The sequence below is a fragment of the Castanea sativa genome, chromosome 11 (genome assembly GCF_040712315.1).
Source record: "Castanea sativa cultivar Marrone di Chiusa Pesio chromosome 11, ASM4071231v1".
NCBI classification, from domain to species: Eukaryota; Viridiplantae; Streptophyta; class Magnoliopsida; order Fagales; family Fagaceae; genus Castanea; species Castanea sativa.
Genome location: NC_134023.1, coordinates 1,672,166 through 1,744,254, shown reverse-complemented (window position 1 = coordinate 1,744,254; position 72,089 = coordinate 1,672,166). Strand labels below are relative to the sequence as shown.

At 36.3% G+C, this 72,089-nt stretch overlaps 4 protein-coding genes and 2 long non-coding RNA genes across 6 annotated transcripts; 5 read left to right on the top strand and 1 right to left on the bottom strand.

The window, feature by feature from the left end:
- The first annotated feature begins 21,422 nt into the window (after positions 1-21,422).
- LOC142617782 (uncharacterized) lies at positions 21,423-24,848 on the top strand. The gene is made up of 2 exons (XM_075790748.1): positions 21,423-21,740; positions 23,425-24,848. Exons 1-2 carry the CDS (start codon positions 21,431-21,433, stop codon positions 24,099-24,101), a joined length of 987 nt encoding a protein of 328 aa, XP_075646863.1. The 5' UTR covers positions 21,423-21,430; the 3' UTR covers positions 24,102-24,848.
- On the top strand, positions 24,306-24,905 carry LOC142615558 (serine/threonine-protein kinase-like protein CCR4). Its single transcript, XM_075788296.1, has one exon. It carries the CDS (start codon positions 24,306-24,308, stop codon positions 24,903-24,905), a length of 600 nt encoding a protein of 199 aa, XP_075644411.1.
- A 17,220-nt stretch (positions 24,906-42,125) lies between these two features.
- LOC142617910 (uncharacterized) lies at positions 42,126-44,035 on the top strand. Its single transcript, XR_012841104.1, has 2 exons — positions 42,126-42,534; positions 43,772-44,035. It is a non-coding gene; the product is annotated as an uncharacterized LOC142617910 (long non-coding RNA).
- Positions 44,036-44,134: 99 nt separating this feature from the next.
- Positions 44,135-47,350, bottom strand: LOC142617494 (uncharacterized). The gene is made up of 2 exons (XR_012840982.1): positions 46,525-47,350; positions 44,135-44,637 (listed from the first exon to the last, which is right to left on the bottom strand). It is a non-coding gene; the product is annotated as an uncharacterized LOC142617494 (long non-coding RNA).
- A 2,857-nt stretch (positions 47,351-50,207) lies between these two features.
- LOC142614951 (uncharacterized) lies at positions 50,208-55,126 on the top strand. The gene is made up of 2 exons (XM_075787597.1): positions 50,208-51,512; positions 53,498-55,126. The coding sequence occupies exons 1-2, from the start codon at positions 50,381-50,383 to the stop codon at positions 54,958-54,960; spliced, it is 2,595 nt and encodes an 864-aa protein (XP_075643712.1). The 5' UTR covers positions 50,208-50,380; the 3' UTR covers positions 54,961-55,126.
- Positions 55,127-64,217: 9,091 nt separating this feature from the next.
- LOC142615553 (serine/threonine-protein kinase-like protein CCR4) lies at positions 64,218-65,564 on the top strand. The gene has a single exon (XM_075788290.1). It carries the CDS (start codon positions 64,218-64,220, stop codon positions 65,562-65,564), a length of 1,347 nt encoding a protein of 448 aa, XP_075644405.1.
- The last annotated feature ends 6,525 nt before the right edge of the window (positions 65,565-72,089 follow it).

The window sequence follows — 72,089 nt, the reverse complement described above, 5'->3', positions numbered from 1 at the left end:
GGGCCAAAATCAAAGGCAAAAGGGAAGTCATTGCCTAAGAATCAAAGGGGACCTAAAGTGAAGCATTTTTGTCATCATTGTGGCTTTTGAGGGCACACAAGATCAAAAGGGCTGATTCTCTACATGCTCTAGAAAATACAAGAAAAATGCCAAGAGGAAAGCAAGCTAAGGGAGAAAAATGATAGTCAACTCGTTGGAGATTTCATGGAAATTCTTAAGAACATCTCATCTTACCTAGCTAGCTTCACCCCAAGGTTTGAGAGTTATGTTGGTCGTACCCCTCTGTCTAAGGACCTCACCCAAAGCACCCGTGTGGTGTGGGTGAAGACGCGTACTAATGCATGATTACTCACAATGTCCATGCATTAATACTTCCAATGTATTAGGGTCATAGCTTCATACACCATATCATATGTAGTCTTCTTCCTTCAATGCCTCCTTCCTAGCATGTTTCTTTTAATGCTTGTTGTTTTGTTTGTCTTGTTTTGTTGATCTTACTTTATTGTTTTGTTTTGAATAAGTAAAAAATTCAAAAACTCATAAAAAGTATAAAATTTCAAAAAGTTTGATCGCTTATGTTGTGTCATATCACATGTTGAGTTTGACCTAGTACCTTCAGACTAATGGTGTAGTGTATTTACAGGCTTAGCTAATTATGTATGCACATTTTAAGTTTGAGTGAAATCTATGTTTGATTGTTGTAAATAAATCTTCAAGCTTGTCTTAAATGTCTAGCCAATAGTCTTGATTGATTGTATCTCCTCACATTTATTTATTTATTGTCAAAAAGCTCATCAAACGTCAATCTCTAAAAGAGAAAGAGCTAAAAAAGTCTTGCTTTAAAAACTAGTTTGACTAGGAAAAGGTGGAGCAAGAATGTATTCAAAATGTATGATGCCAAAGCCAAAGGCTTTTTCTTCAAAGAAATATAAAAAATTTCATAGCATCGTTGCTAAAAAATTGAGTCATATTGATCATAAAGTATGAAAAATGGAAGCCAAATGACAAGATTTCAATCAATGTAAACACTTTGGCAAGGAGTCATATATGTTCATTTCTACTAGTGAGATAGACCACTTGACTTCGTGATATTTGTGCATGACTTGATTGAATTGATTATTGAAATTTCATACTAGACTATGGACTAATTCATACTTGATACTCACACACAAAACACAAGTCTAATGTTCAAAGAATATCTATTTCTTTTGCGTGATTGTACATGTTCAATTGTGATGTGTGTATGCTCAATAGCTTGATGATCAAACTCAAAAATATTTTTGAGTATTTTATTTTTTTTTGGAAGTGATTTTATTTGTTACTTGTGTTTTGGAAGTTTTTCCAAAATGTCAAATCAGTTTTGTTGAAAAACTTCTTTGTCAGCATTTTTGCGAGTGCTTCTCAAGTAAGGGTTTCCATACTTAAGTCGCAAAAATGTGGAAGTGAATTTTCAATTCCTTCACAAATTTACACAAAGAGTCTCGCAACTCCCTTGCGAGTCCTTCATGAGATATGCTTACCCGTTAAAGTTGCCTTGTACAAATTAGGCTTTTCACGAGTAACTCGTGAGTCACTAACTCGTGAAATGAGTGAGAATTCAGTTTTTAAGGGGCTCGTAGTAATAGTTTTTTCTATTTTTTTTTTTTTTGCCTCCCTTATGTCTCTCTCAACCTAAAACACCATTTTCTCTCAAAACTCAACCAAATCTTCTTGGATTTCATCTCTAAGACTTCTCTAAGGTGTGTTTTAACATTTTATATCTTTCAAATCCTTAGATTAAGTGTTAGATTCCTAAAATTTCTAGGGTTGGGCTTATTTTGAATAGGGTTGGGAAAACTTAATTTTTGTCAAAATGTTTTCAATTTTTCTTGATTGGGTTGTGTCCCATTTGTATTTTTGATGAAAATGTTGGCCCCTTGTGGCAAAAATAACATGTATTAAGGCAAGATTCTCACATGTTCATGCATTTTTCATCATGTATATATAGTGTGTGCACTCTAGGTGTTTGATAAAATGCCTCTATGGTATTTTTTCCTCCGTTTGGACTCCGATGAGTACCAGTCTTTGGGGTTTACCATATTTACTCATATTTAACATGTTTTGATCATTGATAGTGTGCTTTACACACTTTTCCCTATGAGTGCTTGTTCATGCATTGATCATGCATTGCACATGCACACTTGATGTACGCACCCTATCACTTGACATGTTTTGCATTCATTCATGCTAGTTAAGTCTTTTTAGACCTTTTAAGACATATAACATGCTCTTGTGTCATTGTTATGATCGTTTGTTTTTATTTTAGGGCATTTTTTTCTATTTTTGCTTGTTTTTGGACTAACTTGTATCTAATCAAGTCTGTTACCATTTTTGTGTATGGCTTGTGCTTGTGTGGCTATTTTGTAGATGCCTTATCGATCTTCTTGCGGTAAGGAACACTTGATTGATCTCACATCATCTCTAATATCAAAGAGGACCTGTCAATCGTCAGTGTACTTTGATAAAAAGAGATTCAAGACTCTTCTAGACTCTCAATCCTTTAACAACAATTTCAAGAATGCCCCTACTATGGTGGAAAAGATTGTGAGGTTTGACATATTAGGATAAACTTTTATCCTTAAAATCTTTGCTGACAAAAATTGGGCTAACTTGTTTGGTGGCTTTGAAGATCCTATAGAAGAGTTGGTTAAAGAATTCTACTCCAACGCATGATTCACTGGAGCTGAATTGAAATGTTGGGTTTGTGGAAAAGACTTTGTCATCACTCTAGACTATCTAGCAAAGATCCTTCACATAAATCATCTGGCAAATGTGGATACATCCCCTTTTGATGATAGATTGACTCCCAAGGTCGAAATTATTGAAACTTTAGGAGCACACCATGAAGTCTCCTCCACGGGTACATCAATTGGAACTTCAAGATTTGAGTTGGAAATGAAGAATCCTACCTTGATTATGCATTCCAACTTGTACCCTTTGACCAACACGGGTTTCGTTAGCCTTGGAAGAGCCAAATTCCTATGTGTTCTCATTAATGGAGCTCAAATCGACATTTGTGCTCATATCTTACAGATTATGGGAAGAATTGCAGGGCGATCAGCTGCAAGGGTATGTCTACCTTTCTGCAACCTTATCATGAAGTTAATGACTCTCAAGGGCATCTATCTTCCTAAAGATGGAATGGTCTTATCTTGTCAAGTCTCGATTTCCTTATATTCTCTCCAAAGTAGAAAGGTTCACTCCTCTGTTTAAAGGGCAAAGAAGAGCCCTTACAAGCCTTCGAAGAGTGGATCCTCCTCTCATGCCTCTCTCATTGGGAAAAGCTCAGCTACTTCTAGTGTCACTAAACTTCCCAAAACATCTTCTCCTCACACTTCGGAGCCTCAACCTTTTAGCACTCACTCTCAACCTAAATCATCTATCCCTCATGTGGATAGGACGATGACTTTGATGGAGGGTTTACATGAACGCATCTTTGGACTTGCAAATATCATGTATTCTCATAATAAACATGTTCAGCTTTGCTTGACCACCATTGTGACATAGTTGGATGAGATTCAACATAAGCTAGAGGCAGGCCTTTAGCTATTCGTGCCAAAAAGTGGGTGAAAGCTTATTGTGAATATATCATAGAGTAAGGGGGAGAGCATGAGTAAGGGGGAGAGCATCACAGAGCAAGGGGTGGTGCATATTAAAGGGGGAGCATAGTGGGCTCAAAATAAGGAAGCTAACCAATAACCACACATCTTAGAAAGTCTAACATATGTTTTGCCTAATATGTTTTATTTACATTGCTTTATTTTAAAGCTTTTAGTACTTTTGTTTAAAACTCAGTTTATCTTTATGTACTATGTGTACCTTGGTTTTTATAGCCATTTCTTGATGCTTTTAGTTGTCTATTGCTTTTTGCCTTAGTTTTTTTATTGCATCATGTGCTTGTTGGACATTCAATTAATTTTTGCATTGCTCTTAATTTCTTGCATGTTCGGATGATCATTTACTAAATAAATGTTCATTGTAGTCATTTCTTAATGACTATACATGTTTGATCAAGTTATACTACGTTCTTATATCTCTTGTTTATCTTGGTTGCATTTTACTTGCTCTTTATACATGCCTTGTGTTCTACTTGTGTCGTATTTAATGAAGCTATTTGTTATGTGAAAGTGTTTCAGGATATAGGTGTATATGGTTCAAGTACTTCACAAGTTTTAGATTTTGGTGTGAGTGAGTTTTGCCTTTGTTCCCAAACTCATGTTTAAGTCTAGAGTCTATTTAGGGGTTTTATCACGGAATAGCCAAAGAGGGGGGATTGTAAAGTTGTGATTTCCAGCCTGTTATTTCGCAAGTACTTCGGGAGAAAGGCCATCTCGCGAGATACCCGCGAAGCACTTTGTTTGGAAAAAATAAAGAGTGCTTTCCTAAATTCTTTACACAGACTATATATACCCTCATAAACCACGAAATTGTAAGGAGTCTTTTCTAGAGAGAAAACCCTAGCAAAACACTTGAGAGTTAGAGATTGTCATACCCACAATCAACTACACAAATACTCTTGGTTTTCCTTTACTCCTACCTCTCAATCTTCATATCTTTAAGAGGTTCTTAGCCCAAACACTTACCTCACTCATTCCAAGTGTTAAGAGAAGTTTTGGTGCCTATGGAAAGCATTGGAAGAAGCTATTGAGTGGCAGATGCAATCGAGCGGAATTGCGAGATTCGGATAACTAGTGAAGACAAGACTCCGAAAAGTCAGTTCGTAGCAGGAGTTTGGAGGACTCAAGTACATTGGGTAAATTAGGCTTGGAGGGTTTTTTGATATTCATGTACTCCAACATATTCACTAGTGGATCGATTTCAGCTTGGACTGTCGTGGAAAGGTTTTTCATTGAGTACTTTAGTTTCCTCTTTGATAACACGTCTCGGTGTTATCTTATGTTTGCATCTCGCTTCCCTACTCTTTAAGCTTTACAATCATTGCCATTGTACTTGCTTATAGCTTAGGGTAGTGTTATCGATTTATTGCGCATGGTTTACTCTTGTTCCACACAAAGATAAGTTTGAATAAAAGCAATTAGGCCGTAATTTGAAATTGGGGGTCTACACAAGCATTAGTGTTTTCACACTAATTGAGCTTTCAGTCCAGACAATGCCCTTTGAGTTTTTCATGATTGAATTGTTTTAAACTCATGGAATCATACACCAACATAGTTGTGTTGCTACTCCATAATAGAATTCAGTTGTGGAGAGGAAATATCAACACATTCTATGTGTAGAAAGGGCCTTTAGATTACACTCTAATGTTCCTTTGATGTATTGGGGTGATTGTATACACATTTTAGTGCACATTATTAAAAAACTTCACACCCTAATTTTAAATAATAAGTCTCCCTATAAATTCTTCTATAAGCAAATTCCTTCCTATTCACACCTTGAAGTTTTTAATTGCCTTTGTTTTGCCTTTATGCTAACGCCCCAAAATCATAAATAATAAAAGTCTATACAATCTAGATAATCCACAAAAATATTAAACAAATGTAACCAACAACCTAAAATCTCATCACAATTGTCAAAGCTCTAATCCTACCAAAGATAAAACATCCTCAAAATAATTCTCCAGTACAATATTTAATACCATAAAAATAATAATAAAATCCTCAGTTCACAAAATAATTTGTAACTGTTGTTTTCCAAGAATATCTACTCCAATGATCCCTTTAATGTATCGGTAAGGGGGAATAAAAGGGTGGGAGGGGGGGGGGGTATGAGATAACTCAATAAGTGGAATTCACTAACATTGGGGCATAGGAACGAGCCTTTTAAAAAAAAAATCCATAAAACAAAGTTATGACTTGCAAACCATCTATATTTTAACATCCAGTATTTCATGTAAAAATATCATTGTATTGTGAGCCATTATGATATACCAACACCATTCTATAAATAATTTCCTAGACTTTTCTCGTGGTTAACATTTACGCCCTATTGACAGGGTTGTGTTGTCCCCTTTTTGGGATTGGAACCCCCTTTTCTTCCCCTCTCTTAAAGGTGGCTCCTTTGGAACCTAAAGATGCACTCCCTTGCTAAGGAGCTCTCTTTTTTAGATCCTTAGTGGTATATACTCCCTTGCTAAGGCGGTACCAAATGTGCACTGTCCCCCTTTTTTGGGACCGTCCCTGGCTAAAGACTAGCAATAGTATGATTATCCCTTGCTAAGGACTAAAATACAACATTGAGTTTTTAATCATGACTTGCCATAGAGGATACCTATAACCATAGTATCTAAAGCTTAAACATCTTGTGGTGTGAGTGCAAACGCTCTCCCTTGTGCTTTCCTCCTTTGTTCATTCTTTTCAAGTTGTACCATTGAGTTTTGTTGAAGAGATGTACAAGTTTAGGCTAAGTGTCTTGTCTTTCCACAATTATAGCAAGCCTTTCCTTCAAAAAAACATGGTTTATCTCCATGAAACCTTCCACATGTAGGGCAAGCATTCGAACTTCTACCTTGAGCATTTTAGGGTGGATTTATATTTTTTGGCCTATTTGATGATGAATTACTCCCAGTCCTCCCAAAAGATCCTTTCTTATTCCAATGACCCTAAGCATTTCCTTGTCGAAAGCCTGATTTTCCAATGCTTCAAGGTGGGTTCTCATTCCTAACATTGTTCTTGAAATCTTCCTCCAATCTCATAGCTCTTTTCATTGAATCTGGATAATTATCAAACCCTAGTGCAATAAGATGTTGTCGAAGTCTCTCGTGCAACCCCTTTTGAAATCCGCTTGATTTCTTCATCCTAGTAAGGATTAAAAGGGGTCCAAAGCAAGATAACTCTATGAATTTAGCTGCATACTGCTCAACAATCATACTTCCTTGCACCAAATCAACAAATTCCCTCTCTTTTCATTCTCAAATCACCTCAGGGAAGTAGTTATGATAGAAAACCATCTATACACTAATATTGGGGTGTGGGAACGAGCCTTTTAAATAAATAATCGATACAACAAAGTTATGACTTGCAAACCATCTATATTTTAACATCCAATATTTCATGTAAAAATATCATTGTATCGTGAGCCATTATGATATACCAACACCATTCTATAAACAATTACCTAGGCTTTCTCGTGGTCAACGTTTATGCCTCGTTGACAGGGTTGTGCTATCCCTTTTTTCGGACTGGAACCCCATTTTGTTCCCGTTTCTTAAGGATGGCTCCTTTGGAACCTAAAGGTGCATTCCCTTGCTAAGGAGCGCCCTTTTTGGATCCTTAGTGGTATACTCCCTTGCTAAGGAGCTATCAAATATGCACTGTCCTCCTTTTCTGGGACTGTCCCTTACTAAGGACTAGCTACAATATGATTGTCCTTTACTAAAGACTAAAATACAACACTGAGCTTTTAATCACGACTTACCTTAGGATTCAAAACAAATTCAAGACGCTCACAAGAAATAATCCAGTTATAATACTAAAAATACAAAGATTTATCCACACATACAAGTTTAAATAAGTTTAGGTTGTCCCACAAGTTTTTCATCTAATGAATAGCCAACATTTCCGTACAATGTGCACATCAAACATTTATAGAATATCAATATATTTATAGAATATCAACATACTTCTTTGTTAGAAGAATAGTTTGATAATCAAAATTGTTTTGGGAAAACCACCAAACTAGTAAACACCACTTACCTCTTATTTGCAAAAAAATGAAATCAACCATCCTTGAGTCATAATGAATCAGTAGAATTAGAACCTAGCAACATCAAAAATGGGTCCTTCAATACACAAATTTCCCAATTAAAAATCTGCTTTCATACTTAAACAGTATAATGTTGGACAACACTAATATTTCTAAAATTTTTCATTTATTTACTTAACTGTCCAGTTCACTTTCAGCTTTGATCCAATTGTTCTATTTCACATATTTTCACTATCTATTAATTGGCATGATTGCACTGCAACTCTATAAAACTCTAGCATTTCATTAAGTGTCTAGCCATCATATAATCTACTATTCCTTAGAAGCCGCATGTGATACTCATATCTAATCAATCTAATATTCATTTTTTATCAATCTACTAGTAGAAGCCACATATTATATTCATATCTGATCAATCTTAGAGCCTACGAAGAACCCCTTTCATGACATACGGTTATATGCACTATGCCTAATCTAATACAATAACAATTAAAGGACACATTTTCCATTAATATAGTGATAGGTTGAGATTCATGAAACCAATGCCTCTTAGCTCCATTCCATGACATATGGTTATATGTACTTTGCCTAGTCTAATATAATAACAATCATAGGACACCTTTTTCCATTAATATAGTGATAGGTTGAGATTAATGAACTAACGCTTATTATTCTATTAGCTACTAAAGTAAATTCATGCACAGACCCATGTCTTTCCCATAAGTGTGGGGACAATTGCTAGCCATTGAATAATTCCAACTTTCTAAAATACAGCAAGACAAAATCATACTTGCAATACCAACGCACAACGCACAATTGCAGAGAAAGAAAAATAAATCAAGAAGATTGTGTGGTGCCACTAAAAAGAGGAATCTCTTATTTATATATATACACATATAGGTCAAATAAAAGGCGAGTTTTAAAGCTTATTAAGGCTCATATATTTACTTATGTCATTTCTCTTGGGCCTTTTATACCATAATAATTACCTTATTTAAATATCTTATGCCCAAATCAATTAAATCCATTTAATTGTGGGTCTCCTTTTATAGGGTGTTAAATCAACTGTATCCCATAATAGGTCTGTTGTGAGTTTAAACTAGGGCAAAACAGTAATGTCATTGTACTACTTTATATAAATAATATTTTATGTGTTGGGGTTGACTTATCAAACCCTAAACACTTTTATCGTAACAACATGGTATTAGAGCACCCAACTCACTACTATTAATACTTTGACCACCACCCTCGGCTATCACCACCATTTGCCACCACAATAGTCGACCCATAGCTTCGACGACCCTAAGCTACGCTCTGACAACACCATAATACAAGAATCCCTAGCTCTGATGACTTCGATTTAGTGGCTGGAGGAGTTACCCAATGCCGGTGATCTCTCTTGGGTCTCCCAACACCAGATTGGCGTCGCCTGACCACAAGAGAGGCACAGTTTTATTCGCCCTCCTCCAATGACCCACCCTAGCCCACGTGTCGACCCTCGCACCACCGTTGGATTTTTTGATGCAAGGTTTCGGCCATTAATTGATTTGGTTTGATTTTATTATTTTTTCTCCCCTACATTCTGATTCTTTGTCTAGGCAACCTTGGGTTGATTTGTTAGGCTTGAATTTTGTTGGTTGAGGTTTAGTGGTGGATTGGGCATTTTACTGTTGGTATGGATTGATTACTGCCTTGATTGGAATTATTTGTGTTGCTATTGGATTTGTTGATTGGTTGTAGCATATTGGTGTTGAATTTGTCAGTGTAGTTCTTTTTCTTTTTCTTTTTCTTGGTTCATTAGCATATTTATTCAGTGTTAGTCTGTTCTTTGGATTGCTATTAATGAGAACAAAGATAGTGTTCAGCCCTCTAATTATTTATTATCTCCTAATATGCTATCTATTACTTCCATTCATCTTAAGGGAAGTAATTATGCTCAGTGGGCCTAGGAAGTTGAAGTGTTTCTTCTTGGCAGAAAGAAGTTTGATTATGTGATAAGTGAACTTGTCATGCCCCTAACCCAAAAGGGTCCAAAGCATGAGAAATACATCCCAAAAGTACCTGTACATTTTTATTTGACAATTTAATCCAAACAATTCATATCAAGTACCAACATCAATAATTTTCATAATAATTTCATTAAAGATACTCTCAAAGTAAGTCAGAGGTCTATGCAATAATTACAAGGACTATTGGCCACAAAAGAATGGAGGTTTAAAAAATATAATTACACATCATTAACTTGTCTCATCAATGGAAATAAAAGTCATCACTATCATTAGATACAAAAGAATAAGTCAAACCTACTCTAGGATGTACATCATCTAAATATCACAACCACAAAAGTCCACCCTCCATCAATAGTTAGTCTAACTACTACTAGCCACAAAAACTTGTCTCAAAATGATCATTGCCTACTATAAAAAAGTTTGTAAAAGAATGGGATGAGACAGAGCCTAGTAAGTAGCATAATTAATAGGGGTGGGGGAAATACAAGTCTCATGATAATGGGCACTTTATAAAACATCTTATACTTTGGGAATTTCAATTTGATTTCTGAAAATTCTATTTCGGTAATGGCATGACAAGAATGCTTGAAACAACATAGCATAAAGCTTCTTCGAAATATCTCAACTTGAAACTATATAAGTATATATTTCTCAAAATATCTTAGCATGAAACTACATACTATATACTGTGAGCAATAATAACACTATTCCAAAACCAAAAATCCAATCCAAGGCCACATGACAGCTGCTGACACAAAGGCGGAACTCATCTACTGACTCAATGCCAGAACTCATTGCCAACACAAAGCTAGAACTCATCTGCCAACACAAAGCTGGAACTCATTGCTAGAACCTAAACAATGTCAAAGGAGGTTAGCTAGCATCTAAATGATATCCAAAGCTCGTCTGCCAACACAAGCCTATATCCAAAGTGCCAAAGGAGGTTAGCTAGAACCTAAACGATGTCAAGCAAACCTATCACAATAAGTATCATGCTTGATGTTGCATATAGCTACGAATTAGAGATCACTAATTAAAAAATTAATTAGGCAAGCCTAAGTATTTAATCTCACATGTGATGTATCCCACTTCCAAAGTTACCCAATAATTTAACTCAAAAGGCATAGACCCAAATTTATAAAATTAACCCATTCTAGATCATCTCCCCAATGCTAAAATCTTAACAATTTATTAGTAACTTCCATAAGATTTATACATCATCACCAAGAGACTCATGAAACCAAAATCACAATATCCTCCAACACAAACAATTTAAATCTTTAACAAGCTCCAAATAAACAAAATACTAACTATCACTTGATATAACTTAAAAACCCTAAATTTCCACCATAAATAAACCTTAGATAGCCACCATTTGTAAAACCATAAACTCACTCATCAAATAAATCCACCAAGACCAAACCCATACATATAAACACATCAATATCACTTCCAAAGTTCATAAATCACATGAATATCATTAACAAAGCTTGGATTAAAAGAACCTCAAGCAAAAGTATGAAACCCACCAAAAAGATTAGGAGTTTACCTTAAATCAAAAGAGATGAAGGTACCTTAAAGGTTCCTAGAGAGTTTTCTGGTGGTCTTGTTGGAAAAAGATGGTGGAGATGGTGGTGGAGTGAGCACTGGTGAGAGAGTGGAAAGAAGTGTGAAGAGTGTGTATGTTTATGTTTGTGTTTGTGTGAAATGATAATGAAATTGAAGGCAGCCCTTCACTAGACGGCCAAGAGGGAGAGAGAGAGAGATATTTTGTAAAATGAGTGGTGGGGAACAAGTTGGATAGGTGGGGCATGTGTGAGCCATAAAAAGTCTGACCTTTCTGTTTTGTTTGTTTGTTTTTTTTTTTTTTTTTTTTAAAGCTTGAGGCGTTACATTCTTCCTCTCTTATAATAATTTCGTCCTCAAAATTGTACCTGGTAAACTTAGGTCTCTTTCCACAATGCACCTCATTTATATCAATTGAGAGTCACTGCCTTGCAACAATTTTATTTTCTTTACTAGAGTTAGTTGAACTCTCAACTTGCCAAATAGGCCTTTGAATGGCTATACAACCTCAACTCCCAACCTTTCTAAATCAGTAATGATTTTCCTCTAAGAGGTATGCAAAGCAAGTGAAAAAACCTAGAGGCTTTCTAATAACTGCATCAAACATGACATTAGCCTTATAATGATGATAGTTAATAGAGAAATCATAGTCCTTAATCAATTCAAGTCATTCCGTGGTCTCATATTTAGCTCATTCCAATCAAAGAAATACTCTAAAACTATTATGATCCATAAAAATCTCACTTCTCCCTCATACAAATAACGTCTCCAAAATTTCAAAGCAACACAACTGTAGCCAATTCCAAGTCATTTGGAGAAATCTTTCTCATGATATGTATATCCCACTATGATCCAATGTAATTCCATCCTTAGAGATCACATAACCTAACAACTCTACTTAATTCAACCAAAATTCACACTTCTTTAGTTTAGCAAACCACTTATTTTCTCTTAGTATTTTATTTTATTTTTAAAAAAATAATCATCTAGTGTTCCTCATTCTCTTCTTGACTCTTAGAATAAATTAAAATAGGCGTAATTACACATAACCCACCTGTGATTTGGGTGAAAATCACTTTGCCTACCCATGGTTTGAAAAGTGTCACTTAACCCACCTGTGGTATGTTTCGTTTGTTTTTTGTAACCCAACTCTGTTAAAATCAAGGTAAATAGGTACTTTTGCTCAAATTTTATATCTCTCTCCTCCCAAAAAAAAAAAAAGACACTAAAACAAGAGAAAATAAGATCAAAATGGAGGGTTTTGTAAAACTTTATCTCACTCTTTCTTTCCTCTTCCCAGTCAAACTCCCTCTTAATTCTTAGAACTCTTCACCAGAGTGGGTCTACCAGCGTGGGACGTGGGCATTTGGCAGATCATGGTGTTGAGATCGGCATGCGTGGGGTGGTGGAAAAGGGAGGGTTTTGTGAAAATTTATCTCATTCTTTCTTTCCTCTTGTCAGTCAAAATCCTTCTCAATTCTTGGAACTCTTCACCAGAGTGGGTCTACTGGTGTGGGATGTGGGCATTTGACAAATCGTGGTGTTGACATTGGCGTGCATGGGGTGGTGGAGATGTGGCAGATCGGTGTCTTGTGGTGGCGTTGGTTGTTGGGTTTGGTACAGTGGTGGGTTATGGTTTGGGTATGCGATTTGTGTCGTTGTGGTTGCTAGGCTTGGTGTCTCGTGGTGGTTGCTAGGCTTGGTGTCTCGTGGTGGCGGAGATGTGGCAGATCGGTGTCTCGTGGTGGCGTTGGTTGTTGGGTTTGGTACAATGGTGGGTTATGGTTTGGGTATGCGATCTATGTCGTGGTGGTTGCTAGGCTTGGTGCCTCGTGGTGGCAGAGATGTGGTAGATCGGTGTCTCGTGGTGGCATTGGTTGCTGGGTTTGGTATAGTAGTGGGTTGTGGTTTGGGTATGCGATTTGTGTCGTGGTGGTTGCTAGGCTTGGTGTATCATGGTGGTAGAGATGTGGTAGATAGGTGTCTCGTGGTGGCGTTGGTTGCTAGGTTTGGTGTCTCGTGGTGGCGGAGATGTGGTAGATCAGTGTCTCGTGGTGGTGTTGGTTGCTGGGTTTGGTACAGTGGTGGGTTAGGGTTTGGGTATGCGATCTATGTCGTGGTGGTTCATGTGTTTGCTTTAAGTTTCGATGATTGCTGAGAGTTTTTTTTTCCGGAATTTTGTTTGAGTTTTGGTTGCTAGGATTGTTTTTGCTGGAGAAAGAATTTAAATAAAAACAAAACTAGCATCTTTTGATCTTTCCAGAATTTTGTTTGAGTTTTATTGGAGTTCTTGATACAAGTTTCTAAATTGTTACAAATAGCATCTTTTGATCTTATTTTCTCTTGTTTTAGTGTCTTTTTTCTTTTTTTTTTCTTTTTTTTTGTTTTGGGAGGAGAGAGACATAAAATTTGAGCACAAATACTTATTTACCCTTAATTTTAACAGAGGTGGGTTACTGAAAACAAACGGAACATACCACAGGTGGGTTAAGTGACACTTTTCAAACCACGGGTAGGCAAAGTGATTTTTGCCCAAACCACAGGTGGGTTATGTGTAATTACCCCATTAAAATATCATCAATGAACACAATGATAAAGTGATCCAGTTAATCATGAAATGCCATATTCATCAAATACATAAGGGTAGTAAGGGCATTAGTTAATCCAAACAGTATCATTAAGAACTCATAATGACCATACCTAGTCCAAAAGTTTGCCTTTGGTATGTCCTAAATTTTCAACTAGTGGTGACCAGAACAAGATCAATTTTGTAAAATATTCATGCTCTTTGCAACTGATCAAACAAGTCTTCAATAAGGCAAAGGATATTTATGCTTAATGGTAACTCAATTTAGATCATGGTAGTCGGTACGTAAACTCAAAGACTCATCCTTCTTCTTAAAAATGTGTACAAGCATGGTATGAAGTCAACCAATTCAGTTTGATGTCATTATTTTAGCTTGATGTTAAAAATGCCTTCCTGAATGACAATTTGAAGGAGGAGGTGTATATAGAGCAACCACCTTGGTTTTTTGCCCAGGAGGAGTCTGGAAAAGTGTGTAGGTTGCACAAGGCCATCTATGGTCTTAAATAATCTCCCAAAGCTTGGTTTGGTAAATTCAGTGAAGTAGTGTTAAAGTTTGTATTATGATGTTGCCACTTTGATCACTTTGTGTTTTCTCATACCTTTACAAGAGGAAAGATTTTGTTGATAGTATATGTTAATGATATTATAATCACTGGTGATGACAAGAAGGGTATTGATGACTTGAAGAGATACCTTCAAAATTCCTTTTAAACTAAGGATCTGGGTACACTTCATTACTTCTTGGGTATTGAGGTAGCACGATCTAAAGAAGGCATCCGTTTATCACAAAGGAAGTATGTGTTGGATATTTTGGAAGAAACTAACTTGTTAAGATCTAAACCAGTGGAGACTCCTATGGATCCTAATGTTAAATTGTATGAAGATTAGGGGGAGCTATTATCTAATCATGAGAGATATTGTCATTTGATTGGTAAACTAAATTATCTCACAATTACTCACCCAAATATATGATTTGCAGTCAGTGTTTTGAGCTAGTATAAGAAAGATCCCCGCCTTCCACATTGGGAGGCAGTTATTCGAATTATGAGGTATCTTAAAGCACATCTCGGCCCTGATCTTTTGTATAAAACTAATGGTCACCTACGGGTAGAACCCTACATTGATGTTGATTGGGCCGAATCATCGTCAGATAGAAAATCCACTATTGGGTATTTCACTTTTCTGTGAGGAAACCTTTTTATTTGGAGAAGTAAGAGACAAACTATTGTTGCCACATCAAGTGCAGAGGCTAAGTATAGAGCCATGGCACGCACATCATGTGAGCTTATGTGGATTAAACATTTACTTGAGGAATTAAGATTTGTTGTGATGCTGCCTATGACTATGCATTGTGATAATCAAGCAACAATTTACATTGCCTCCAATCCTGTATTCCATGAGTGAACCACGCATATTGAAATAAATTGTCATATTACTCGAGAGAAAGTAGGAGATGGTGTGATTGCTACCCCATATGTTTCTACAAGAGTCCAAATTGCTAATATGCAGGGACGGACCCAGGTGGGGGCCCAAGCCCCCCTAGGTCCAATTTTTTTAATTTTTTTTAAAAATATTTCATTTTTGTAGCTAGACCCCCTTCCAAAGCCTTAGCCCCTCTTCTCCCCAATCAGTCTAACTAACCTAGCCCAAATAACAATTATCCAACCCAAAAACTTAACAAAAACAATAAAAACATTTACAATGGTGACCGTACTTTAGCAACAAAAAAAAACTATTTTACTATTAAAGAACCAAAAAATCATGTATTATTGAAGAAGTTAAAGTTAAATTTTTTACAACTACAGTAAACTGGTATAAATACTAGTTAATTGTAGCAAATTGTTAAAAATAAAATACAATATTTTATTAAGATTATATCTATTTCTTCAATTAGAAAATTCATATTCTCTTTCTTCATTTATTATAAGTTTTTTATATTATTTTTAATGAAGTGATAAAAGAAATAGAACATTTGATATTGAGTGTATTGTAAAGTGGGGTAGTAAAATAGATAAAGTAGTTTTTTGATGTGCTAAAAACTAAATTTTTTAGCACGACCACTATAAATGCTCTAACAAAAAAAAAAAAATCCTAGTTAGCCTAGTATTAAAAAAAAACATTATTTTTTTTTTTACTTTATTTTTTGATAAATGATTGCATCTTAATGTATTTAGAAACAATAATTTTGTGTATTTATAATTTTTTAATACTATATAAATGTTTATTTAGAGTTTGTTTTTTTTTGGTAAGTGGTTGTGATCAGTATCCGTGCTCCCGTAGTCCATCTTGAGCGGGAGTGTCAAGGAATACAAACAATGGAATAAGCATTTTGTTTCTTGTATAGTCTGTATAAACGACAGTTGCTTCCTAAGCTACAATATATATATATATATATATATATATATATATATATATATATATTTTAAGTAGTTATTGTGCTTGTCCATGTACAACTATCATATTGTAATTAGCGAATACGATTTGTACTCTTTTGAGTATAATAACAGAGTTATAACTTCTTTTGATTATTAATAAGAATTAGATATTTTCTCATCAGATTTCGATGTTTTTGGTTGCAGAATTTGTAGCCAACAACTCAGAACTTGGTAGTCCAACAATTAGTGAAGAAAGAATTCCATCACTAGTAGAGTTTTCATTTTCCCCATCAGCCAAGTTGGAGTCTATTAGTTCTGTATTGAATGGAACAAATCCAATTCCAGCCAACAACTCTGATACCGATGCTAATGGAGCAAGTAGTCTTTCCATTTCATTACTCTTCCCATCTGCCATGTCTGAAATTGAAACAGATGATAGCTGTTCAGAATCTAATGAAGCACGTCATGCAGCAACACAATTCTCTAATTCCATAGAGAAATACTTCCCACCAGGTAGGTCTGAAACAGACAGTAGTTCTGAAATTTATGAAATAATTCCAACTGATCCTTCCAGCACAGCAAGCCCTAGGCGTACAACAACCTTCAAAGAGAGGCCAAAGAGCAGTAATAATTCAAAATCTAACCGAACACCTCCAAAATTTTCTCATTCCAAAAAAAAATCCATATTATCATTATTTTTTGAAGCCATGTCACTAACAAACAGTTCCAAAAGACCTAGACACACAATCCTAACAACAAAATTCAAAAGCTTGGAAATTATAGATAGGGAAAAATTTCCTTTGAAAATGCTACTTGAAGCCACTAACAACTTTTCAAGAGATTGCAAGATTAAAACAAATGGCTTTGGCTCACTGTACCGTGCCATTTTAGATGATGGCCGAGAAGTGGCTATTCATCGTGTTGAAATTTCAATGTCCAAGCATATTGTAAATGAATTCCTACGTGAATTGGAAGCTTTGTCCCAACTTGATCACAAGAATGTTGTTCGCTTATTGGGATTTTGTGAAGATAGCAAGGATGGCTTATTGGTCTACGAGTACATGGGATATGGTACCCTTCATCACCATCTTCACAATCCTGAAAGTACTTTTCTAATGTCATGGGCTGCCCGGATTAAAGTGGCACTAGACATAGCCAGAGGCATTGAATACCTACACATGTATGCAGTACCACCAATCATACATCGCGTTATCATGCCATCTAAGATATTACTAGATGCCACGTTGACTGCCAAGCTGTCTAACTTCAACATATCTGTGAAGTCTGATATTCACTATGAGCCAATAGTAGGCACCCTTGGTTACTTGGATCCTGAGTACCTAATTTGTGGCGGTTTGACAAGCAAAGTCGATGTATACAGCTTTGGAGTAGTATTGCTAGAAATGTTGTCCGGGATCAAGGCAATTCATACAAATGAAAATGGTGAGCTAAGGCTTATAGTTGATTTTGTAGTGCCATACATTGCCAAAAAGGAAATTCACAGGTTTTTGGACCCAAAAGTACCACCACCTACTCCATTGGAAATGGAGGCACTGGCATATGTTGCGTCCCTGGCATTGGATTGTGTAAGTAAAGAACGTGTACTTCGCCCCTCAATGACTAAGGTTGCAAACAAACTACAAAGTGCCTTGGAAGGGATTTTGGAAGGGCAAGGTAATTGCTGGGTGCAAAAGGAATTAGATGGGTAGTTTTATTGAGTCAAGAACTAAATTTGAGGAAAGTAGTAATTGAAGGAGACTCAAAAGAATTGTATTAATGCTCTTAACTAAACTTTCAATGGGAAAGGCCAATCTCTGTTCCTTGGGAAGCTATATGTATTGTAGAAGACACTTATGATATGGCTAAAGAACTGAATCCAATGGCATTCTCTTGGATAAATCGTGAAGCTAATCTAGCTGCTCATTACTTAGCCCAACGGGTTCTCAATAATAGGTGGTAGGGGTTTGTTAATGCATAGTCCTTACCTGATTAGTCTATGAATGTGATCAAGAAGCATACTTTGAAATGTATTATGTAAAATTGTATTTATCTATTGAAGCTTGCCTGGAATTTCAAAAAAAAAACCCTTGTATTCGTGTGTGGATCTGGATCATAAAGAGTGTTCATTTAAAGATTAATTAAGTTACTGTGGTTAAACCAACTGAACCTTAATGTTAGGAATAAATAAGTAGAAAGAGAGATAGAGAGAGAGAGAGAGAGAGAGAGAGTCTATGGATCTCTCTTTCCATCTGAAGGTAGTGGAGGCGATGAAGACTGGGGAGCTGTGGTCGGCGGATATGTCTGTGGCATTGCTCACAAGCTAGAATAATAACTTGATGTTAATAGTTTTCAACTGTTTTTGATAATCCTAATGCCTATATATATATATATATATATATATATATATATATATATATGGATATTTTATTATTGCTTGAGGTGCACATTAATTATTCATTTTATGAAAAACTTGTGGAACAACCTAAATTTATTTAAATTTGTATGTGTGAATATATCCTTATATTTTTGAGAATTATGAACGGATTATTTTTGTGAGCATCTTGAATGGACTATTTATGTGAGCATCTTGAATATGTTTTGAAAACCTATGGCAAGTAGTGATTGAAAGCTCAGTATTGTATTAGTCCTTAGTAAGGAACAATCATACTACAGTTAGTCCTTACCAAGGGACGGTCCCAAAAAATGGGACAGTGCACATTTGATAGCTCCTTAACAAGGGAGTATACTATTAAGGATCCAAAAAGGAAGCTCCTCAGCAAGGGAGTGCACTTTTAGGTTCCAAAAGAATCATCCTTAAGGAAGGGGATGAAAAGAAGGTTCCAGTCTCAAAAAGGGGACAGCACAATTCTGTCAACGAGGCATAAACGTTGACTACGAGAAAAGCCTAGGAAATTGTTTATATGATGGTATGGATATGTGTGTTATGATGGCTCACAAGATAAAGATATATATTTTTTTATATGAAATATTTGATGATAAATATTGATGAGGTACAAGTTATGAAATTGTTGTATAAAGAATTATTTTTTTGAAAGGTTGTGCCCACACCCCAATGTTAGTGAATTCCATTTATTGAGTTATCTCACCCCCCCTCCCCCTTTATTTTCTCCTTACAGATACATTAGAGGAATTATTGGAGTAGAGATTCCTGGAAGCCAAAAGTTACAAATTATTTTATGGGACTGAAGATTTTATTTTTATTTTTATAGTATTAAACATTGTGCTGGAGAATTTTTTTGAGGATGTTTTAATTTTTGGTGGATTAGAGCTCTGACATTTGTGATAAAATTTTTAGGTTGCTAGATTCTTTTATTTAATATTTTTATGGATTTTTCAGATTAAATAGAATTTTATTGCTTATGATTTTTGGGGCATTACAATCAAAAATCCCAATCTTCTTCTTCTTCTTCTTCTTCTTCTTCTTCTTTTTTTTTTTTTTTTTTTCCTGAGAAGTTAATAGCCAGGATTAAATCCATAAGAGATAAAGAGTCCTAGTGGCTATGAACTCGTGGGATTCTAGAACCTGAGACGTAGCAAAATGTGAATGGTCTCGGCTAGTAAATTAGCCAGTCACATGTATTGACTAACAAAAATAGAGCTACCAAACGCGCTTTGAAAATTGTTGAGCGCAGGGGAAACTTAGTTTTATTTCTTCTGGAGTGGAAAGTGAACTTTGCCCTTGGCTACGTTGAAAAGATTATGCAACACGGTGCATGACAACATTGAGAATGTTGTTAGAAATCAACATTAACTCTCGTCTCTAGAAATTTCTAAAGTTTCACTCAATTTGCTTCTTTCCGAAATTCTCTAGAGACTTCTATATAGAAGTGAAACTCAACCATAAATTTTTTGTAATAGTCTGGAAGGGGCTAGAAATTAAGATAAAACTAGGATCGCAGAAAGTAGATGAAGCTAGAAGCTTCAACATCGATTACTTAACCAACCTCATGCTTGTATAAATAGGAACCTTTGGTTTCCACTTGTGACATGAGGTGTGAGAGACTTGTGAAGTAGAGTGTGAGAATAGTGAGAGGTGTGTGAGACGTGTGGAAAAAGGTGAAGTAGTGTGTGACGTGAAGTGCAGCAGGTGAAGTGAAGAAAATAAAGTCAAGGGTTAGTAGTTAGGTATTAAGTGTGTTTTAGTGTATTTGAGGATAGTGTGTGGTTGTAACAGTGCCGTGTGTATTGATGCAATAATAGTGTCAGAGCCGCTAACTCAACAAACGTATCTTCCAAATTCTTGTAAATTATAAATGCCATTATGATATACAATTCTTTCGCACTCTCTCTTTCTCGCAATTCAGTTACATTTATGTCTGGGATCAGTAGGTGGAAGCACCAAGTTGATCCAAGTAAGGTTCTCATAATTAGTGTGTAACCAATTTGATTGTTATGTTGTTCTTAAATAGAGTATAGAAACAACAAGAGTTGTAACTTGTTTTGCTAAGTAATGTGAATTAGTTATTTTCTTATCAGATTTCGATACATTGTCAAAGCAGTGAGTCGAGAACACTTCCATTTCAATGGCTTTGACGTCAACTTCTTCATCCTCTTCACGAAGCTCATCCATCTTGGATGATCCGTCAAATCCTCTGTACCTGCACCATGAAGAAAGCCCTGGTGCTATGCTTGTGTACCAACCTCTCGTGGGAGAGAATTACCCAACTTGGGCAAGATCAATGCAATTGGCATTGATTGCCAAGAACAAGTTGGGATTTATTGATGGCACATTGACTCTCTCATCTCCAATGGTCAAAACACCATCAACAATTGAAGCTTGGATTCGCTGCAACAGAATGGTTGCTTCATGGATCTTCAATTCCGTTTCTCAAGAAATTGCTACAAGCATAGACGATAAGGACACTGCTCTTGAAATCTGGAATGACCTTAGGGAAAGACTTTCACAAGCAAATGGAGCACGAGTTTTTCAATTACAGAAGGATATTGCTGGAATTACTCAAGGTCAATCTTCAATTACATCATATTTCACTCAATTGAACGTGCTCTGGGATCAATTACAAAACTTTCGACCATTTCCAATGTGCTCTTGTGGATTTTGCACTTGCAACTTAGGTCAGAAACTCAATGATCTTCAGCATCAAGATTTAGTGATGCAATTCTTATTGGGTCTTAATGACTCCTATGCTCAAGTTGGGGCACAAATTTTGTTGATGGATCCTCTCCCACCCATCAACAAAGTGTACTCTTTGCTAATTCAAGAAGAAAGGCATTGTAGTGTGGGAAACAATTCAAGTCCTCATGTGGAATCATCAACCCCAGTTACTAAGCTATCTTCTTCTTCGGGAAACAAAAATAACAAGAACTCTAAGGGGAAAGAAAAGCTCACTTGCAATCACTGTGGAATGAATGGTGACACTGTTGAAAAGAATTCTAGTTCTACTTCTACTTCATTGGCATTCACTCAAGAGCAATGTCAACTGTTCTTGGCTATGTTGGGAACTAACTCCACTTCTATGGCAGGTAATTTTCCCTCTTTGTTGAACTTTCATAGTCCTGATTTCCATTGTGATTTGGGGCATTTGATATTTTCTGAAAAAAAAGGAAGTGGTTAACAGACATGCATATGGGGGAGATACATGGGTTGTGGATACCGGGGCTACAAATAACATTGTGCATTCTGTAACTTTACTTACCACTATCACATTGGTTAAGCATTGTGTTGTGGAACTCCCAAATGGTGAAATAGCTATGGTAACTCTCATAGGATCTGTTAGAATTTCAGCACACCTTTTCCTTGAAAATGTCCTACGTGTGCCTACATTTTCCTTCAATTTATTATATCTTAGTCAGCTTACTCAAAAACTCCTATCTTGTCTTGTTAAACTATCAAATTTCTGCTTCATATAGGACCTTATATGCTGGAGGCCGATTGATGTGGGTGAGGTTCAGAATGGACTCCACTTGCTGCAAAATTCAACTTCTCAAACACTTGTACCATATGTGATGACCACACTATATCATCTTGGATTTATCTTATGAAATCCAAGTCAAACACTAGACCTTTACTATTGTCCAGACGATGCCCTTTTGAACTTTTCATGATTGAATTGTTTTAAACTCATGGAATCATACACCAACATAGTTGTGTTGCTACTCCATAATAGAATTTAGTTGTGGAGAGGAAACATCAACACATTCTATGTGTAGAATGGGCCTTGAGGTTACACTCTTATGTTCCTTTGATGTATTGGGGTGTTTGTATACTCACTGTAGTGCACATTATTAACAGACTTCACACCCTAATTTTAAATTATAAGTCTCCCTATAAACTACTCTATAAGCAGATTCCTTCCTATTTACACCTTAAAGTTTTTAATTGCCTTTGTTTTGCCTCTACTATAGCCCATAATAGGTCCAAATTCGATCCTAAAGCTAAGCAATGTGTATTTTTAGGGTACTCTTTTGCTGTTAAGGGTTACAAGTTACTTGATCTCTCCACTAATACTTGTTTTATCTCTAGGGATGATAGTATATATGGTTTGCCAATGAGTTATAAATTTCTTTATTCTATGAAAAAAAAAAAAACTAAAAATGCTGAAACCAGAAATAAATACTAAAATCAAAATAAAATCACAATAAATGCACTGCTCTGGTCAATGTTCTCATTCTCAACTCACTTTGTTCTTCAGTGATAGTCAGCCTTTCATATGGGGGCCAATCCGGTTTTTCAAGAACAAACTATACAAATTGAAATTCCATATTGTGAGGGACTAGGTACAAGCTGGGACTATAAAGTTACTTCATGTTGGTACACATTCCCAACAAGTAGACTTACTGACAAAGGCTTTGAGCTTTATTAATTTTCAACACTTAAGATGGTTGTGAACAATACTTTTTTTTGATAAGGGATTGTGATCCGTAACCATGCTCCCATAGTCCATCTCGAGGGTGAGTGTCAAAGAATTGAAACAATGGAATAAGCATTTTGTTTCTTGTATAGTCTGCATAAATGACAGTAGTTTCCTATGCTACAGTTTTTATTTTTATTTTTTTAAAGTAGTCATTGTGCTTGTCCATGTACAACTATCATATTGTAATTAGCGAATAGGATTTACTCTGTGTATAACAACAGAGTTATAGCTTCTTTTGATTATTAATGAGAATTAGATATTTACTCATCAGATTTCGATATTTTTGGTTGCAGAATTTGCAGCCAACAACTCAGGAGTTGGTAATCCAACAATTAGTGAAGAAAGAATTCCATCACTCGTAGAGTACTCATTTACCCCATCAGCGAAGTTGGAGTCTGCTAGTTCTATATTGAATGGAATAAATCCAATTCCAGCCAACAACTCTGTCACTGATGCTAATGGCAGTCTTTCCATTTCGTTACTCTTCCCACCTGCCATGTCTGAAATTGAAACGGATGATAGTTGTTCAGAATCTGATGAAACACGATTCTCTTATTCAATACAGTCATACTTTCGACCAGGTAGGTCTGAAACAGACAGTAATTCTAAAATTTATGAAATAATTCCAACTGATCCTTCCAGCACAGCAAGCCCTAGACATACAGCAACCTTCAAAGAGAGGCCAGAGAGCAGCAATAATTCAAAATATAACCAAACACCTCCAAAATTCTCTCATTCCAAAAAAAAATCCATATTGTCATTATTTTTCACAGCCATGTCACTAACAAACAGGTCCAAAAGACCTAGACACACAATCCTAGCAAGAAGATTCAAAGACTTGAAAATAATACATAGGGAAAGATTTCCTTTGAGAATGCTACGTGAAGCCACTAACAACTTCTCAGAAGATTGCAAGATTGAAACAGATCACTTTGGCTCGATGTACCATGCTACTTTAGATGATGGCTGAGAAGTGGGTATTAAGCGTGCATACAGTGACAATGAATTCCTAAGTGAGTTGGAAGCTTTATCCCACCTCGATCACAAGAATGTTATTCGCCTATTGGGATTTTGTGAAGATGGTGAGGATGGCTTATTGGTCTACGAGTTCTACGAGTACACGGGATATGGTACCCTTCATCGCCATCTTCACAATCCTGAAAGTTCTTCTCTAATGTCATGGGCTGCCCGGGTTAAAGTGGCACTAGACATAGCCAGAGGCATTGAATACCTACACGTGTGTGCAGTACCACAAATCATACACTACGGTATCAAACCGTCTAACATATTTCTAGATGCCACGTTGACTGCCAAGCTGTCTACTTTCCACTTATTCGTGAAGTATGATAGTGAGGATGAGCTGCTAGTAGGCACCCGCAACCTTGGTTACCTGGATTTTGAGTACCCAATTTCTGGCAGTTTGACAACTGAAGTTGATGTGTACAGTTTTGGAGTAGTATTGCTAGAAATGTTGTCCGGGCTCTCAGCTATTCACAAAGATCAAAATTACAGAAGGCTTGTAGTTGATATTGTAGTCCCATACATTGCCCAAAAGAAAATTCACAGGATTTTGGACCCAAAAGTACCACCACCTTCGCCATTGGAAATGGAGGCACTGGCAAATGTTGCATACCTAGCATTGGATTGTGTAAGTGAAAAACGTGTACTTCGCCCCTCAATGACTAAGGTTGCAAACACCATACAAAGTACCTTGGAAGGGATTAGTGATGCGGAATGTGGATCAATTAGTGATGAGGAAATTGAACCGAGATAGAATGGCAGAATATCTTAAGAGAGCTGCAGCGCAAAGAGGGCACAAACGACAGGGAGCGACTCCCTGCTGAGGGATATAAGAAAGTTGCTAGGAATAATTGTAATAGCTAAATCTATTTATTGTGTGTTTTTTATATTTATTTTTATTTTTATTTTTATTTTTTTATAAATAAATCTATCTATTGTTGTTATTCAAATTTTACATATCAGGTTTATTAGTCAAGCCAATTCACTGTTGTTTGCTTGTTGGTATTTGTTGGTTGATCATGTTATTCATTACTCTAGGAAAGTTTTAAACTTTTAATTATTTGCTTGGCATATTAGTCATGAAGGAAATTCAAGACCAGATTGCTCTAGGGCACTAACCAAATTGTTCGCATATCTTGTCTGACGTTAAGGGAACTGTTACCTTGGTTTGATGCTTTTTTTTTTTTTTTTTAATATTTTATAATTAAAATACAAAAAATCATACAGCAATAAGGTGGATATCATACGCTCAATAGACTAGCTTTGGAATTAGATATTAGAGACCAATAGACTAGCTTTGTTGTATCCTTTTTACAGACTAGAACATATGTTATATAGTCTCATTTTAAGTCTTTAGCATTCCTGTAGCCAATTTGTGAGGTTTACCCCTATTAAAATAAGAGGGTTCATACAATTGTCACCCTTGTGACTTTAACTTGAGTGTGAATTTGATCCTTGCATTTTCGATTTGAACAATAACCACTTGCACTTTAATTTTGTCAAAATTTAAACCTTTTATTTGTATTTCCCATTAAAGACTAGTGCATTTAATCATACGGTATATGCATAGTTCTTTCTATATCATCAATAAGTTTGATTTGGATGTCTGATTTGATGCAAATTTGGTACGGTTGTAAATATAATCTTATAAGCTTTCCAACATTATCTTATTTTGCACAAACCTGAGGTCCGGAGGGCCCTTGAAGAGCAGCCAAATAAGAATTTGCAACACACACACACACACACACATACACCCACATATATAAATCTGAAACTTAGTATTTATTGTTACTATACTACATCAGCGCCACATCCTCTACTTATTTTCTACCTCTTATTATTCATTTCTAAACTTTTATTCTCCATATTCTAAAAAAAAAAAAAAACCCCTTATTCTCCCTATTAGTCCACACTTAATTTTACACTTCGTTGAACTTTTCTCCTCCCTCTTTACCTCTCCACTACTCTTTACTTGACTGTTACAATTCCTTCATCATTTTCCCTTTCTTATATTTTGACTCTTCTTCCCTCTCTTTTATTTTATATAAATTCAATGTCATCTCTTCCAATTAATCCATGTTTTCCTCCACAAAAAACTAAGTATTCTCTCTCTCTCTCTCTCTCTCAAATTTTTGTTTTTTCTTATAATTTAGATTAGGGTTGGTGGTTTGTTTTAATATTATGTTTAAAAAAAAAAAAATCATATTACAAAGTGTAAGGACCAAAAATCATGCACAAGCCCAACAATATTAACGTTTAATAATTCAAGGCCCAAAACAATAAATTTGTAGAGAATGTATCAACAACAAAGTTCATGGCGTTCTGATTATATGCCTTAGTCACTTCATTTTTTTTCCTCTCGTTTCCCCTGCCCCTCATCTCTTATTTATACTCTTTGCCCTTGTTATCTCAGCCCTACATCTCTCACCTAATCAACCTCATTTACTGACACTTGTCCATTTCCTTGTAGTCAGTAATGGAGAAAAGCTCTTGCTCTGTGCCTTGTACTGTTCAGGTCATTTCCACATTAATGCAACGGATAAAACTGGTACTCCCTATTCAATGCGGCCAAAAAGCTTGGTGCAGAACATTCAATGCAACGTTCATAGTTACCTATCTCAACCCAAATATTTGCAATATATCCCATACATCACCAATCTACCTTTCGTATTTTTCCGGACCATCCCACTTCATCCTCGAGATCTTGACTTTTACTCTTCTCTATTCCTTATGCTTCACAGTATGTCTTCGGGTCTTTAAGTCTTCGAGTCCTCGGGTCCTCACAATAGCCCCTTAAAACTTAGGCTATTAACCACAAATTAATAGCCAAGTTTTAACTCCTTGGACAAACTTCCTATGTGCATTTTGCTTTCACACGTACAAACGTCATTTCGCTGCCTGTGACACGCTCCTGACGCCTCGGAGTCCACGATGGATCATTTATGGTGTCAGACGACTCCCTATCTCCGCACGTTCTACGGTTGGATCAACATCGTATGGTTCCGATTGCCCTCTCATTTATGAGCGGAAAAATTACCGCGCCTTTTTTACCCTTATAAAAGGAAGACTTGGGGCTGGCTAAGGTTTCTTTTGGCATTTTGAAGGATTAAAGGTAAAGGACCTCCCGATGAGCAGTTTTAAGCATTCTTCAGAGGTGTGTCAGTTCTTCTATTACTTCTCCTTCATTGTTTATTTTTTCTTCTTCTTGTCATAAAGTTTAATGGGTAGATATGCTAAATTAGTGAAAACAGATGAGGCAAAGGCCACTTTTAAGGCCCGATATAGGATTCCTGACGATGTTGATATTCAACATTGTGAGGAAGGAGATTGGCTAGTTTTACCCCGGCCACCTGAGTCAGTTATAATTCCCATGATCGCTTTTATTGAAGGTGGAATGGAAATTCCCATGGGTAGGGTAACCTGGGATTTTCTTATAAACTATAGACTTACCCCAGCCTAATGTTCCCTTAATGTCCTTAGGATCCTAGGATGTGTAGATGCCCTAAATCGAAAAATGGGGGCTAACTTGACCTGGCATGATGTAAACTGGGTATACAATTGCCAAAAAGAGGAAAAAACCAAATACTATATGAAGTGTAGGGTCCTAACCGTTAGGCTGATCTCTTGCTTGCCTGACTCAAGCAAAGGCATGGACAAGGATTACCTTATCTTCTCGGGGAACTGGCACGATGGATTACACTGCCCTACCCAAGATGGGGTGCCAGGTAGGGTTCCCGAGGACCGACGTGATACTTAGGAATATCAATTATCTTCTTTTATAATCTTATATTGATTAACTCTTCCTAACAATATTTATCCCTTACTGTAGACAACTACCACACCGCTCCAAACAAACCCTCTGTAAATCTTCAGGACCTGAACAGAATTCTCAAGTTGAAAATATTTTTGCATAGGGACGGGCAGCTTAGAGTGGCCCACGTCATTCTCAGTTACACCCCTTTCACCAAATGTTTTCAAAGTCCAAAAAACGTAATCCGGGTCAGGGATCTTCATTTAGCTCGTATTGAGTAGCGGTGCTTGGCTTTTTACTACCTACGCCCCCTCCAACAGGAATGCAGGATGCATAACTCCCAGCCCCTCTTGTAGCCAGACTACTTTACTCCCAAGAGCAATTCATTGATCCTGCGGATAAGGGAAAAAACTCAGCTTCCGAGCCGAGTCGTCCCGAGGTAACGCATAAGGACTTTGAAGTCTTTTATCATGAAGACGGCCCTCACAACTCACAACTTCCTTCAACAAGTAACATGGACTTCCAAGAGAAAGAACTCGATCTCCTGGCTTTGCTACAAGCCCATGCCGAAAGTTCTTCCCCTGCTGTAACTGTACCTCCTCGTCCCATCACCCCAATAGTGACACGTACCCCTCCCCTCGAGGCCGTGGACAAAGAAAAGGAAAAGGGGTCAAGGTGGTAAGAATCATAGAGATCGAGGAAGGAGAAAACCCCGACCCCCCTTCTAAGGATACTCGGGTGGGAAAAAACCACTCCAAGAAGCCCATTCATACTGGGTCTTCCAAGGAGACCAGTGGTGACCAACCAAGGAAAGTCTCCATTTGGCACCCCAGCTTTACTTTAAGTTCAGGTAGCCCCGTACTTGATGATGCTAATCTAAGAGATCTGAAGAAAGGGAGCTCAAATTTGGTGGCTGAGTGTCTGGAGAAGGCCCTATGCTCCCCGAGGGCATGGCTGAGCTGCGGTCTTTCTGCAAAAGAGAAGTCTTCCTGTCTTTGAAACAAGACTTAGCTAAAATATCTTTCACAATTCTATATCATCTTATCTTTATTACTATTAAAAGCGTTACTCATATGGCTTTTGTAATTGATGTACATTATAGGCTATCCAGGCTTCTTTCATGGCTGAAGAATGGATGAATCATTCCTTAGATTTAGCCAAAAAAGTTGAAAACAACGTAGAAGTCGTTGTGAAGGCTCAAAATGAAGCAGAACAAAATCTGAAGGAGACTCTCATTCGACTGGCCGAAGTGGAAAAAGCTCACAAGAATGCAGAATCTGCCTTGCAAAGATATGAAACACAGGCAAATATTGCCCTTGAAGCCTAGAAGCAAGCCCAAAACCGACTAGCCCTCACTGTGGTGGAGCTCAAGCAGGTGCAAAAGCAAGCAGCATATGACACCGGCATGAAGAAAGCTGCTGACAGCCTTACAGCTCAACTCAAGGGAGCCGCCCGTGCATTCTGTCTGGAAGTTTGAGGTCGGGCCTTAAACGTTGCGGGAGTATACGCCGAATTTGAGCTCCGAAATCCAGACAGCGTGTATTACCCCTCTGCTTTACAGCTGGCACCTGCTCCTCCCAAACCAACTAGTGACTCCAGTTCCATTCCTCCCTCATCTACAATCACTCCGGATCCAAACCCTTCCTTTGTTCACTCCAAGGACAAAGAAATAGCTGAGAACCCTTCCCCCAGCACCGAATTGGTAAACGTAGAAAATGAACCTGATACGAAAAAGATGCGGCAGACAAAAAAGAAAAAGAAAGAGAAGGAACCAGAGAAAAGGAACACAAAAGAGAAACAAACAAATACTTGACATATGAGCTCAAGAGTTTGTTAAAAGTTGTTTAGAGTTTAGTACTGTTGTTTTTCTCTCTCTTTTTTTGTTTTTGTTTTTTTGTTAAACTAATTTCAAGGAATTAATAGTAGCGTAAATGGTGCATGTTGTTTATTGCCAACATATCGTGAGATTCAAATATTAAATTTTTTGCTCATTGTCGATAACAATTCTTCAATGCTAAAAATAATAACTTTCATATACACATAAAACATAACACGATCATCAACTTTGCAACGTAAGCTAGAATAATACCTATAGTACACATTTTTGTTACCTTGACATGTGGAATGCCTTATGTATGGTGTTAATTTCCTAGTCTTACAGCCTGATGAGCCGGACAAGGACTAAGCTCAGTTCAACATTTTTTTTTTTACGGTGTTAATTTTTCTTAGACTTGTGGCCCGAGGAGCCGAACAAGAACTAAGGTCAATTTTACACTTGGCTTTTCCTTAGGGTGTTAATTTTTCTTAGACTTGTGGCCCGAGGAGCCGAACAAGAACTAAGATCAGTTTTTACACTTGGCTTTTCCTTAGGGTGTTAATTTTTCTTAGACTTGTGGCTTGAGGAGCCGAACAAGAACTAAGGTCAGTTTAACACTTGGCTTTTCCTTAGGGTGTTAATTTTTCTTAGACTTGTGGCCTGAGGAGCCGAACAAGAACTAAGGTCAGTTTAACACTTGGATTTTCCTTAGGGTGTTAACTTTTCTTAGACTTGTGGCCCAAGGAGCCGAACAAGAACTAAGGTCATTTTAACACTTGGAAATAAGTTATACCAATAAAGAAGCACAGACTAATAAAACAAAACAGGCCTACAACTTATACAAAAGAAGGTTCTTCCTTTAATAGTAATAATGTCGTAAATTGCTTACATTCCAGGGGCAATGGACTAATTTTCCATCTAAATCTTCTAAACGATAGGCCCCCACACCTGCTACAGACATGATTCTATATGGTCTTTCCCAATTGGGCCCTAACTTACCCCAGGCAGGATTCTTTAGTGTCCCCACCACTTTTCTCAAAATCAAATCTCCTGGCACTAAAGGTCTCGGCTTCACTCCTTTATCATATGTTTGCTTGAGTTTCTGTTGGTAGCTGCCTATCTTCACACTAGCTACTTCTCTTCTTTCTTCAATAGTATCTAAACTATCGCATAGCATGTCATGATTACTCTCGACATTATACTGGTCAGATCTCAAGGCCGGGAAGCCTGACTCCAACGGGATTATCGCTTCCATTCCATATGTCATTGAAAAGGGTGTCTCGCCCGTTGATCTTCAGGGGGTAGTGCGATAAGTCCACAACACATGAGGCAACTCCTCTACCCATTTTCCTTTAGCATCGTCTAATCGCTTCTTTAACCCCGCCAAAATGACCTTATTTGTAGCCTCATCTTGACCATTTCCTTAAGGGTAAGCCGGTGTTGAGTATCCATTACTTATTCCCAGATCCCCACAATACCTACAAAAAGCCTTGCTGTCGAACTGAAGTCCATTGTCGGAAATCTGAGTATGCGGGACTCCAAAGCGAGTTACAATATTCTTCCAAATAAACTTCTTAGCATCTGTGTCCCTGATGTTAGCTAGTGGTTCCGCTTCTACCCACTTAGTAAAATAATCTGTGCCGACGAGGAGCCATCTTCTATTACCAGTTGTCCGAGGAAAAGGTCCGACGATATCCAAGCCCCACTTAGCAAAAGGCCAGGGACTAGATAATGGATTTAAGACTCCTCCTGGTTAATGAATGTTTGGTGCAAACCTTTGACATTGATCACACTTCCTTGCATACTCCTGGGAGGCTTTTTGCATATTTGGCCACCAATACCCTTGAGTCATGGCCCTGTGGGCTAACGATCTTCCCCCAATATGACTTTCACATATTCCCTCATGCAACTCTTCCAATAAAGGCTCAACAGCTTCAGGATGCACGCAGAGCAAATATGGCCTCGAGTAGGAACGTTTATACAACTTATGCTCCTCAAAAAACTAGTAACAGGGAGCACTGCTCCGTACCTTCTTTGCTTCCACTTTATCCTCAGGTAACATTCCATGTTTTAAGAAGGTCACAATCGGATCCATCCAACTCGGGCCAACGTGAATACTATGAATCCCAACTGCCGGGGTGCCAGTAAGACTAGAACTCATCAAATCCTCCACCATCACCGTCCGCGGTAACTTCGATCCCAAGGATGTGGCTAACATGGCCAACGAATCAGCATGAGCATTCTACCCTTTTGGAATTTGTCTTACTTTGAAACTTTTAAACATGCCTAACACCCCTTTGACTCTGTTGAGATATTTTTTCATCCTTTCATCTCTTGCCTCAAATTCTCCGTTAACTTGTCCAACAATTAATTTGGAATCACAATAGAGTTCGATTATTTCTCCTCCCAAATGCCTAACCATTTGAGCACCTGCCAAGAAAGCTTCATACTCGGCCTCATTATTAGTGGCTACAAACCCTAGCCGTAATGACTTTTCCATGACTAATTTCTCAGGGGTGATCCACACAATTCCAATCTCTGCTCCCTTTCGGTTAGATGCCCTATCCGTATAAACTTCCCAAAGGAGAACACTCCCGGGCCTAATAGACATCACGGTTAGCATGACATCTTCCTGCCTAATGCCACCCTCCGTAAATTCGGCCACGAAATTAGCAAGAACCTATCCGTTGATAGCTGTCTAGAGCATATACTTAACATCATAAGCTCCAAGCCTCGTTCCCTACTTAGCCACGCGACCAGTGTAATCTGACTTCCTCATGAGAGCTTGCAAAGGCAATTGGGTAAGTACCACTACCGTATGGGCTTGAAAATAATAGGGAAGCTTCCTTGTTGCATGTACGATGGCTAGCATAGCCTTTTCCAAAGGTAAATACCGCTTCTCGGCCTCTTGCAAAGATTTACTAATGTAATACATCGGTTTTTGAATTCCATCATCATTTCGTACTAGGACAAGACTTACAGCATAATCTGTAACTGCCAAATAGGCATACAACACCTCTTCCTTCTCCAGCCATGATAATATTGGCGAATTCGCCAAATATTGCTTCAAATCCTCAAAAGCCAAATCACACTCATCCGTCCATTGAAAATCTCTCCATTTATACAAAAGGTGATTAAAAGGTCGACACCTGTCTGCAGACCGCGAAATAAACCAATTCAATGCCGCAGACATACCAGTCAGCTTCTGTACCTCCTTAGGATTCCGAGGAGGATGCAACCCCAAGATAGCCTTAATCTGGTCAGGATTAACTTCAATCCCCCGATGCGTTATCATATACCCAAGAAATTTTCCTGAACTTACTCCGAAAGAACGCTTGGAAGCATTCAAATGCAATTTATACCTCCTAAGGACTGAGAAGGTTTCTTCCAAGTCCCTCAAATGGTCCTCTACTCTCTTACTTTTAATTACCATGTCATTAATATACGCTTTCATATTACGCCCCAACTCCAATTCAAACATTCTAGTCACTATTCTTTGATAAGTGGAGCCTGCATTCTTGAGACCAAAAAGCATTACTCGATAATGGTAATTGCCATTAGGAGCACGAAATGCTCTCTTCTCCTGATCACTCAATGACAAAGGTATCTGATGATAACACTGAAAAGTATCTAGGAAACTCATCCGAGGATGCCTAATAGTTGCATCCACCAATTGATCAATTCTCGAAATAGGGATAGGGTCCTTTGGACATACCTTATTTAGATCAGTGAAATCGACACAAATCTCCACTTTTCATTCTTCTTTTTAACCACGACAATGTTAGCAAGCCATTCAAGATAAAAAAATTTTCTTTAATTGCCCCAGCTTGCTTTAACTTATTAACCTCCTCTTTTACTGTCTCGGCATGCTCTTGGGACGTATACCGAGGAGGCTGCTTGTGGAGCACTGCGTCGGGACTAACATTCAAATGATGACAAATGAATTCTGGATCAATCCCCGGGACATCATATGTCGTCCAGGCAAAAACATCAATGTTATCCTTTAAGAACTTAACTAAATCCCTCTTTTCCAATACTGGCAATTGGGATCCCACTTGAAAATATCTCTCCTTATCCTCCCCTATAAATACCTTGTCCAGCTCTTCAGCAGAATCTTCATCCACATCAATACTCATCCCCCGAGCAGATTTCTTTAATTGCTATAAAGTTTTCTAAGGCCCCTGTTGCTGAATTTTCACCTGTTCTAACACTTGTAGACATCAGACACTGCCTGGCTACCGATTGACTGCCGTGTAATACTCCCACCCTTCCTCGGATAGGATACTTCACCTTTACATGCAAAGTTGAAGAAACTGCCCCCATTGCATGGAGCCAGGGCCTAGCCAATATGGCCGTGTAAGGTGAATATGCCCTAACTACTATAAAGTTAACTTGGACTTCTGCGTCCTCAACCTGTACAATTAGCCTAATCATCCCCTAGAGAATCACCGATTTCCTATGAAAGCCTACTAATGGAGAATCATACTTCTCCAAATCATCATCTTTCAATTTTAAACCATTAAACAAGTCTTGATACATAATTTCCGCTCCACTTCCATCATCCACCAAGACTCGTTTCACGCCATATCCCCCGATCAGAATAGTTACTACCAACGCATCATCATGGGGTTAACATGTTCCTTCCTTATCTTCCTCAGAAAAACCCAACACTGGTGTTGCCGAGAACCTTATCCTCTTAGCCAATTGATTGCTTCCCTCCATGACTTCATTCCCAAAACCACTATGCACGAACATGATTCGAGAAGGATCCTTGGCTCCTCTTCTCGGTTGCACTAAAATGACGTTAATAGTGCCTAATGCTGGCCGAGGAGTATTTCCACGATACATTCTCGTACCTTGATGTCCAACTAGCCTGTCCAGCCTAGACAAGAAATGATTGAGCTTTCCCGCCCTGGCCAATTGGTTCAAATGGTCACGCAACGTCCAACACTCTTCTGTGGTATGTCCCTTGTCTTGATGATAATGACAATGAAGACTTTGATTCCTCAAGGATCCATCTCCACTCATTTTGTTAGGTTGTCTAAAGTATGATTCGTCTCGTATTTTCTCCAATATTTGATGTATGGGTTCCTTGAACAGTGAATTAACCAAAGGAGTTTCAGCTGGTAATGGACGACTTGGAAAATCTTGCCTAGGACGACTGCCTTGATACCCCATTCCCCGAAGATCTGTCTTCTCCAGAAATAGCTTTGCTTTTCCTTTGCTTTGAATCTAGTTCTCCTCAACCCGCTTATACTTGTCTATATGATCCATAAGCTAGCGCATATCTACAGCTGCTTTCATTGTCAAGGACTTCCTCAATCCGTGCTCCGTAGGGAGCCCCACCTTAAAAGTTCTTATAGCCACATCTTCAACATCTCCATCAATTTCATTATATGTTTCCCAATACCGATTGGAATAAGTTTTGAGCGTTTCTCCTTCCCTCATTGCCATAGATAGTAATGCATCCGAGGGCTTTGGGACCCTACTACATGTTATGAACTGAGCCCCGAATGCCCTCGTCAACTCTTCAAAGGACTTTAGGGAACCTTCCTCCAAAGCATCAAACCATCGCATGGCCACTGGCCCCAAACTGGAAGGAAAAACTTTACACATCAACGCTTCATTATTCGAATAAACTGCCATCTTTTGATTAAAATGACTGACGTGTTCTACAGGATCAGTCCTACCATTATAAATGGTAAATATAGGTTGAGAAAATCTATGGGGGAGCTTTGCCTTATTTATCCGAGCCACGAAAGGGGATTTAGAGATTTGCCTCAAGGCTTTACCCATTGCATCATTCCCCTCACCTTGATATGACCCATCCCCACCTCGCGTCTCCTCCCCCCTCTTTGCCCTGCCACCAGAAGAAGTAATCAAATAGGACTCACTAGGAAGAGACTTAGATGCTTGATGATCATCTCCTCCTCATTTTTCCTTGGAGCTATCACTGGACGAATAAGACGGGCTCCTCCTACCACGCTTCCTACAGTTTAAGCATTTGTGCAGATAATCTATCTCTGATTGCATTTGCTGCAACACATCATCGCAAGACATTTGTCTCTCAGTCTGTGATCGTCGTCCAGCCACTCGATCACTATGATACGATTCTACCACCACACTTGGGGTGTGTTGCTTTCCATCTCTACGTTCCATGTTTATAGTTTGGTTCCCCCTTTGTGAACCTACTGATTCTTCCCTTTCCTGATTTGTCTTCGCCATTCACCTTCAAACCAAAACGTCACACTTTATTGTTCCCACAAACGGCGCCAATTGTAAGGACCAAAAATCATGCACAAGCCCAACAATATTAACGTTTAATAATTCAAAGCCCAAAACAATAAATTTGTAGAGAAGGTATCAACAACAAAGTTCATGGTGTTCTGATTATATGCCTTAGTCACTTCATTTTTTTTCCTCCCGTTTCTCTTGCCCCTCCTCTCTTATTTATACTCTTTGCCCTTGTTATCTCAGTCCTACATCTCTCACCTAATCAACCTCATTTACTGACACTTGTCCATTCCCTTGTAGTCGGTAACGGAGAAAAGCTCTTGCTCTGTGCCTTGTACAGTTTAGGTCATTTCCACATTAATGCAACGGATAAAGCTGGTACTCCCTATTCAATACGGCCAGAAAGCTTGGTGCAGAACATTCAATGCAACGTTCATAGTTACCTATCTCAACCCAGATATTTGCAATATATCCCATACATCACCAATCTACCTTTCGTACTTTTCCGGACCATCCCACTTCATCCTCGGGCTCTTGACTTTTACTCTCCTCTATTCCTTATGCTTCACAGTATGTCTTCGGGTCTTTAAGTCTTCGGGTCCTCGAGTCCTCACACAAAGTTTTCTCTCTTCCTTCCTTACCTTTGGTTAAATTTTGATTTGGGTTAATACTTTTTTTTTTTTTTTAGAAAAAGGAATTTGAGTTTATGTCAAAACGCAATCTATATCGCTATGAATTTGAATATGCCTACCAATTTTTTGAGTAATAAATTATTATAAAGTCTATCTTTTATTCCTTTTGTTTGATTGTAATTTTGGTTAAGATAACTTTGTAATTTTGTGATGAATTCTTATTATTATAATGATCTCATTATTCCTTAGGAGATGAGAAATTTAAATAATAAATTTGAAACTTATAAAGATTAGTTGTAAATCAAATAAAATATACTACAACAGAATTTAGAAAAATATGGTTCACCTTAAAAAAAAATATTAATCAAATAGTCAAAATATAATAGTATATATATTTGTACTTTGTAGAGATAAAAAGATAAAAAATACTCGTAGAAATACTTAAAAATAAATAAATAATACTTGGAGTAATTCTTGCTTTTTATATATTACATATTTACATCCCATTACATAATATTTATATATTCTCACGCATCGCATGAGTCTGCGCTTAGTCTATATCTATATCTAAAAACTAAATCGTAGTATTTGTTATTACTACGCTCCTATTGAGCCTAGGATGCAAATTGGTGAGTGGTACTGTCATGATTTCTTGCATCGTGTCTTGAGTAAACATGGCTTCAAGCTTCCCTTGGTCCCACTGCTTGAAGTCTTCATCAATGAGCTCCTTTACCTGTATGTCTAATACACCCCCCATGCAATGGTGCTGGGGTATGGGGTAGCCATTTATGAGTGAAGACCCCTATATCTTTGCCATCTCCCATACGCCATTGAGATCCTGCATAGATAATATCCCTTGCTACCAAGAGAAATATCGAAACAAAAGATGGGTTGCTTCCTAGTTCAGCCATCATGAAGGAGCAATTTGGAAAATACTCGGCCTTATATACCCTGTAAAATAGCAAGTGGATGTCTTAAGTTAACCTCCAGGCTTGCTTAGAGAGCATTGCTAAGTTAAAAGCATGTAGATCACAAAAACCCATTCCCCCCTTCTTCTTTTTTTGTGTGCAAAGTTTCCTCCAATTGATTTCATGAATCTTCCTTTCATCCTGGCTTTGTCCCCACCAATATTTTTCTAGCAAGGAATTTATATTATCACATATGGATTTGGGCAATTTGAATAGGCTCATAGAGTATGTAGGAATTGCTTGTGCCACCATTTTTATTAGAACCTCACGTCCTACCTTTGATATGAATTTCTCCTTCCACCCCATCACACGCTTTGTAATCTTTTCCTGTAAATCTTTAAAGGTGTTAACTTTAGATTTTTAGTTGCCATAGGTAGGCCAAGGTACCTATCATTGTCCGTCATTATTCTTGTCCCCAACATATGTTGAATTGTCCTCCTTACCTGGCTTTGTATTTTTGCTAAAAAAAACAAGGATGTTTTTTGGTGATTGATGGCTTGACCTGATGCCGCTTCATATTGGCCCAAGATATTCAGCATTTGTTGGCATTCTCCAACTGTGGCTTTGCAAAACACCAAGCTATCATCGGCAAATAAAAGGGTGGGAAATGCACACCCCATGTTGGCTAGTCAACACCACATTGGGCACCCTGTTTTCTGCTGCTTTACATAACAATGTCGAGAGGCCTTCAACACATAGGAGAAAAAGGTAGGGAGATAATGTGTCTTCTTGCCTAATAATGCCCCTAGATTGAGTGATGAAATCCTTTGGTTCTCCATTGATAAAGACTGAGTAAGAAGCCATGGTGACTATCTCCATGGCCAATTGCACCTATTTTCTATCAAAACACAGTTTATGCATGATACCCTTCAAGAAAGTCCACTCCACCCAGTCATAGACTTTGCTAATGTCTAGCTTGACTGCCATATGTCCCACCTTCCCTCTCTTTCTGTTTCTCATTCTGTGCATGATCTCATATGCTACTGTTGTGTTATCAATAATAAGCCGGTTTGGCACAAAGGCACTCTAAGAATTAGAAATAACATTACACAAAATATGCTTTAAATAGTTAGAAATAACCTTTGAGAGTATCCGAGAGACAACATTCCCTAAACTAATAGGTATATAATCAGGCAAATATTTTGGGTCTTTCTTTTTTGGTATTAGAACAATATGTATATGGTTCATTTTTTTCAACATATGGCCAGAGTGTAAAACTGATAGGATAGCGTTCGTGACATCGGTGCTATAATGTGCCAATAGTTTTGAAAAAAGAAAGGGGACATACCATCTGGACTCGGTGATTTTGATGGGTGCATCTGGAATAGGGTTGTTTGGACTTCTTCTGAGGTGTACCTCTAGGTAAGGCTTTCATTCATTTGTGGCGTGACACAGCTTGCAACTAAGTTCAAGACACTCTCCATATTCTCTGGTAGGGTTGAGGGAAACAAATCCTAAAAATAGGCTTTAGCAACCTAGGCAATCTGAACATCTGATATGCACCACCTCCCTTCATTGTCAAAAATTGCTGAGATGTGATTTTTGTGTCGATGTTGGCTGGCACGATTATGGAAGTACTTGGTATTTTTGTCCTCAACTGGTAACCAAATAGAGCAAGATTTTTGTCACCAGAATAGCTCTTCTTGATGAATAAGATTGCTAATGTCTGCTTTGAGATCTTTGATGGAGCCTACACATGTAGTACTATTTCAAGAAGCATAATTGCTCCAACAATTTTTGTTTTTATTGCAATTGAGTCTTTGTGGACCTAAAAGTGTTACGTCCCCAATCTGCAAGTGCAAACCTACATCTCTTTATTTTTTCAAAAAGTCTTGACATTGGGCTCCCAAGGAGCACTTCGGCCTCCCATGCCATTTCGATCACATTACCACACTCAGGTTGGGTGGCCCATCGCTCTTCAAATCTTTGTCGTATTTTTTTTTTCGTATTGCCATTTGCCTCTAGTCTTGTGTAGTGATAAGTATTGGAATGTGGTTCAAATAGAGTGCTTGTAGGTTAGTGACTTCGGTTTGAGGGAACCTGTCTCTATAGTCAATTGTGGCACATGCCCTGTCCAACCTTTATAGCACAAAATCATCTTTAGTAAGACCATTAGTCCATGTAAATTAATTAGGTTTAAAGCATAAATCCACCAGTCCACAGTGTAAGAGGGCTGCCCGAAATTGTTGCATAGGTGCTAGTGGCTTTCGTAGGCACCCTTGTTTTTCTTTTGACTGCAAGATCGAAGTCCCCAAAGCAAAGCCAAAGGATTGAGTGTTTAGTGTGGAGGTGTTTTAAGAGCTGCTAAGACTCATGTTTCTTTTGTTCATCCGGTCATCCATAGAAACCTGTTAATCTCCACGGGTTGGCAGGATCGTCTAGAATGAGAGCATTTATATGGTGTAAGGTACATGATTGGATGTGCAAGTCAATTTCCTCCTTCCGTAACAATGCTAGACCTCCACTCCGTCAAATACTAGGTACTACAAACATACAACGATAAGATAGTTCAACTTGAATCTGCTTCATCTCTGATACTAACTGCTTTGTTTCCATGAGAAACAAAATCTTGGGAGCTTTCTCTCTCACAAGGTGAGAGAGCACATCTACTGCACGTTGGTTCCTAAGCCCCTAGCAGTTCCAACTGAGGATTTTCATTGCTCCCAGCGGGGTTGTCCTTCAAGTTATGTCCTACAATTTGAAGGTACCTAAGTTTTTAAAAAAAATGACTGAGTTAATAGATTGAGGTAAATTAACTGTCATTTGAACCTTCAAGTCATGACTTTTATTGAGTTAAGTTATTCCTTCAATGTATTAAGTCAGTTAATAGATTAACATGTCACTTTTATTAATTTGATTTAAGTCATTTTTATTGAGTTAATAAAACCTACTGTACCAATTAGATATGTGAGTTAATAACTATACACTTCAAGTCAACAAATTTAACCACTCCACACCCTTAGAATGGTGATCACTCCAGAAGTTTAAGTACTTGTGAGGTGTGGGAGATAACGGCCAAGATTCAAGTCTTCATGATGGAGCTTAACACTAAAGATGAGCCCATGATATGCCAAAAATTTGATATGAGTGCATGGGTTTATTATTTTTCTTTTTTCAAGTTTAGTGAAGTTCATAGTTCATACTGAATTAGGATTTGATTTTGTCACATTTCTTCTTGTATGTTTTGAAATTTGTTGGTGGATTTGAGTTTAATGAGGTGTGTCTTGGTCGAAACTTTCATGTGGATTTCTCTTAATTAGCAATAGGAGTTGCTTTTGAACACTCCGTTACCAGTACTTCGTTTCCAGTTTGGGGTCGCCGGTTAAGGTCTTCGATTGAGGCTGTGGCCTCTAAGATTGTGGCGTTGGAGTTTTAAGCTTTTCAAATTTGGGGATTTTTAAGACGATTGAGGTTTTGGATTGGGTTGTGTGGGTGTAAGTGTAAATCTATCTCACTAGTAGAACTGTTTAATCTATGTGGGCCAATCATTGTGCACCAAGTGTTTATAAGTTTTAAAATAAATTAGTTTGGTCAATATCAATTACCACATCAGCATTCCATTAAGCCATATAGGACTTAAACTAACAGACATATACAAATGGACAAAAAGTAGAACATTTTGCAAAGTTTAGGGATCAAAAATAAACTTTTGAAAGTTTAAGGACCAAAAACAAACTTTTGTAAAAGTTTAGGGATGAAAAAGATATTTTACCCAAAAAAAAGTCAACAAATTTAAACTTTTTTACCCTAAATAGATAATCAAATTACCAATCCATTAAAGCTACAAGCTTTGAAAAAACAATTTCAAATAAATTTAATTAATTGAAAACTATACCTGACCATCCATTATACCATTTATTCTCAAACTTATAATTGGTTGATGATAATGGGGAATTTTAAATTGTTGAGTGGAAGTTTGAAGTTGTGCGTGAGAATTTCCAAGACAATTCTTTTTCTTTTTCTTTTATTAAAATTGAATTTGAGAAAGAAATATGGAGGGGAGTAAGGGGTGTTTGTTACTATAGTTTTCAGTATTTAAACAATATTACACGTATTTTCACACACTTTTTCACTCATACATATTTCTACAAAATAATAATAATATTACTAGAAATCTCTTATAAAGGGGGCTTAACTTATTGAAGGTGTGATATGGTTTTGACAAGGATGGTGGCAGCATTTTTGTCAGGTAGTTTTATCAGGTGAAGGCCCTCCGATAAAAATATAGGTTTTGAATGAAGGTAAAAATAAAATTGTGAAGATCTGAAACATTGGGTGTGAATTGGGCCATTGAGGACGGTATTGGTGGGGTTTGTGAACCAAGATTTTGTGAGATACCATATTGGATAATGCAGGGTTGGGCTAGGAAAGGGCTTGGGCCTATCCATTACTTTAAATTTGAAGATAATAATTAGTCTTTTTGTTTTCTCACTTTTTCAATCCATTACATTCTCTAGCCGATTCTCAATTTGGATTCATATCCCGTGCAATACCTCAAATCTCAGCCGTCTGTATAATCCAAGGCCCATTAATTTGACACGTTATAACACCAGCCTGGCAATCCGTGTCTCCCACTTTTTCTTTTCATTTCAGCTATCTGTATTCCTCCGGTAAAATTCTCTCTCCCACTTTAACTGGGTTTTTCTTTCTCCTTCATTCTCTCAACTCGACTGTGCTTCCGCCCCTCTCTCAACCTCCACGCCTCCACGCTTGCTCTATGCATCTCCCTCAAGTCCTCAACCTCTTCATCACCGTTACCAGCATACCCAACCCAGAGCCATCAGCAAAAACAAAGAAAAAATAGCAACTCACCAACTGAAACCAAATCCCCAAACACCTCGTAGAGCACTTTTTAGACCCAGATGAGAGAGAGCGAAATGCCCACATTGGATTTCTTGCCGTCGCTTTTGAGTCGCCGACCGTGCCATCCACGTCAGTTTTTGCCGTTAAGTCTACCACTGCTCACCGTAAACTATAAACAAGTAACTTCCTTTCATTTCTTATTTCGTTTTGCTTCCTTTCATGATTCTTGTTGATTTATTGTGGAACGTTTTGAGATTTTGATAATGGGTACAAAACCCAGTGAAGTGTGGGTGTGGGTGTGTCGATGGCTGAGGACCGGCGGGTGACCGGTGGCCTTACTTCCTTTATCTTCGCTAGATTTGTGAGTTTGGACTGGTGGATGCTGACAGTGGTGGGTGTTTGGCGTTATTAGGGTCACGATATTATTTTTGTGTCTTGCTCTGTCATGGGTTTAAAGGGAAGGAAAAAAAAAGGTGTTGTCTTGCTAGTGAGTAATTGGTTGTTCTGAAATTAGACTATGGATAGTCCCTTTAAAGATTTTTAGTGGATGACTTAAAATCTTAATTATGTGAAACAAAAATGTAGTATAAGGGGTTAATTTCAGCGTGCTTGACATCCTTGAGTTTGTGGTTTGAAGATTTGAGCTTTTTTTTTTTTTTTGGGAGATTAAAGATAGAAATCTGAGCTTATTCTTAATAGTTCTAGTATAGGAGTTAATATCTATCATGATTTTTTAAGTTCAGCTGTTAGGCTTGTTCTCTTAAGGAATTATTGCTGTCATAATGCCTATGTTGTGGTAGAACATGAAGTTTTAGTAGGTTGGATTGGGAGAACTCCGCTTATTGCGAAGAGGAGTACATGAATTCTTTAGTCCTGCAACTTAAAATTGGAGCAAGTAGCTTGAATTATTGAGACCCTGGATGTCAATGGCACAAATTGTTGACATAAAAGTGCCATTTGTTGCACACAAACAAAAATCCATCCGAAATTCAGGTTGTGCTATTATAATTTTTAAAATTATTAACTCGTATAATTTCCAAGCCAATGTATGAAGTTGTGTTGGTACTTGTGTTTTTACTGGAAATTATACTTGTCATGGACATTGTCTTATAAAAATTACATTGCATCATGCATAACACAGGAATAATATTGGTCTTAGATTACAAATCATTAGGGATTATCATAAAATTTTGTAAACGCTTTGTTGCTGATTGAGTTTAAAAAAAAAATTAATTAATTAATTTGGTTATTGATGGAGTTGTGGAGATTATAATATTTTGATAGTGGGAATGAAACTCACTTGAGTGTTTCCATAATTGAGTCAAGTACTTTCTAAAACTTAAAACTTTATCATATGCTCTTATTTATTGCTTTTTCTAAGATTATGACTCTTTTTTTTTTTTTTTTTTTTTTCAGGATTCTACCACATTAAAGGATAATACAAGACTTTGAAGTATCTTGGATAGTTTGCAGAGGATATTGGAAAACTTTTTAATAGCTTTATGAACCCCTTAGAGCAATTTTTTAGATAGCTTTATGGCTTGTAGCACTTGCAGTTTTGTAGTTCGCTTATGACTTATGAACCTACTCCAACTTGGTTTTTATATATGTATGTTTTGAGTAGCTACAAGTTAAACATTGATGTATTCTTTACATAATAAAAAATTCTTTTACTAAAGTCGTACTTTGATGTATCATATGATATTTTATTACAATAACAATGTGATGCAAGAAAGGAGACGTAAAAAAGAAAAGAGTTTGCTCCAAGAATGAACAAAATTCTATTGAAATGCACATTTTTATTACAAGACTAAATAACAAGAGTTTTATTGCAATGTACACAACTATAGGCTAAGATTTACTCTTACTCAAAAGGCAATGTCACATGTTGTACAAAAACCAAAAGAAAAATTGTTAACACTTAGTAGAAGAGAGTAATCTGATTGTGTTGCACATGCCAATGTAATTTTATAGGCAGGAATCTATTAAATCTTAAATCAAAAACTTTAGCTGAAAGAGACAATTGTGATCCTTTGACGCAAATAATGGTTCAGTTTTTCCCTTGTCAAAAGCTTGGGTATGTGAAGTTGAGGACTGGACAATCATGAAGCCATCCCAGCATGCCCTCCAAAGATGCGCCAATTTTAGAATAGGTCATCATCAATAGCAACGACACCAAGTTTTGACTCAACAACATTAGCGGAATCAACTTCAATCCTCTTATCATTACTTGCCTCCTCATCAGTGTCCAAGCTCACTGCCACTGATCATCAGGCCTAAAACTGAAATGCAAATAGCATGCCCATAATTAAATATATTACACTCCCATGTTCATCAACTGTCAAAAATTTAAGATATATGGTAACAAAGAGAACTTCAACGAGAAAATCATATGAGAAACATGACCTTAGTTGTGGAATGGGGCCCTGCTAAAGGAAAAGTATCATAAACAAAATCAAAATAACCACAAGAAAATCCAATCTATTGACTTCAAAAGAATGGAAGAAACAAAATCCCATGGAAGAAAGAAAAGCATGCTATATAATTATAGTGTTAGAGAAATTTGTTATATTGTGTTGAATCTACTTTTAAAAGAATGCTCATTGCAATGAGCTTGTCAAGATATTTCCCTATGGTTTAATCTGCATTAAGCACTTCATTCTTTTTACACGTCACTTGAGTCTCAAAAACAAGCTAATAATGTATGTATTTTTGAGAATGAGGGGAAAAGAAGCTTTTTTTGCCTTGTAAATAAGATTTACACTTAAAACCCCTAAATAAGATTTACAAGGAGCATGCAGATGCTACTAGGCAAAATGGCCAATGGAAAGAGGTTGTGATTTGGTTTATAGAGATCACTTCTACAAGTTAAGAGGTTGTGATAAGGATTTTTAGAATACCTTATGACTAAGCAACAGAATTTCAAGTTAATGTCAAAGAAAAAAAAAATCCTGAAATTGCTCAAGTGGTACCAATACGGCGGTAACAAAATACTCAAAGGCAACAACAACAACAAAGAAGCAAGGCAATAACAAAAATCAAAGCAAAGGGGAAAAAACAACAAGAAGATTAATACGCATTACTTTACCCTTTATAGATCCAGATTTTTAGATTTGTACTCACCTGCTGCATTTTTTTTTTTTACACTAATATAAGCACACTCATGAAACACAAAATTCACCCTCACTCAACAACTCGTGTGCACCATGACATGTTTTTACACAATAAAGCACATAAATAGAAACCCATTGTGAAATCAACCCAAATCTAAAAACGCCCATCCAACCACCATTCATTAGTTTCAAATCCAAATAAAAGCTATAACCATAATACATATTTACACCAAGGACACACACAAGCTCACCATCAAACAGAAACTCAATGACAGCATATTCAGCCATACCCAAAGCATAGTAATGAGCTGTGATGGTTTTCAATTGAGTTGTGGAAGTACTACAAGTTTAAAAAAAAAACATGTAACCAAAGTGACTACAAATTAAATCCAGCAAGTCTAAGATTAAAGAACCAATTTCATTATAAAAATTATAATTAACAAACTTCATGGTTATTGATCTGCATCTGTAGCAGTTTCTGGGGTTGCCAGGACAATTGAAAATCTCAAAAAGTAAATTTTGTATAATTATGGATTTGATCATTTGTGCTACCCATTTAGTTTCTTCTATATCTAAGGAGTGACACTCAATATGGATCATTCGTCACAATAAAATCATCTGTTGAACAACACGTCTACAAGAAGTCTTTAAAGTCAATATTGTGTAATTACCTCCAAATGGAAATATATGCTGTCAAAATTTTTCTATGAAAGCCTTTCAGTGTATTGAACATTCATGCTTTGGTCAAACAGCTCAAGGTTCAAACTTTCTTCATTAGGAGCCTCATAATAAGCCCATTGAATACAAATTACAAGGATTTAAGCATTTTTAAACAATTGACAAAAATGCAGACAATGTAAGACTTGATTTCAATTCATAAGCTAAAAACCAAACACATAAAAATAAGAGAAAATAAAATCAAATTCAGCAGAAATAAATCAATCAACAAAATTGGGACACCATTATTTACTTTCCTTCCTTTCCTAGCAACCAAACAGAGTTTATAAAAAACAAATTAAAAAAAAAAAAAAAAAAAAGATAAAAGGGAAAGCCTACCGGACCAGTCAGCCTCTTCCTCTCTCTCTCTGCTGCCATGGCTCATCACAACCAACACTCACCACCACCTCCGATGGTGGCTTCTTCGGACCAAACTCTCTTTCTTTGTCTCTCAACCTCACTTCCCTCCCTAGATCAAACCCCAAAAGTATCAACTTCTCTCTACACCCGATTCTCTCCAAACCCCAACCCTTGCTCTCGCTCTCTCTCATCTGGGTCTAAAAAGTGCTCTACGAGGCGTGTAAGTGTTTGGGGTTTTGGTTTCAGATGGTGAGTTTCATTGTTTTTGCTGGTAACGGTGATGAAGGGGTTGAGGACTTGAGGGAGACGCACAGAGCAAGCGTGGAGGTTGAGAGAATGGTGGAAGCACAGTCGGGTTGAGAGAATGGGAGAGAGTTTTACTGAAGAGGAATACAGGTAGCTGAAATGAAAAGAAAAAATGGGAGACACGGATTGCCAAGCTGGAGTTATAACGTGTCAAATTAATGGACCTTGGATTATGCAATACCCTAAGTATTGCACGGGATATGAATCCTCTGAATTTAACCCTTTTCTGTCTTTGAAGGTTGAAGGAAACAGCAAATAATGTCAGACAATTTTACCTAAATTCTCATTATTCATTCAACAAGAAAAAGAAGAAGCGATGTGGGACTCTCTATAAAATCATACATAGAGTTCACCTCCTTCTGCAAAACAATGGAAATCTTTAATCCAAAACCCTTCATTTCCGACCATCTCCGCCATTCCACCACCAAATACGACCGCCCTCTCCTGCTCTTCAAGCTCTGCTCTGAGAAGCTCGTGGAAGCAGTTAGTGAACAGACATGGGCATTGCATTTAATTTGAGGTTATATATATATATATATATATATATATATATATATATATATATATATTGTGGCCCGAAACAAAGGCTTATAAAACAAGGGAAAGCCCATGTAGTAATGGGTTGGAATGTTTTCTCTTTCTCTTTTAATCTTTCCATGCATATCATTTCATTTATCATTTCGCTTGTTAGGTTATTGGGCTTTCTATCATTTGGTATGAAAAATTCTTAGATTTATGTTTTTGTTGGGTTGTGACTTTAATTGTTTGTTATGAACATATATTTCAAAATTGAAATCTTTAAGGAAAAAAAAATTATGGGGCTTAATTGAGCTGGATTCTGACTTTGTGTGGAGGCTGAGATTCAATGTAACCTTTGTTATATCTAAAACCAACACTTAATTGTTTCATACATGTATGTTTATCCAGTAATCTCTGTTACTTACCCAATGCATTACTTGTCAAACATATCCCAAATGTTAACTTTATTTCCTTTCTAAATTTTGTGTTACAACATTTCAATACTTATTGGATTGGAATACTATTGGTTATACCTTGCAAAATAAGTCTTTAACAAAAGATTCTGTAACATGGATTTTAATGTCTGAAGTAAACTTTGATGTAGTACCCAATTAAATTTAACCGATGTAGTTGCATTGGCCAATAAGTTATAGCATTGAATTTAATTGTCCTTGGGAAACAATAGCATTTTTTGTATTGATTGGTCAATGCAACATTGACAAACTAAGGTATAGCATTTAAGGAATCATACCTAAGTTTTGTTTTTTGCCAATTAATTCATCTTTTTTTGACTTATAGAATAGGAACACAAGTATTATAAATGACTATGATTTACATAAGTAGTTTTTAATAATATAGCTGGGAGTTGATTTGTGTCTTTTGCTTTAAGTGTATGTGTATGTGTGTGTGAATGTGGGTGATTTTCTCCCAATTCATATCTTATTTGATATACATAAAGGATCTTGTGTTTTTTAAGTTCTCACTACAACTGTTTAGTCAAAGAGGTTCTTGATTTTGAGGTTGTTTCTTTGAAGCATTTTCTTTCCAAAGTGGAAGAAAATCATGACAATTCAATTGTTTGAAATTGCAAATCAATTAGATGGTGGAGAAAGTGAATCAAGAGAGACTGGTAGAATACCTTGGAGAGCTGCAGCGTAACGAGGACACAAACGACCGTGTTGCTGCTCTGAGACGAGAAACATAGACTAGGAAACCATATATGAGAATACAGCCAATCCCAAAATAAAGCGACACTGAGGCTACCCTGTAACAGAAGGCCAGCAAAGAAGTAAAGTAGATGGGGAGTGATTTGCTGTTTAAGGATAATGGCAAGTTTCACAGTTTTTGGATGCTATGCAATGTTTTCTGGGCTGTCTTTGTTTGGGAATATTTCAGTATAACATAGTGATTGGCTGCTGTTTCTTTATATAAATAAATCTATATATTATTGCTATTCAAATTTGCATATCAGGTTATCAGTCAAGCCAATTCTCTGCTGTTGCTTGCTGGTTTTTGTAGGATGATCATGTTTATTCATCACACTAGTAAAGCTTTAATTCTAGGGCTCAGGATGGTAGTCATGAAGGAAATTCAATGCCAAATTGCATTTGTTTACATTTGTTAGACCTTAATGGAACTGTTATCTTGGTTTGATACTTCAAAAAAAAAGTTATTTATAATTATGCTGAAATAAGAAGATAGATGTCATTTGCTCAATCATTCTAGTCAGGAGGGGAACATATTTGTAGCATTGAATGGCCCACTGTTAACTTGGAATCAGATATTAGAGATCAATAGACCATCTCTAGAACATAAGCTATAGCCTCCTTAGAATTCATTTAGCCAATTCTTGACGTTTACTCCTATTAAAATAAGGAGGTTTATACAAATGTCAACCTAGATTTAAAACTGAGTGTCAATTTGATCCTTGTATTTTTTATTTGAACAATTTAACGCCTGCACTTTAGATTTGTAACAAATTAAGCCTTTTTACTAGTATTTCCCATTAAAGACTACCACATTTAATCATAATATATACATAGTTCTTTCTTCACCATCAATCATTTTGATTCAGAAGTCTGATTGATGCCAATTTGGTACCATTGTGAAGTTAATCTTTTTAGCTTTCCAACAGTACCTTATTTGCACAAATCCGAGGTCTGGAGGGCCCTCACAGAGCTGCCCAAAGTTAGTGGCAAATACGAAATTGCAGAATTTTTTTTTATAAGAATTTTTATTTATTTATTTATTTATGGATAAAAGGTTATAACTTGCTTAACAAACAGTTACGTCAGTCGCCAAAGCAGATTAAAAATCAACAATGTACTTCCTATTTCCCTATACCCACGTATACAACTGATTAGTCGGATTCCTTGAACCTGCATGTGAATTTCCTTCTTGGCGAATCGGAGCATTTGTACAACATTCTTGTTGTAAGAAATAAATTGAAAATTAAAGAAATCGAAAATCCCAATTCTATTTTTTTTCTGAGAAGTTACTAGCCAGGATTAAATCCAAAAGAGAAAAGAGTCCTAGTGGCTATGAACTCGTGGGATTCTAGAATTTGAGACGTAGCAAAATGTGAATGGTGTCGGCAAAGTAAATTAGCCGAAGTCTCATTTTTTGTTTGGACTCCACAAATAATAGAGGTACCAAACGCGCTTTGACGCTAATAGAAAACTGTTGAGCGCAGAGAAGACTGACTTTTATTTCTTCTGGAGTGGAAAGAACTTGGGCCCACGTCGGTCAAGAGAGTGCATGACAGCAATTATTTCCCACACTCTCTATCTCTCTCTCTCAATTCAGTTATATTTATGTCCAGGATTAGTAGGCGGAAGCACCCAGCTGATCCAAGTAAGTTTCTCATCATAATCACTGCGTAATCAATTTGCTTATTCTGTTCTTATACAGAGTATAGAAACAACAAGAGTTGTAACTTGATTTGCTAGTTATTTTCTTATCAGATTTCGATATATTGCCAAAGCAGTATGTCGAAAACACTTCTATTCTAATGGCTTCGACGTCAACTTCTTCATCCTCTTCACGAAGCTCATCCGTCTTGGATGATCCATCAAATCCTCTGTACCTGCACCATGAAGAAAGCCCTGGTGCTATGCTTGTGTATCAACCTCTTGTGGGAGAGAATTACCCAACTTGGGCAAGATCAATGCAAATGGCATTGATTGCCAAGAACAAGTTGGGGTTTATTGATGGCACATTGACTCTCTCATCTCCAATGGTCAAAACATCATCGGCAATTCAAGCTTGGGTTCACTGCGACAAAATGGTTGCTTCATGGATCCTCAATTCCGTTTCTCAAGAAATTGCTACAAGTATAGTCTATAAGGACACTGCTCTTGAAATCTGGAACAACCTTAGGGAAAGACTTTCACAAGGAAATGGACCACGAGTTTTTCAATTACTGAAGGATATTGCTGGTATTACTCAAGGTCAATCATCAATTACATCATATTTCACTCAATTGAACGTGCTCTGGGATCAATTGCAAAAATTTCAACCTTTTCCAATGTGTTCTTGTGGATTTTGCACTTGCAACTTAGGTCAGAAACTCAATGATCTTCATCATCAAGATTTAGTGATGCAATTCTTATTGGGTCTTAATGACTCCTATGCTCAAGTTAGGGCACAAATTTTATTGATGGATCCTCTCCCATCCATCAACAAAGTGTACTCTTTGCTAATTCAAGAAGAAAGGCACTGTATTGTGGGAAACAATTCAGGTCTTCATGTGGAATCATCAACCCTAGTTACTGAGTTATCTTCTTCTTCAGGAAATAAAAATAACAAGAACTCTAAGGGGAAAGAAAAGCCAACTTGCAATCACTGTGGAATGATGGGCTACCCTGATGAAAAATGTTACAAGATCCATGGCTACCCTCCTGGCTTCAAGCCAAAGGTCAAGAATTCCTCAATTGTACACCAAGTCAATCTTCAAGATGAACAAGTTGAAAAGAATTCTAGTTTTGCTTCTACTTCATTCCCATTCACTCAAGAGCAATGTCAACTGTTCTTAGCTATGCTGGGAACTCGGATTCAGTCAAGCAATTTCACTTTCACTAATAAAGAAACTCACATGACCAACAATGTAATTCAGCTAGCCGCTCACTCCACTTCTATGGCAGGTAATTTTCTTTCTTAGCAGAACTTTCATAGTCCTGATTTCAATTGTGATTTTAGGCATTAGATATTTTCTGAAAAAAGTGGTTAGTAGACATGCATATGGTGGAGATACTTGGGTTGTGAATACTGGGGCTACAAAAGATATTGTGCATTCTGTAACTATACTTACCACTATCACATTTTTTAAGCATTGTGGTGTGGAACTTCCAAATGGTGAAACAGCTATGGAAATTCCCATAGGATCTGTTGGAATTTCATCCCACCTTATTCTTGAAATTGTCCTACGTATGCCTACAATTTCCATCAATTTATAATATGTTAGCTTACTCAAAATCTCCTATGTTGTCTTGTCAAACTATGAAATTTTTGCTTCCTATAGGGCCTCACATGCTGGAGGAAAATAGGTGTGGGTGAGGTTCATAACGGGCTTCTTTTGCTGCAAAATCCAACCTTTCAAACACTTGGAATCTGTTCTTCCTTCCTTTCATCTTCCTGTACATAAATCCTTTGTCAATTTTACTATGAACTCTAGTGACATGAGTAAGCTATGGCACCTTAGACATGGACATCCCTCAAATTCAAAGGTTTTGCATCTACGGGATGTATTACCTGATGTGAGTGCAGCTTCTAGTAAGACTTGTGACATTTTTCCCTCATGCAAAACAAAAGAGTCTTCCATTTCCTTTTCATTATCATTTTTGCATTGAAGCTTTTGATTTGATTCATTGTGATGTGTGGAGGGTTAATTTTTTGTACCATAGTTGATGACCACACTATATCAACTTGGATTTATCTTATGAAATCCAAGTCAAACACCACACCTTTACCATAGGCCAAACAATGCCCTTGAGTTTTTCACGATTGAATTGTTTTAAACTCATGGAATCATACACCACCGTAGTTGTGTTACTCCTCCACAATAGAATTCAGTTGTGGAGAGAAAACATGAACACATTCTATGTGTAGAAAGGGCCTTGAGGTTACACACTAATGTTCCTTTGATGTATTAGGGTGATAGTGTACTCACTGTTGTGCACATTATTAACAAACTTCGGACCCTAATTTTAAATAATAAATCTTCGTATAAAATACTCTATAAGCAGATTCTTTCCTATTCACAGCTTAATAATGTTTTTAGTTGCCTTTGTTTTGCCTCTACTATAGCCCATAACTGGTCCAAAATTGATCCTAATGCTAAGCAATGTGTATTTTTAGGGTACCCTTTTTCTGTTAAGGGTTACAAGTTACTTGATCTCTCCACTAATACTTGCTTTATCTCTAGGGATGATAGTATATATGTTTTGCCAAAGAGTTATGAGTTTCTTAATTCTACGAAATAAAAAGAAAATAACTAAAAATGCTGAAATCAGAAATAAATACTAAAATAAAAATAAAATCACAATAAATGAAATGCTCTGGTCAATGTTCTTATTCTCAACTCACTTTGTTATTCAGTGACAGTCAGTCAGCCCTTCATATGGGGGCCAATCCAGTTTTTCATGAAAAAACTATACAAATTGAAGTAGATTTCCATATTGTGAGGGACAAGGTAGAAGCTGGGACTATAAAGTTCCTTCATGTTGGTACACATTCCCAACAAGTAGACTTGCTGACAAAGGCTTTGAGCTTTATTAATTGACATGTTGGTACGCTTCTCTCCAAGATGGTTGTGATCAATATTTTGTTGATACATCTTGAGGGGGAGTGTCAAAGACTTGAAACAATGGAATAAGCATTTTATTTCTTGTAGAGGCTGCATAAATGACAGTATTCTTGTGCTACAAGTCGTAGTGTACTATTTTTGTTTCTGTTTTTGTTTTTTAAGTGATTATTGTGCTGGTCGCATGCTTTTCCATGTACGACTATCATATTGTAATTAGCGAATAGGATTTGTACTCTTTGAATATAATAACAAAGTTATAACTTCTATTGATTATTAATTAGAATTAGATATTTTCTCATCAGATTTCGATTATTTTGGTTGCAGAATTTGTAGCCAACAACTCAGAACTTTGTAGTCCAACGATTAGTGAAGAAACATTTTCCCCATCAGCCAAGTTGGAGTCTGTTAGTTCTTTATTGAATGGAACAAATCCAATTCCAGCCAACAACTCTGACACCGATGCTAATGGAGCAAGTAGTCTTTCCATTTCATTACTCTTCCCACCTGCCATGTCTGAAATTGAAACAGATGATAGCTGTTCAGAATCTAATGAAACACCTCGTGCAGCAACACAATTCTCTCATTCTATATCGTCATGCTTCCCACCAGGTAGGTCTGAAACAAACGGTAGTTCTGAAATTTATGAACTAGTTCCAACTTATCCTTCCATATCAGCAAGCCCTAGACGCAAAACAAACTTCAAGAAGATTCTTAAGCTGAAAAGCAGTATTAGTTCAAAATCTAACCAAACACCTCTAAAATTATCTCATTCCAAAAGAAATTCCATATTGTCATTATTTTCCGCAGCCAAGTCAGTAACAAACAATTCCAAAAGACATAGACACACAATCCTAACAAGAAGATTCAAAGACTTGGAAATTATAGATAGGGAAAACTTTCCTTTGAAAATGCTACTCAAAGCCACTAACAACTTTTCAGAAGATTGCAAGATTGAAACAGGTCACTTTGCCCCAATGTACCATGCCATTTTAGATGATGGCCGAGAAGTGGCTATTAAGCGTGCTGACAATGACAATGAATTCCTAAGTGAATTGCAAGCTTCATCCCGCCTCAATCACAAGAATGTTGCTCGCTTATTGGGATTTTGTAAAGATAGTAAGGAGCGCGCATTGGTCTATGAGCACATGGAATATGGTACCCTTCGTAGCCATCTTCACAATCCTGAAAGTACTTCTCTAATGTCATGGGCTTCCCGGATTAAAGTGGCACTAGACATAGCCAGGGGCATTGAATACCTACATGTGTATGCAGTACCACCAATCATACACCGCGATATCAAACCGCTTAACATATTCCTAGATGCCACGTTGACTGCTAAGCTGTCGAGTTTCAACTTATCTATGGAAGCCCCTGTGGACGATTGGTCTAGTCATGAATGTGAAAGTGTGGTGGGCACTTCTGGGTACATGGCGCCTGAGTATGTAATTAATGGGAGTTTGACAACCAAAGTTGACGTGTACAGCTTTGGAGTAGTATTGCTAGAAATGTTGTCCGGGTGCAAGGCATATCATGCAAATGAAAATAATGAGGAAAGGTTTATAGTTGATTTTGTAGTGCCATACATTGCCCAAAAGGAAATTCATAGGTTTTTGGACCCAAAAGTGCCACCACCTACCTCATTGGAAATGGAGGCACTGGCATATGTTGCGTCCCTGGCATTGGATTGTGTAAGTAAAGAAGGTGTACTTCGCCCCTCAATGACTAAGGTTGCAAACAACCTACAAAGTGCATTGGAAGGGATTTTGGAAGGGCAAGGTAATTGCTGACAATTCAATTGAATGTAGCGCAAAGAGGGAACAAACGACAGGGAGTGAGTCCTTGCTGTGGGATATAGGAAAGTTGTTAGGAATAATTGTAATAGCTAAATCAATTTATTGTGTGTTTTTTTTTTTTAATAAATAAATAAATCTGTCGTTGCTATTCAAATTTTACATATCAGGTTTATTAGTCAAGCCAATTCACTATTGTTTGCTTGTTGGTATTTGTCAATTGATCATGTTATCCATTACTAGGAAACTTTTAAAGTTTTAATTATTTGCTTGGGATATTAGTCATGAAGGAAATTCAAGACCAGATTGCTCTAGGACACTAACCAAATTGTTCACATATCTTGTCTGATGTTAATGGAGCTGTTATCTTGGTATGATGCTCTTTTAAAAAAAAAAAAATACTAATATTATGCAGTAATAAGGTGGATATCATATGCTCAATTCTTCTACTCAGGGAGGGGAATATATTTGTAATATTAAATGGCTCATCTTTTAGTTTGGAATTAAATATTAGAGACCAATAGACCATCGTTGTTATATCCCTTTCATAGGCTAGAACACAAGTTTTAGCCTCTTTTTAAGTCTTTGTCATTCCTGTAACCAATTTGTGGGGTTTACCCTATTAAAATAAGGGGTTCATACAATTGTCACCCTTGTGATTTTAATGCGAGTGTGAATTTGATTCTTGCATTTTCGATTTGAACAATAACCACATGCACTTTAGTTTTGTCAAAATTTAAACCTTTTATTAGTACCAGCCGATGTGCGGGATACACTATGATGTGCATAGACATGTTTCTAATGGTGATGTATAGGATTTAAAACCCTCTCCCCCAACTATCAAATAATCAAGAAAAAAACAAAAGGAAAAGAAAGATATGTATAAACATCAAAGTTCAATGCTCAAGCATATACCTTAGAATTATTATGAAACCATTCCATTAGATAATAATACATCATCAGATACTGAAAAGATAATGGTGGACAAAAGAAAATATTATGAGGAAGTATAGAACTAAACCAATTGGAAAGAAGAAGAACAAAAAAATTCGTATTTGAAGATGCAAGCAAGCTGGTGTGTGGTAAGATAGTTAACTTACCATTTAGTAAGAATAACATACCTCATTTCATCCTTCTTCAAATCTTTATAAGAACAAAATTGTAGCTTATATGACCTTGAAAATATTGCAATAGCTAATTTTGTACAATCAATATATATATATATATGTATGTATATATATAAAAGCAAATATCTCATGCGAAAAAGCATGATGTTCTGCCATTTGGTGCTCTATTAGAGAAAATTTTGCATTTGACCTTCCACCTCAACTCTTAAAACATGGAATTTAAACATCTTCTTTGAAATTGAAAGGATGCGTGTTATTTAATTGCTTCAACAAAAACCATTGAACCAGTTTACCTCTCTCTCTCTTAACTGTTTTAGTTCCCATTTAAATTTAATGCAGACAATCGTATTTCTTTATAAATCAATATCTATATCTATCTTTTCCCTTAAAAAAAATCTATATCTATCTATAACCTTTGTAACTGGCTGAATTGGTGTAAGGGTTACGTGGAGAATAACACAAATCCCATTAGATACCTGCCCATCAATCAATCATATATATATATATAAAGAGCAGAGCCTCTCTATCTACAATCATTTAAACTCCCTCATTAATTGTCACATTTACTCTCTCCAGTCCACAGCTCTCTTCTCTTGATGTCTCTTAGCATACCCAAACCATTCCTCAATTACACAAACCTATGGCTTTTCAGCTCTTCCTATTTTGCGAATCAATCTCCTCTCTTATGGTATTTGACATACATTTGGTCATGCCCTCAATCTTGAATAAATGACTTCAAAGGGTTTCAAATATACCACCGATCGAGGTGCTCTCCACGCTTTTCATTGATTTCACTAGGTTCATAAATCTCTCTATCTCTCATTCTCTAAAAACTCAAGTTTTATGCTCTTCTCCTCATTCAATTTAAAAAAAAAAAAAAACAAAAAAAAACAAAGCACATCAAGGAGCTTTGCTTCTTCTTCTTCTTTTTTTAATTAATTTATTTATTTATCCGTATGTACTCCTACCTGAATTCTCTGTTTATTAGCACCTCAAAAAATTTACTGAAAAATTTCCCGCCAAATATTATTGTATTATCTATTTGTCTTTTAATGTTTTGAATGATTCTTGGAATATTTGGGTCATTCACAAATTCAAGTTACCCTTGAATTTCATCCTCAAAATCTTCTAGCTTCATAGGCGTAACCTTGGTTAGATTGTGGTTTCCAAAGAGCTTTTCTACACATAACAAATTTCGTAGGTGTTAAAGATTGATTAGTTTGTATGATGTATTGTAACACTGTACTATAGTTGTGTACATAAACTACATGTAGGATAGATTAGTGGGGAGTTAAAGGACTTGTAGTTTTGGTCTATACTCATAGTTAGTTAGTTAGATATTCTCTGTCTTGACACTTGTATAGCTGCTATAGGATATTTGGTTAGTTAGCTTTTTGTTATTCTTTTCCTGCCATTCTGATCTTGCTATATAAGGAACAGAGCAAGATATTTATCAATCAGAAGATTCGTTTTCACAATTCTCGATTTCTACTCTCTTCCTTTCTTCCTTATGTGATTTCCAATCCACCATTGTAGGAGCTTGAGAGTGGTTTCAACACAGGGATCACATTGTTTGTGCCTATCTCAATGGTCAATAAAGTGTTGCTCAAGATGGAGAATTGGCATGCCTTCCCGTTGAAGGTAAGCGGCCCAAACAGTAACTGCAACTAATGTTTCTTTATTTATTTTATGTAGTTCCCGATGATGGATCATCTTTAATTGGAACTAAGCTACAACTTAGCATATGATATTCTTTGAATATTTTGGGAAAACTTTTACCAAATTTGGTCACTAAAGCTGCTTCTCTTCACTAATTGAAATTCTCAACGAATTTAGTAGTTATCCTACTTTGAACATTATTGCAATAAAGTTCATCTATAAATGAAAATTCACACAGTTTCTTTTTAAAATTTTCTTTCAGGTTTTGACTACTATGTTTGATAACCACAAGGGCAATTTGCATCACTTGGATTGAAGGTTCATGATGGCAAAAATTACCCTTATGTGTTGGACATTATTTTGGTATTAGTTCTTGGTAAGTAAGACTTGGTATTAGTGGCAAAGGATATTTTTCTTACTATATTTAGCCATAATTAATGTATTTTGGAAGCTTCAAGGAGGCTGCAAAATCATTATAGATGAATCATTACAGTTTGGTTAATAAGTTGAACAAAATGGTCAAATTTCACTCTTTCATTTTTCTTTATAAAGATGGTTGTAGTAAACTTCTTCCTAGACTCATCTTCTTGCTGGACTATAAAGATTGTTTCTTTTTTCTTTTTTTCCTTTTTACTAATATAATATAATTGAAACTAATTCTACAAAAAGTATAGCGCAAGGTTCAAGGTTAAAAGCAATGATCTTAAGTGGGAGAGCATGAAGTTCTGCCAAGTGGCGCATTCTATGCAAAGAGAATTGAAATATTCTCAAGTGCCACATCAGAGATAAGAAAAAATTAAATATTGACTTTTTCTTTCATTTGGTTTAATGTTTCAAGACTTTTCTAATTAAAAAATAAATATTTTTTGTATTTTTTATTTCAATGTTTCAAGACTTTTCATCCCTCACATATACACACAAAACATTTTGTGTTTTAATTCATCATTTTCACCTCTTGCACTTTTACCCCTTTATATATACCCACCCATAGCCCTTCATGCCATCACATGTCCAATACACAGACCAAAAACAATTCATTTAGATTCAATCTTTCAACAGCACCTATCTAGTTCTAACATTGTTGTTTCATCTAATCCTAACCTGTATGAGCTCACTACAATCAAGGAAGGAGCTTGCATTTTATATTGAGTGACAACAACAATTACGATTTTGATGTTAAGATCAGACATTGTAGATTTGTGGCTTTTGTAAATGATGTGATTGACTGTGAGTGTTTGGGATATGTAGTTTGTTTTAAAATTAAGTAGAAAGAGAAAGATAAATTCTATATCAACTTTTATGCTAAAATATTCCTCTAAAGTTGTTGTTGTTGTTGTTGTTTTTTTTTTTTTTTTTCCATTACTTCAATTGAATAACTAAAATGGATATGAGTGTGTAATTTATAATTGTTGCTTTTTATGATAAGCAAAGGTTTCATGCAGGAGCACATGAGCTCCTGCCATGTAGTACTCTAATATTGCATTTAACATTTTAACCTCTTCTCATTAAGTTGTTTTTAATGTTACTCATAAAATCACGTTAACTTCTTTTTGCTATTATCTAAAAGATGGGCTATTATTGAAAACTAAACCAAACCTTATGAAAAGTCCTAGCCCACTTATTCCTTACATATTATGACCTAAGCATGATCCTTTCCCATGTGTAGATGAAAGCCCAGACCTTAACCCACTTACAAACTCTCTTTCTCCTCCTCAATGCATAGATGAAACTTGAAAGCCAAGACCCTGGCTCTCTTAGAAGCTCTCTTCCTCTGTACAAGCTTCCCTTCAGACTACACACACTTTTTAACTTCTTTACAAACAACGGTCTATAGTTCAGATTCACTGATCTTATCTGACCAAACCAATGTTCCTACTCATTTTTCAAGTCTTAATTTAGCCATTTTGTGTAAGAAAATGGAGATGTATGGTCCAGAAAGATATAAAATCACTCAAAAAAATAAAAATAAAAAGGAAATGTACAGTCTAACCTCAACAGTCCCACCACTCTATTTTCTCTCTCTCTCTCTCTCTCTCTCTCATTTTGAGTGCTATATTAGGATTCCCAAATTGAAGATAGTATTCCATCTTACCAATGAGCTCCACATTGGAAGGATTGTCTACTAAGATAATGAGTGCTTCTCTTGCTGTATTACAAGAGTAATTCTTAAGTACTGTCGAAGCATGGTGAATAGTGCTCCCTTATCTCACATATATGATAGGGTCCACTCATTAAATTTATGGTAGGGTCCATCATGAATGTGAGAGAAGAGAGCTCAATTTTACTATATTCCAAGAATGCTAAGAATTTTCCATGTTAAAGAAAAATTCAAATGCTATGTGATATAGCATAGTCAAGAATAGTTATATTGCATTCAACTATATTCATATCAAATTTTGAGTCGTCTGTGATGCTAGGATAATAGGTATGGAAGCCAATTTGTTAATGACTTTTGATATGCTCCTACAATGGATTAAGAAATTCACAAGTTAGATCAAACTGTTTGTGTGCCTTTGAATTATAGGTTTTTTTTTTTTTACACAAATGCATGAAAGTGGTAGGTCTATCATAAGCATAAAGATGATCACAAGTTCAGATATTGACAAACAATTGAGATACTGCGGTAATAGATTCTAATAGCATTTGTCCCTTTAGTAGATTCTAATAGCATTTGTCCTTTCTGAAAATCTAAACAATTTATAGGATTTTAGCCACAAATATTTTGTCAGGCCCCAAATCCATGAAACATGAATTTAGATACCTGACTAACGTGCTAACCTTACTTAGCTCAATAAACATAATTTATTTAAACTTAATTCAATAAAACTCCAAATAAACAATGCTTCTGATAAACCTCTTATAATAACTAAAGTCCACAATTTATAATAATCTCCAAAAAGGTGTGAAGTCTAAGCGGAAAATATAAAAAAATAATAACTAATAATCTTTTCAAAACTCCACAAATTGAAAATAAACTCCACTATATAAAATGTGAACTACAAAACAAAGGTAACGAAAATTTTATGAGTCTTCAAGTAACACTGAAGCCGCCTACAACTTCCACGCTCTACCTTGCACCTCACAAGCGGTCCAAAGGTTCTAATTCTCAACTATACTTTAATCTGAAAATATTAATTGATGGGGTGAGCCACACATCTAGTAAGTAATTATACAGAATACACAACAGAATAGAGTCAAGCAAGGCACGAGTTTAATTTCACAATTACACTCAAAATATCCAATATAGTTTTCAAAACATGTAAAGAATCACTTAATACACATATAATCATATCTTAAAATATTTTGGAAACACATACAGATAATTGATCAGAGCACAGTGTCACATATACACATATATTCTCACATACAATCCTGTGAACGGATACCAACATCTAACCCCTGCTGGTGAGGGATCAACACATATTCTCACATACAATCCTGTGAGCGGATTTACACATATATATCTGATCAATTCTAAAAACACTCATTTTGAGTCACATATCACAAACAATAAAGTTTATACAACATATAATAATTTTCTCAATATTAACAATTGTTCCAACAATAAAGATATATTGAATATCACAATATCAAATTGAAACATAAATCAAAAGATGCTTGACTCTCTTAGGGAACGAATAGGAACTGAAGAGTTTATATAAGTATTTTTACAATTCTTGAATAAGTTTGAAAATCCAGTTTGCTAAAAGGAACGTCTTAAATACCATTTGAAAAAAAACAAGAATATGATTTCGAAATCACTTGGTTTGAAACAATTTAAAGAACAAAAATCTTTCTAGAAAACTTACTTTGAAACTCAATTATTTTCAGAAAATAGTTTAGTTAAAAATCATCTTTTAAATGGGTTTTAGACATTCAAAACGTTATTTAAAATTCAAAATTTATTTTAAAACATTATTTAAAAGCCAATTAAAATTTCTCTTTCAATAGTGTAAAAATGCTTTTTTGATAAACTTTTAAAAAATGTAAGCTTAAAAATATAACTTTGAAAATCTTTAACTTCTAAGAACCTAAAGAACAAAACTTGTGCATATTATGCATAATTACTTACCGCACTCGAATCACTCTGAAAATCCAGCCAAAATAATCTCCAAAGAGCCTCAAGACACTCTTAAATCGGACCTATAATCAATTATGGAAATTACTCAATATCCTTTACAAAATATAAAATTCACTAAACTATAAAAACTGACTCACTAGTAAAATACTTTGCTGAACTAAATGATAGCACTAATGCAAAGTATCTCTACCCAAAACAAATATGTGTTTTCCCTTGAATTTATCAGAACGCAGAGGCAGCAGCTAATGTTTTAGAGTTTAAGTTAATATACATAACCCCAAACAAGTCATATTATATATATATATATATCCACCGTAGCTATCCTAATATCCTAATATGTGTATATATATATAGTCCTAGAAGCAGTGAAACCACAGCCGAATTATTTGACTTCTAGTATAATCTCAAGGCAAGTCTCAGAGGCAAAACACAATAGCCACCTTCTTTGACTTCTTCTTTAACCTTTATATATAAACACACACAAATCCAACAAGACAGTAGCCCCCTTCTTTGACTTCTTCTTTAACCATTATATATATATATATATATACACCAATTCAATGGAAGAAGAATGGCCGAATTGTTTGACTTCAATCTAAGATTATATGTATAAATCCAATGGAAGACTTAAACAAAAATAATGATTCGTGAAATCCCACTGACTCAAATCTAATATCTAATCCAGCGGAAAATCTAAACGTTAGAATATAAATCTTAGGATTAAAATCAAATTTCTAAATAACCTAATAAAATTCTAATTTTTTCCTTGTTTCTAATTGAGAGAAATCTTACCTTGAACAATCTGATTGTCTCTTCAATTGTACGTGCTCTAACTCCAAGGAAAACACCTCTTAGCCTCTTAGCCTCTTAGAATAAACCCTGACTATCTCTTCCTCTATTCTGTAGCTTGTATTATAAGATGTGAGCTTAGTGGGTAGTGGGCTGCAATAACAATTAAAAGAAAGCCTATAGCCCAACAATTATATTTTAAATAAAACTCTTAAATAAAAATTATGTGGGGTATTACATATTTGGCATAAAATCTATGATGCAAAATAATTTGGTATCCCACAGTGGAAATTAGAGAAGACTACAAAAACTTTTAGTTAGATGCATACCAAATTTTTTTTTTTTAAGTCTTCCTGTAGTATTTATTGTTTCAGTTTGAGACCAATATAATTTGAAATTATAGTTTTTATGCAAAGCTTGAGACCAACATACTTTTATAATGCACGGGTTTCCGACTAGTCTAATCTAATATAATACTATATATAAAAGCAGAAGCCTTTTAACGAGGTGCTGAAACGTTAGGAAAAGAAAACACTTTAAGAACTGACCCATATGTAACTCAAAGTTAAAAGACCCGCACATTGCATTGTTTCAATAATCTTAAAATTTTAACTTTTGCTGCTATAACACCGTTTGAAAGCATCGTTTCTAACAGAATGCCTCTCTGCCCACAAACAACGCCTCTGATGGGTTCTATTCTTTCTCTGATTTTTTTTAAAGGTAAATTAGATCTGTTATATGCATTCAATTTTTTCAATTTGGTTCTAGATTTGGATTCAAAAATTAGGGCTAAGGAAATCAGGTTTTAATATATGACTATTCTTTTTTTAATTTTTTCGGTGATACATTTTTTTCAATTCGCCTATTTTGGAATTAAATTATTCAACATCAACACTGTTAGGCTACATATTTGCCACCATGTTGTGATCAATACTTTTTTGATAAGTGGTTGTGATCAGTATCCACACTCCCATAGTCCATCTTGAGAGGGAGTGTCAAAAAATTGAAACAATGGAATAGGCATTTTGTTTCTTGTATAGTCTGCATAAACGACAGTAGTTTCCTATGCTACAATTTTTATTTATTTTTTATTTTTTTAAGTAGTTATTGTGCTTGTCGCGTGCTTGTCCATGTACAACTATCATATTGTAATTAGCGAATAGGATTTGTACTTGAGTATAATAACAGAGTAATAACTTCTTTTGATTATTAATGAGAATTAGATATTTTGATTTTCTCATCAGATTTCGATATGTTTGGTTGCAGAATTTGCAGCCAACAACTCAGAACTTGGTAGTCCAACAATTAGTGAAGAAAGAATTCCATCACTCTTAGAGTACTCATTTACCCCATCAGCGAAGTTGGAGTCTTTTAGTTCTGTATTGAATGGAACAAATCCAATTCCAGCCAACAACTCTGACACTGATGCTAATGTAGCAACAAGTCTTTCCATTTCATTACTCTTCCCACCTACCATGTCTGAAATTGAGTCCGTTAGTTCTGTATTGAAGGGAACAAATCCAATTCCAGCCAACAACTCTGACATTGATGCTAATGGAGCAAGAAGTTTTTCCATTTCATTACTCTTCCCACGTGCCATGTCTGAAATTGAAACAGATGATAGTTGTTCAGAATCTAATGAAACACCTCATGCAGTAGCACAATTCTCTTATTCTATATCGTCATGCTTCCCACCAGGTACGTCTGAAATAGACAGTAGTTCTGAAATTTATGAAATAATTCCAAATAATACTTCCATATCAACAAGCCCTAGACGAACAACAACCTTCAAAGAGATTCTTAAGCTGAAGAGCAGTAATAGTTCAAAATCTAACCGAACACCTCTAAAATTCTCTCATTCCAAAATAAATTCCATATTGTCAATATTTTCTGCAGCCAAGTCACAAACAAACAGTTCCAAAAGACCTAGACACACAATCCTAACAACAAGATTCAAAGGCGTGGAAATTATAGTTAGGGAAAAATTTCCTTTGAAAATGCTACTTGAAGCCACTAACAACTTTTCAAAAGATTGCGAGATTGGAAAAAATGGCTATGGCTCACTGTACCATGCCATTTTAGATGATGGCCGAGAAGTGGCTATCAAGCATGCTGACAATGACTATGAATTCCTAAGTGAATTGCAAGCTTCATCCCGCCTCAATCACAAGAATGTTGTTCGCTTATTGGGATTTTGTGAAGATAGTAAGGAGCGCTTATTGGTCTACGAGCACATGGAATATGGTACCCTTTCTAGCCATCTTCACAATCCTAAAAGTACTTCTCTAATGTCATGGGCTGCCCGGATTAAAGTGGCACTAGACATAGCCAGAGGCATTGAATACCTACACGTGTATGCAGTACCACCAATCATACACCGAGATATCAAACCGTCTAACATATTTATAGATGCCACGTTGACTGCCAAGCTGTCTAACTTCAACCTATCTATGAATGCCCCCGAATGGTCTGATCATATCACTGAGACAGTGGGCACCTTTGGTATTCGGTCTGATCATAGCACTGAGATAGTGGGCACCCTTGGTTACATAGATCCTGAGTACATTTGTACTTCACATTGGACAATCAGTGCTGATGTGCACGGCTTTGGAGTAGTATTGCTAGAAATGTTGTCCGGGCGCAAGGTATATCATGCAAATGAAAATGATGAGGAAACGCTTTTAGTTAAGTTTGTAGCGCCATACATTGCCCAAAAGGAAATTCACAGGATTTTGGACCCGAAAGTACCACCACCTACCCCATTGGAAATGAAGGCACTAGCAAATGTTGCATCCCTAGCATTGGATTATGTAAGTAAAGAACATGTACTTCGCCCCTCAATGACTAAGGTTGCAAACAATATACAAAGTGCCTTGGAAGGGATTTTGGAAGGGCAGGTAATTGCTGACAATTCAATTGCATGCAATTGTGAGTCAATGAGATGATATGGAAAGTGAATCGAGAGAGACTGGCAGAATATCTTAAGAGAGCTGCACCGCAAAAAGGGCACAAACAACAGGGAGCGACTCCCTACTGAGGGATATAGGAAAGTTGTTAGGAATAATTGTAATAGCTAAATCTATTTATTGTGTGTTTTTTTTTTTTAATAAATAAATCTATCTGTTGTTGCTATTCAAATTTTACACATCAGGTTTATTAGTCAAGCCAATTCATAGTTGTTTGCTTGTTGGTATTTGTCGGTTGATCATGTTATTCATTACTCTAGGAAAGTTTTAAACTTTTAATTATTTGCTTGGCATATTAGTCATGAAGGAAATTCAAGACCAAATTGCTCTAGGACACTAACCAAATTGTTCGCATATCTTGTCTGACGTTAATGAAACTGTTCTCTTGGTTTGATGCTTTTTTTTTTTTTAATAAATATTTTATAATTAAAATACAAAAATTATACAGCAATAAGGTGGATATCATATGCTTAATAGACTAGCTTTGGAATTAGATGTTAGAGACCAATAGACTAGCTTTGTTGTATCCTTTTCATAGGCTAGAACATATGTTATATAGCCTCTTTTTAAGTCTATCGCATTCCTGTAGCCAATTTGTAAGGTTTACCCCTATTAAAATATGGGGGTTCATACAATTGTCACCCTTATAATTTTACTGTGAGTGTGAATTTGATCCTTGCATTTTCGATTTGAACAATAACCACTTGCACTTTAGTTTTGTCAAAATTTTAGCCTTTTATTTGTATTTCCCATTAAAGACTAGTGCATCTAATCATACGGTATATGCATAGTTTTTTCTATATCTTCAATAAGTTTGATCTGGATGTGTGATTTGATGCAAATTTGGTATGGTTGTAAATATTGAAAGTTCAAATAGTGTATAAAATACTTATGAACGTTTAGACCCCCAAAAATAAAATAACCAACAAAAGCTTATAATCAAACAGCATATGTGTGGAAAATAAAAAATATAAGCTATAACCAAATTGGTAACACACCCTAAATCATATTTAATCACAACCAAAATAGTAATTAAAAGGTGAAGAGAAAGGGAAGAGAGATGCAAACACAAAGATAACATGGCAATGTGTTATCGAAGAGGAAATCGAAGTACTCGGTGAAAAACCCCTCCGCCGTCCTTCAAGCGGTCAATAATCCATTAGAGAATAAAGTTGGGATACATAAATAGCAATAGACCCTCCAAGCATAATCTACCTAGTGCACCTAAGCCCTCCAAGCTTCTTGCTCCAATAGGGTTATGTTGAACCTTGTCTTCTCTAGCTTATCAAATCCCACAATAAGCTCATTGCATCCGCCATCCTTGGCATCTTCCAATACTTCCCAAGCTCCAAAAACACTCAACACTCTAAATGGGTATAGATAGTGTTTGGGTACAAATATCCTCTCAATAGGTATAACAATGGGAGAGGGAATGAGAAGAGACTACAAAGATTTCTCTCTAAAAATGAGTAGCTCTCTTTAATAGGGTGGGTGTGTTGTAGAAACCTCTCTTAGGGTTTTTCTCTCTGAATAGCCACACCTACATTTCGTGGGTATAAGGGTATTTATAGTAGGGTGTATAAGGAATGAGAAAAGTCAGTTTTCATCCAAACAGGACATTTTGGCGACTTAGCCTCGCGACTGGAACGAGTCGCGAGTTTGAGTCGTGAGATAACTTCCAGGCTAGACTGTACTTTTTGTCCTGTAGTGCTCTAGCTGTCATGACCCTTCAACTCCTTGCATGCATCATACATGTGGCGACTTGCCAGTCGCGAGTCAATCGCGAGATCCAGTCACGAGACTCCTCTTTATTGCACACAACTTGAGTTTCTTCACTCTCTCACACACACAACCCTTACATTATTTCCACCTAAATATAGTGTTTCTACTTGCTGAATTACAAGCAAATTTGGCACGGAATAAAGCTAACACATGATTGAATAAATTCAACCTTATAATCTCCCCCTTTGGCTATTCTGTGACAAGACACCCTAAAATAGACTCTAGACTTAAACGTGAGTTTGGGAATAATGGCAAAACTCACTCACACCTAAATCTTGAAGTTTTGATGTACTTGGTACATATATACCTGTAACCTAAAGCACTTGCACAAAACACATTAGACCCTCATGGTAAAGCAAGTAATAAAAGGACAAGTATAATGTAACAAGTAAATTGTGATCAAGTAAACCTGATGTAAAACATATGAACAACTTGACCATACACCAAAATAGTCATAAAGAAATGACTACAATGATCACATAGCGAAGCAAATGATCATCCGAACATGCAATCAATAAAGAATAATAGCATAAGGATGTATGCATGTCCAACACACAACTGATGCAAGAACACTAAAGCAAGAAGCATTAGGTTTAAATTGCATCAAGGATACAAGATCCAACAAGGGCACAAGAGTGATGTACTAAATAAAATGCATAATATTAACTAAAAGTACTATAAAGCAAACAAGAAAACAAACAAAAAAAGAAACAAACAAAACAAAGTTTTCTTATTAACATAATGTTTTCTCCCCTTTAGTATATGCATCTCCACTATGGAATATCTCTCCATCTACAATTGTGCACAAGAAATAGAATTTCTCCCCCTAAGAATGTGCACAAGAGTCATATAGAAATGATAAAACTCTCTGATATACTATTTTAGAGTATAATCTCCTCTTTTTTTTACACAAATAGACAAAGGAGTCAAGGAGAAAAGAGGGCAAGAGATGAAGGTATGAACAAGGAGAATGATGCATGAGGGGTACAAAATGCTACAAAGCATAAGGTAAATATGACATGCTAGGATGAAGAAACAAGGTATAGACCAATGCATGACAAGGGTAGCCAAGCGTGTGCAAGAGGTGGCTATGTGCAATGCATGACCAAAGCATGGAAAGTGCACATGTGGGGCAAGGTGTGTTAAATACACCACCAATGAACTAAACATGTTCCTAATGAGAAAACATGAGAAACCTCAAAGTTTGGTACTCATCAGAGTCCAAACAAGTGAGAAAATGCCTAAAAGGCATTTTATCAAACAGCTAACGTGCACACTATGAACAACAATGTAAAACAATGCATGAACATCATGAAATCCACCCTTAATACATGTTCTTTTTGCCACAAGAGGCCAACATCCAAAGAAAATCACCAAAAGAAACCAAACCCATACAAAAATTTTGACAAAAATTAAGTTTCCCCAACCCCTATGATGAAAATCCCAACCAAGAGCACAAAACTCTTCAAAACATAATCTAAGGATCCAAATCAATGAAAAGAGTTTAAAATTACCTTAAAGATGTTAATAGAATGAAAAACCATTCAAATTAATTGGGTTTTGATGTAAAAATATTGAAAGAGGGGTTTAAGAGAGGATGGGAGAGGTTTAAAACATGTTTCCCACAAAAAATGCTTTAAAAAGCTGTTTTTGGGCGTTTTGCGACTGGTGAGTCGCGAGATGAGTCATGAAAATTTTCGTGAGTCGCAATTAAGTCGCGAGTGAGTCACGAAAGGTTCTGGATGAACTTATGACTGGGGTTTCGTGACTGGGCGTGTCGCCAAAACAAGTAGCCAAAACTCGTTACTTGCGAGAGTAGCCAAAACGAGTAGCCAAAAATTCTGACATTTGTTTTTCAACACAAAACATGTTTAAATAATGAAAAACAAAATAAGCACAAAATATGAACACAAAGAGATAAAAATCACTTCCAAAAACATATAAAATGATCAAAAGTCTTTTTGGTTTGATCCATATATAGTTTAGCACACACACATCACATTTAAACAAGTACAATCGAATAAATGAATAAGACATTCATTGAACATTAAGCATGTGTTTTGTGTGTGCGTATCAAATGTGGAATAGTCCTTAGTCTAGAGTAAAGCTTTAATGATCAATTCAATTAAGTCATACACAACTAGTACTAAGTTAAGTGGTCTATCTCAATTATAGAAATGAACATATATGACATCCCACAAGAAAATAATTACATATCTTTGAAGCTTTTCATTTGGCTTCTTTACAATTCATAACATTTGATCATTTTTTATCTTTACATCTCTTTTTGAGATCGATGTCTAAATTTTTTTATATTTCAATTTGATAAATAAGTCTTTGGCTTTTGGGTACCATACATTTTCAATACAAGTCACTTTCCTTTTTTCCTAATCAAATACTAGTATGTGCGACGGCTTTTGCAGCTCATTATCTCTTTTTGAGATTTGAAATTTGTTGAGCTCTTTAAGTAAAAATAAAAGAGAGGGAAGAGATATAGGCATAAGTCTACGCATGTATCAAAACCAACATGACTATTGACTAATCATTCATGATAAGCTTGAAGATCGATTTACAACAATCACACATAGATGTCAAGATTTTTCCCACAAAGATATAAGTGCATAGAGAACAAGCTAAGCTCGTAAATGCACAAAGCCATTAGTACGAAGGTACAAGGCTAAACATGCATGTGAGATGTGCACAAACATATATGTTCAAACTTTTTGAATTTTTCACTTTTTATGTTGTTTTGGATTTTTACTCACACAAAAATAAAAAATAAAAGTAAGATCAAAATAAAAACAATGCGTATAATGGAAACGCAAGATGCACAAAATGCATGAAGACATGACAACCAATGCATGAGGGGTCCTACAAAGATCAAAAGAATTAAATCAAGGACCAAAAGAGCATAAGCTCAACCATAGGAATCCTTCTTCATCCAAACGGAATGATTGTTTGGAATGAGTGTCTCAAATGAGTGTTGGAAGAATGAGAACCAGAGATGCAAATAGACGAGGTAAGAACATCAAAAACTCATTTAAGAGCTTGAAACTTAGAGCAATGAGGTCTAAGATGACCAAGGGCACCACAATGGTGACAAACAATGGGTTTGGGTCCATTAGGCTTTTTAGGGAGGGATCTAGCACCATGGTTTTGTTCTTTCTTCAACATGAGGCATTGTGGTCTTATGTGACCGATCACGCCGCAATGATGGCAATTAGGTACAAACTTAAATCCACTCAATTCCCTAGGATGTGACCTAAACAGAGGCTTAGGCTTAAGAACATTTCTCTCCACTTCTTGTTTTCTTTTGTGTGGAAGAATGTACATCGATTTGTCCTTTGAGGTAGAACACATAATAGGCATAAAATCGAATACCACAACATGATTGCAAAAAATATTTTCATCATTTTCAATAGTAGGTTCAACAATCAAACACTTAGCATGCATCTTAAGAGATTCATTTTCACGTTTTAGCTCATCCACAAATTTGTTAGACAAACAAGTTTAGCATCCAAGTCCATATTCAAACATTCAAACTCTTTTAGTTTTTCAAGAGAATTTTTAGTAATTTTCTTATATTTCTCAACCAATTTGTTGAATTGATTGAGCTTAGCAATCAAATCATCATTTTCACAAAATAACTTGCTCAAATTCTTTTGAAACTTCTTAGAATTTTTCTTCAAGAGTTTGATGTTAGGAATATAACAACACCCAAAGATTCATGTAACATAGCATCACAATCATGAGGATTATCACTCATAGAGGCATTTTCACAAACACATGATATGTTACATTCATCAACATCCAATACATGCATAGAAGCATACAAAGCACTATCCATGGCAACAAGCACAAGGGGTCAAGGATCACACTTAGGTAATGAAACTACAACAAGTGCACCCACTCTAATACTAATTGAAAGTTCAAACAGTACATAAAACACTTATGAATGTTTAGACCCCCAAAAATAAAATAACCAACACAAGCTTATAATCAAACAATATATATGCAGAAAATGAAATATAAGCTATAACCAAATTGGTAACACACTCTAAACTATATTTAATCACAACCACTGTAGTAATTAAAAGGTAAAGAGAAAAAGAAGAGAGATGCAAAAACAAAGATAACATGGCGATGTGTTAGCGAAGAGGAAACCAAAGTACTCGATGAAAAACCTCTCCGCTGCCCTCTAAGCAGTCAATAATCCACTAGAGAATAAAGTTGGGATACATGAATAGCAATAGACCCTCCAAGCTTCTTGCTCCAACAGGGTTACGCCGAATCTTGTCTTCTCTAGCTTACCAAATCCCGTAATAAGCCCATTGCATCCGCCATCCTTGGCATCTTCCAATGGTTCCCAAGCTCCAAAAACACTCAACACTCTAAATGGGTGTGGATAGTATTTGGGTACAAATCTCTTCTCAATGGGTATGACAATGGGAGAGGGAATGAGAAAAGACTACAATGATTTCTCTCTAAGAATGAGTAGCTTTCTCTGATAGGGTGGGTGTGTTGTAGAAACGTCTTTTAGGATTTTTCTCTTTAAATAGCCACACCTACATTTCATGGGTATAAGAATATTTATAGTGGGGTGTATGAGGAATGTGAAAAGTCAGTTTTCATCTAAATAGGGAATTCTGGCGACTTGGCCTTGCGACTGGAACGAGTTGTGAGTTTGAGTCACGAAATAACTTCCAGGCCAGACTGTACTTT

Excerpts from the sequence above, each read along its gene's own strand:
- LOC142617782 (XM_075790748.1), top strand. The coding sequence starts at position 21,431 with ATGGATCCTCTCCCACCCATCAACAAAGTGTACTCTTTGCTAATTCAA. Across the intron at positions 21,741-23,424 it reads TAACTCCACTTCTATGGCAG|AATTTGCAGCCAACAACTCA; the intron begins GTAATTTTCCCT and ends TTTTGGTTGCAG.
- LOC142614951 (XM_075787597.1), top strand. The coding sequence starts at position 50,381 with ATGGCTTCGACGTCAACTTCTTCATCCTCTTCACGAAGCTCATCCGTC. Across the intron at positions 51,513-53,497 it reads TCACTCCACTTCTATGGCAG|AATTTGTAGCCAACAACTCA; the intron begins GTAATTTTCTTT and ends TTTTGGTTGCAG.
- LOC142615553 (XM_075788290.1), top strand. The coding sequence starts at position 64,218 with ATGTCTGAAATTGAAACAGATGATAGTTGTTCAGAATCTAATGAAACA.
- LOC142615558 (XM_075788296.1), top strand. The coding sequence starts at position 24,306 with ATGTCATGGGCTGCCCGGGTTAAAGTGGCACTAGACATAGCCAGAGGC.